Below are 72,089 nucleotides of genomic sequence, written 5' to 3'. Positions count from 1 at the left end.
TAGAGGTTCACTTTTCTCCTCCTCTTGAGCTGAAGCTAGAAGCAAAGCTCCCACTTCTGGTCTTGAGGCATAAGCTTTTAGAAGGTCGGCGTGAAAGACTCTGGGAGCCTCCTTAGGAATGCCTAAATCCACCAGATAGTTGACCTCTCCAAGTCTTCCCACAACCTTAAAGGGTCTTATCCGTTTGTCATGTAAGGCCCACAACCTTCCCACAACCTTGAAGGGTCTTATCCGTTTGTCATGTAAGGCCCTCATAACTAGGTACCATAAATAGAACTAGCTGGTCTTGAGTAAACTCAACCATGTTGGCATTCTGGTAATGCCAATACTTCACCAGAGCCTGACCTGCTTTCAAGTTATCTGATGCTTCTGCCATCATGTGTGGCATTCTCCTCTGGAGGCCTATCACATAGTCAGTGACTCTCACTGGCTTGGGGGAAGGAACACTCTCCAACCCCTCCTTAATCAGGGCCAAAGGGACTCTAACTGGATAGCCATAGAGAAGTTCAAAGGGACTAAATCCAACTCCCTCCTGAGGGGCTTCTCTAAAAAGAAATAGAAGGCATGGCAGTAGAAGGTCCCACTTTCTTCTAAGGGATTCCTCTAAAGCACCTATCATGCTCTTCATTGTATGATTAAACCTCTCTACCAATCCATTTGTCTGAGGATGGTAGACAGTTGAGAACCTGTAAGTTACTCCACAGTTTTTCCACATGGCCTGCATGTAGCGGGACATAAAATTGGATCCCCTGTCAGAGATAACTTCCTTAGGAAAACTGACCCTGGTAAAATACCAAGTAGGGCCTTAGTCACAGCCTGAGCTGTAACAGTTCTCATAGGTATGGCTTCAGGATACCTATTAGCATGGTCTACTACAACCAGGATAAACCTGTTTCCTGAAGATGTTGGAGGGTCTAAGAGATCAACAGTGTTGATTCCTACCCTCTCAAAAGGAACTCCCACCACTGGGAGAGGCACCAAGGGTGCCACATTCTTGGCTCCACTCTTGCCAGAGATTTGACTAGTGTGACAGCTCCTACAGAACGTATCTACATCAGAACCCAACTTAGGCGAGTAGAAATATTAAGGGAGCCTTTCCTTGGTCTTCTTGAAACTCAAGTGACCAACCAAAGGTATCTCATGGGCTAATTGTAGGAACTGGAGTCTGCTTTCAATAGGCACTACAAGTCTTCTGTAGTCCCCTGGGACAGACTCAGTCGGTTCACTGTAGAAGAGGCCATCTTCCCAGTACAACCTTTGCTTCCCTGGCTCTTGCCCATCCAGCCGGCAATCTGCTTGTTGGTGAAGACCTTCAAGAGTAGGACACTCTCTATGACCTCTTCTGAAGTCTGCCCTACAGGGTCCACCTTCTGCCAGTAAAGACTGCAGCTCGAGATGGTCTGCAGGATCCAGATCTCCAACAGGAGCAAGGTCCTCTTCCAGCTCTGATTCCGCAGCAGCTGATTCAACCACACAAGGTTGTTCCATACACTCAGCCTCAGCTGGTGGAGGTGACTTTGGACAATCCTCTCGGGGATGTCCTTGTTGGTAGCACAGGAGTGCCTGCTGTTTTCTTCCTGGGGGCTTTAGGTTTCCCCCTTTCCTCCTTCTTCCTTGAAATTGCAGTCAGTAAGTCCTGTGGACTGGAAGTTATATTTTCTTCTATAGTCTCCTCTTGAGAGCCTTTTAAGGTACTCTCTCTGGCCTTCCTAGTCTGCTTCCGTTTCCCTTTGCTGGGAGGCCTGGGGGTGATTGATACAACTCCAAGAGTTTGTAAGTCATTCCCCAACAGGACTCTCCCAGGTGCTTAACTCTGCACACTAACAGGTATCTTAACAGTCATGTCATTGCACTGGATGAGAGCTGGTTACTGTGGAAGCATTTGGACAGGGCCTCCAGTAAGCCTAGTTAGGTATTTAGGTGCCTTAGCAACATCCTCTACCTTGAAAAACAATTAATCAACTACAGTAATGCTGGCCCCAGTGTCTCTGATGGCAGAGGGCTACTGACCATTCACAAGAACACTGCCTTTGTAATACTGTTTAGTATTGTCTGGAATGGAATTATAAATATCTAAGTTCTGCTGTTCCCACAGACCCAGTGATACTAAAGAAACACTGGCTGAGACTTTCATGGGTTCCTCAGCCATTAAGTGAAAGTTTCCACTTGTCATTGGTACTTCATCCTCTGGGGAGAAGGCTAAGGAGAAAGTGTGGATCCCTGCAGGTTTACCCTTACATCTGGGATCCCCTTTCACATGGTCAGTTGACCCACAAGCATAACATTTACCAAATGTCTTTATGAATGGGGGTTTGTTCTGACTTCCCTCTGGTTTGGCACCAGGAGGTACACTAGACTGATTCAGTTTCCCTTGTGGCTTACCCTTGTTATGTTTGGGGCCCTCTTTTGGAGTGGGGGTATTGGAATTCTCTTTGTTATCTTTCTTGTGCTGCTTTCCCTCATCTTTCTTCTGAGTTGCCCCAGAATCCTTGTGAGTAGCCTTGTTGCCAACCCACAAGTCAGCAGCCCTTGCTAACTTCTTTGGATCAATTTCCTTACAGTCAACCAAGTGCTGTCTCAGCTCAGGAGAGAAGGCATCATAAATAGATTCCAACATAAACAGATTTCACAAACCTTCATAAGTGTTAACTCTGTAACCCTTAGCCCACCCATCTAAGTTGCCCAAGGGGTACCATCATGCTTTTTGAGGGTTCTAAAGCTTGCAAGATACTCGGAAGGGGTCTTCCCAAATCTAGCTATCAAAGCTAGTTTCACACTTTCATACTCCTTTCTGTCTATATCCCCCAACTCCATTACCACATCAGTTGCAACAGTGGGTAGCCTAGAAAAAAGACAAGGAATCAGCTGATCCCCTGTAATGTCTTGAATCCCATGGTTATATTCAAAAGCAGCCAGCCAATCCAAAATATCGAGCTTAACCTCATACATACTTACTGCATCTTTGGGCATGTGAGGCCTCTTAGGACTGGAAGACCTAGAAGACTCTGGGAGTGAACCAGTTTCAAGAGACAACATTTTCATTTCAAGTGCATGATTCAACTCCACTTCTCTGAGTTAAAGTTCTTGATGTTTGCTTTCAGTTTGGGCTTGGATTCTTTTAAATTCTAACTGATATAAATACCCAAAATCAAATCAAATTAAATCAAAATCTTACGGTGGAGTGCCGGAAGTAGAGAGTATTTTCTGAGGAGTGCATGAGGTTGTCATCTTTGGACTGGCTACTTACTCCTGAGCAGTTTGGGTTCTTGTCCTGCATGGAATGGGCTTCAGGATGCGACTGGGAGGTATGTGTGGGGGAGGGGCAGGGAACAGGCCAGTTCCTTGTTGTTTGTGGCTTATTGAGCCCTTGGAAAGGACATATATAAGGAGGAATCTATGCCTATTGGGTGTTGCCAGGGCATGACTTGTCCTCCATCTTGATTTGGGGGTAATCCCCTTAAGTTAGTTAACAAACAGAACTTTATTTTAAAAACTAAAAATGTTTTGTGCTAATGTTTGTTTCTGTTTTCTTTGCTGATGTGATGTCAAGTAGCAAGAAATGATTGCATACTACTCGCCCCCTTACATTTAATAGAACCTAAACCCTCTCCCACGTTTGCCAGGGGGATTATTCATTGTAACACAGATTGAGGATGGAGGGGCCTCGTTCAAAGTGGAAAGGTGATTTTACAGGAAACCTTTGGAGGGTGCATGCTGGGAGTTGTAGTTTCGATTCCTGGCGATTTGATTTGACAAGCACTGGGAACATGTTTGGTAAAGATGCACAAGAATGGTTTTCGATATCATTCATACACAACTTGGTTTCAATATGGTGTGAGTTAGAGGTTGCAATATAATAGCGCAGAACAATGGATGTTCAGTGAAGGTGGTATTTCATAGCGCGTGGGCGGTGGATATTAGGTGGAAATTAGGCCCTGAAGAAAAGGGTAGGTATAGGGAGGTTTGGAAATCCTTCCAACCCCAACATTGCGGGAGGGAAGGTAAAGGAGGCGAACAAAGGGCATGTTGATGAAATACTACAAGAACAAGTAATTGCGATATGAGAGCAAGAAAGAACAGGGGGAGATAAACTGATGGAAAGGGCAAAGGGGAATACACAATGGGTGATTGGTAGGCTGGCTAGACAGTGAGGTAGTGGGGCACATTCAAGGGTGTGCTGAGGAGGGGAGGAGGAGAGGAGGGGAGAAGGAGAAAGGAGAGAACGGGGGAGGTGGAGTAGAGCGATTAGAAAGAGAGAGGGCTCGTATTGGGGTATGTCCGAATAGATGGCTGGGGTGCACAGTATCGACTTCCATTTGTCACGTTCTTCACCTGCTTTGCGGGAGCCGCTGCGCGCGACACACATGCCGGGGTGTTGGGCAGCTGCAAGCGATGAAAAGCGAGCCTGGTGGTCCCCACAGGCCCAGAATCGCTTCCCACATAGACTCTGCTCTAACGCCCCCGTTGCCAGCTCAGCTGTGTGTGATGGAGCTCGCCAGCCGGGAATAACACGCCGCATAAAGTGATGCTTTAATGCGCACAACACGCTGAAAACCTGACTCCCTCTATTCAAGCCCACCCTCTTTATACCGCTCAGCTTTGTGCGTTCGGCTAAAGGCATTTCCTGTGCAGCAATGATCGCCACAAAACGCCCCTTTAACTTTAAAATTAGCAGCTACAAAACAGTAACCGCCAGCATCCATTTTATTGATGTTTTAATTCAATTTGAAATACGTTTCATTGGCCTTGACACCAAATGTGTCTGGAAAAATGAATGTTCGGATGGTTCTGGCATAGCCTACGCTCTCGCTCAGGACAGCCTGCGATTGGCTAGCATGCAGATTGAGAAGACTTGCGCGGGAAGTGGCTGCGGCCCCACATGGTTCCTTTTAGCGAGGGAGCCATATTGTATTTGCAGGTCTACCAATAACTGCATTAGTCAATCTCGCATGCACACTACCAAGCTACGGCTGCAGCTGCTCTCCTCAGGTCTATCAAGGGTCCTCTCATTAATGAGCAACAGCGGCCCAAGCACTCCTTACCCTTTTCAGCCCTTGGGCTCCCCACTTGGGATAACATTCTTCCAAACGACTCTGCCACACCAGTTGAAGCGCACTGCCAAACATGAACGTTGTACTTTCGACCCCGCACACACTAACACCACAGATTTCACGTCTGCCTCTCTCGCTACCCCATTAACAACTGCCCTACCCCGTATTCTCTTATAGAGCCCCGTGCAGCAGAGCCGACAGACATGGCTGAAGGGCACTATACAAGACCACTATTGCCAACCTTACGACCCTTTCCACACTAAAGGGGATGGTGAGGGCGAGTCAGCTTCAGCCCTTCTCAGATGCCAACTGCTGCTGGCTTTCTGGTATGCAGTCAGGGTTTCATCCTAAGATGTCGAGGAAACTGCCCTTGTTCCCATTCTGGGAGAATGCCCAAGCGATTATGGCTAGGGTCTTACTTTTCATGTTAGGCCTTTCTGCACCCCTCGATCTGGTGGACCATTGTTCATATTGAACACCAAGCATCAGTTAGATGAGACCAACACTACTCTGAAGAAATGTATCTCTTTCTGGGAGGTAAGAAAACAGCATGTACAACTGTGGCACTTTCACTCCTCTGTATCTCATGTCACATGTGGTGGAGCCCAGGGGTCTACCCTCTCTCTCTCCTCTAGTATTAATATATGCCTCTTTCCACTGTGGTTAGATGTCATTGACTTTGCTTTGGTTAGAATTAATTGACTTGCTTTCATGTTTATTTGATTGTGTGTTGCTTGCATCTATAGTTGTAACTTCTTTAATACATATTTGGGAAAGCACTCCATTGACTTCTGGCTTGGTTCCCACTATAGTAAATGTTTTATAATACACTAACAGAAAGAAAGGTGTGTGGGGTTCTTTACTATCAAAAGCTGGGCAAAGTATGTCATCGAGGAAGGGTATGCAATTGCAGGGAACTCAAACTATCAGGTCCAGGGAGCCTTCTGAGTGTATTGGCAGTGGGATGATCAACATCATTGAACATGCTTCATCATTGAACATGCTCCTTTCAAATGTTATGCCTGTAGCCTCCATCAATGTTAAAAACTGAGGCTATAGGAGATTTCAGAGAGTCAAAGCTCTGGGAAGTTTTTAAAATTGTGTATAATTGCTACTACAGGATGACTGAAGTTTACTCTGGAATTGTTCTGATTTGATGATCAGGAAAAGGAAGTCATGTTGATGTCTTCATTCGTTAGGACCAACATAGAAACTATTCTAGCAAGGTTTTTTTTGTGTCTCTCCTCTCTCTCTCTTTCTTGTTCTCCACTAGCCAGACATGTCAAGTGGAAGGCAGAGCAAGGCACTTGTCTTGGGTATTCTTCCAATGTTACTGACTGTGTTGCTCTGTGGGAAAATGCTGAGTGGGAGTCAATCTGATCTTGTGGTCGTGGAGCTAGTGGCAAAACTGAAAGATATGGGTTCCAGTCCTGGCTTCTAAACTTGACCACAATGTGTGAGATTGCCTGGTCCTCTGGCTATCTCTCGCTGCCTTAGCTCCCCCACCATGGGAGTGTTCAGAAACAGAAACAAGAAAGAATTGGACCGATATTGCACACCCTAGTAGTGAGTAAATATGTAGAAATGTATCCCAATTATTATGAATTTAGGAGCTATGAAAAGTATTGCCCGGGATCCCCAATTCAGATCGACCCATTCCTTTGAAGAATAGTTTTTATGATAAAAAAGCACAAGGTTAGAGCAGTTTATGGTTATTTTACTGTTATCTTTCTATTCTGATGTTTTAAAATTCACTTTAGTCGTATGTGTACACAACCAACACTAAACTGAGCCCCATGTAGAAGGGAAACTTAGCTTTTCTTCTACCTTAAGATAATTATACTTCAAAGATTAACATGTTGGTATTGACTTTTTGTTTGCGGACTTTGTACCTTGAACCTTGGAAATTGAGCCCAATTAATGCTCATACACGTATACTTTATACTAACTGAAGAATGTTGAAATAAGTACTCTATAATATTGTGGATTGTAGTAAAATTCTAATGTAAATATTGTACATATATTTTTCTCTAGAAATATTGATTTGCCCCTGATGAAGAGTGTTGTACCACTCGAAACGCGTTGGGCCACCCACAGCTTCAACACCAAGAATAAAAATGAAGATTGGTTCTTGTGACCTGATTTGATTGAATATTTATTTCCATAAATGTTTGCTTTCTTTGAAATAGATAGAATACTAAGGTCTCCTTCAACCTGAATAGAAACATTATTTAACTAACAAATTAATTGTTGGTCTGGTATTTCAGACACTAGATAGTGTGCAGGGGACGCGAGTTGCCTAATTGGGAACTTATTTTCTGTTTTTCTGTTTTTCAGTGTTCAGAAATAGACCCGCCATACTCTAAAGCATATCATCATAGCTCGGACATCATCAGAACATACCCTCTCATGAGGAAGTATCTTCTTAAGGAATTTCTGAAATTAGCATGGCTGGTCAATATCCGCATAAAATGTGGGATCAGGTTCAAACACGTGGTGACCGCACCGGGAGTATAACCACAACATCTTGTTCAAAGCCTTGGTAGAACCTTCCCGACCAAACCAAGCTCATTTCCATGTGGACCTTACCAAGTGATTTAATTACTCAATTATTGGTCAGAGGTAGGGACTGATTTTCCTTGTCGGTCTTGCCCCTCCCACTCACTTTATTCCCTACAGCGCATCCGCTGTGTAGGCCAGACAACATGCATGCGTGAACGAGTGAATGAAGAGAGCAAGCGGGAGAGAAGGATGCTTTCTGTGTGCACTACATAGATTGCTCCTAATTCTGTGCCGTGCCGCTGTGCACTCACTTAAATAAACTGCCTCTACAGAAGCCCACCACATATGGACATCATTATTGAGGTATTAACAACAGATCATGGGGCCATACCTTGAAATACCAGAGGGTCCACAACCTTAGTCATGATAAGTGACTAAGAGAATGGGAGTGTCTCAGAAGCTGCACTGCCTATTCTTTAAGGCTTTGAAAGGACAACATGATCCGTTTGCGTGATTAGAACAATACCACAAAAACTGCTGTGGTGAACCAGAAGAAGGACTCTGACTACAATGGCTATGAGGGAAGTTACCTACCTTCTAAAACAAAAACGTAGGGTGCTTGTTGAAGTCCAAAAAAGGAGAGTCCGGAGTCCAAATCCCAAGTAACTAACTGGCCCAACTACTTTTGAAAATCTTACTAAAAGGATAAAAGGGAGGCTTGTACAATAGCCCGGAGTGGACGTCTGCCTGCCCCAACTTGTAGACGACTTGTTAGTTTCAAAGTTCCTTTGAATACATTGACACTGTTCACAGTTTTCATATAGCGTTGGTTAAAAATACAAATATCCTCGCTATCGGTTTCTCTTCCCTGCTTTGGAAATGAAAGGAGAATTCTTTTCTCCAGCTTTTGTCAGTGCTCAAATCCCTGCGTGATCACTTTAAACACACTTCGTAGAATTGGGACTCCCTGAGGTCCTGTGGTTCTTTGGCAGGGTTATTGATTCTCAGAACACTCAATAAACATGCGGCTTCTGCCTGCTTTGGGTGCTACAGGTTCCCATTACTAAGCTTGCTCGGCTAACCTTGTTGTAGAGTATTCAAACTCCTTTCCCTTTGTTCTACATGGGGCATGTGTTCATCTGACTTTATCAGTTCCTCATACGTCTGTCGGCTCTCCCAGACCTGACATAAAATAACTGTACCTCTTTCACTTCTTTTAACATTGGGCTTTTGCCCATTCGGTTCTCGTAGACACTCGTATTGTTGGCATCTTCACCAGCTTTGGTACCGTTGTCGGTTTGGGCAATCTTGAAACCCAAAGTTCATAGCCCTCACTGGCGTCCTTGCGTTGGGAGTATTGGCTTCCCTGTTGGAATACATCTTGTCAGCAACGGCACTTGCCATTTGGAGTTTGGGAACCTGGGCTCCTCTGGTCTCTTTGGTCTCAGCGTTGGTTGCCAGTGCCAGGCCCACCACTTGTCTCCAGGGGTCACGCTACCAGGGAAGATGGTTTTCTCTCTGTCTCTGTTCCTTTCCTGGCAGGAGCCTCTTGCTCTGTCAGAACGCCCGCCTGTCAGCCTCTTGCTAGCAGGTCTTACGTCTCCCACATCACCGCTAGCACCGTGCCTTGGTGTAGGTCTGCCCCTCCAGGACATCATCTCAGAGGCTCGCTTCTAAGCAGCGATGACTCTCCTTGCTCTGTAGGAGTCCCTCCTCGATTCACAGTCCACACTGCTTTTATGCACATCGTCAAAATAAAACAAAAAGTGTCTGTCTTCTTTGGTTATGGCATTCAGACGATCTTCAGCATTACCTAAAGAAAATAGAGTTTAAGAAGGGTCTTTACTAATTATAGTTGTTACCAAAGTCTTTCCCACACCCATGTAGACAGAAAGTGTATTTTGGCTCAGACTTACCTATTGGTTTGGGAGTCATTGTCCCCAAGAGGAACAACCATCAGGGAAGGCTGCTTTCTCTCAGTCTCCATTCCTCTCCTAACTGGAACCTCTTACTCGGTCAGAGCGCCTGCCTCTCAGCCTCCAGGTATTGGGTCTTGCGTCTCCCACACCATCGCTGGCACTGCAGTTTAGCAAAGCATGCCCTTCCAGGATTTTGTCTCAGAGGCTCACCTCTGCGCTGCGATGACTCTCCTCCCTCCTCCACAGTCCATGCTTCTCATATGCACATTGTAGAGGAGCAGCCAACTGCCTCTTTAGAAAGTCCCACCTCCCAACTTCCTGAATGCTGGAAGCCTGAAATAGTTCCATGTTTGACACCAGCAGTTGTGACGCTCACGTCAAGTCTTCGAGAAAAGGTATTCACTGAGAAACCCCTATCAAGAGTATCCCAGAAGAGAGGACAATCTGAGGGAGGAACTCCCTGAAGGAATATGAAAAGGAGCTGAAAGAGGAGTTGGTGACGTCACAAGAAACAAGAGTGATGCACCGAGAAGACTGGCTGAAGAAGAGAATGTATGGACCTTATAGAAACTGATGACGAAGTAAAGAATCGAGGAAACTTTCATGTGCGAAACGAAGATTGCATCTGTGAAGAGCACTATAGAAAATGCAAGATGTTTAATAATTGTACAGATGAAGCAATGCAAGAAGACTAAGTGATCATGTAAGCTGGTTATATGTAGTGAATAGACTGCAGGCGAAGCCGCCATTATATAGAAGTTGGACATCAGTGTCATAATTTTAGTAAGTTTAGACCATGAAGAAAAGGGCTGAAGACTGTGTTGCAGCAAAGAATAGAGTTGGGCATGCAGTGCCAGAACTTTGATAAGCATGTGCCCATACTCCTTTATATACCCAGAGACGTAAATACATTGCAAGGACAAGCTCAAAGACAATCTTCGTGGCAGACAGCATGGATGATGAGAGGTGATGGGCTAATTGGGTGGGAAGGTAAAGCCAAGTCCACCTCCTGGCACCTGGGTCTGAGCTGACATGCTGCTATATGAACTGAATGTTCCAGACATGGCGCACGTGTGCCAACCAATTGTAGAGGGCCATATAACTAAGGGCCTTATAGTTTGAGAGCCAATAGCACAACATGTTTCTAATAAGTGATGAAGATAACTTGCTCTAGGGGTGGGCATAGGACTTAATGTGGAAAAATTGAAAATCTATGGAATAGACAAAATTGCAGATCTGCCTCGAGGTGGAAACAAGGAACAAATCCTGAGACAAAGAGAATCAAGATGGATTTGTTCTATGGACACATGTGAGACTGGATTGAATTCAGAGAATGAATTCTGTAATTGGCTTTAAGAGGGAGTAATAATATTGCTCTAGAGAGAAATAATACTGCTTAATTTTGATCAAACAAAAGTATTGCTTTGAAATTGTTGCTTGTTTCAGACCCAAATAGGCAAACCTTTGTCCCAAAAAGAAAATACACGATGAAGTAAATTGTGTTATTCTTGTCCTTTTGCAATTGCAGCATCCAAAATGGAAATGTAAAATCCTGTGACCAAAATTCAATGTGTTTAAAAAATGCTCCAACAACATTCAAAAGAAACATTTTTTCCTTACATCACCAAAAACATGCCACAAACAAAATATACGATGAAGTAAAACGTGTTATTTCTGTCCCTTTGCTATTTGCGGCATTTAATAATAGCCGCCGTGACGCATGTAACCGCGTGATAACGTCACCGCGCATGCAAAAATGCGAGCGTGATGACGTCACACGCTAAAATCAGTATAAAACGCACAAATTGCTAGTAAATAAAGCGCGCTAATAAAGGAGCTAGGTGACAAGCGGATCACCACAGAGTAACAGGTAAGCCAAGGAAACCCTGATTCCCCCTCATACTTAAAATCTTGATAGCATACTGGACTGTAACTTAATAATAATTTAACTTAACTTAATCAAATCATTTAAAAAATATACCTATGTGTGCTTTCTTGTTTAAATAGGGTATAAAACACCCAAAGGAAAATTAAAAGCTAACCAACAGGAAGTACATAAAGCAAAAGTTGAATGGTAATATTGAGGCAAAACAAACCGAAAGTTCGTAAAATTGGTGAGTGTCATATACATGGAATTATTTTGTCAACAACTTGTTTTTTGAAAAATGTTTTTGTCATTTGTTTTTCAAGTTAAATAATTAACCCTTTTGTGAATTAAGAATATAAAATGTATGTTTTCCCTTCTTTTTAAGAAAAGACAGCAATGATATCTCTCCTGAAGATCCTTTGTGAAACTAACAAAGGTGAAACACGTGTAGAGAGAGAAAATTGAAAAAAGTGCTGTATATGAAAAAAATGAGAGAAGAAATTGAAAAAAGTGCTGAATATGAAATAAATACACCAAGGATTTTGAAAAAGTAACCAAGTGTGAAGAAAATTATTTGACACTCATAAGAATTTTAATATTTTAAGGGGAGTCGCAAGTGGAAATGTATAAAAATTTGAAAATGACTTTACCCTACCTATGGCAATCTAGGTATTGACACAATACCACAGCTGACAAACCCTACAATCATAAAAAAGCTAAAAAGAAAGAATTCGCCGGGAACCAAGTCCAGTAAAGGTTGCCAAAAGAGTGTTTAAAATTAAAGTATATATTGGAATGGGAGTTCCTTATTGGATTTGGAGTTCCTGTCACCAAGAGGGGAGTCACTCCCAGTGAGGTCTCACTTGCACAGACCCCTAAGGAGGGCCAGGCTTAGCAGGCTCAACTCTGTAGCCTCAAGCGAGCGGCGGGGGCATTACCGACTCAGGTAATGCCCATGCCGCGAGGGGCATATCGCTATTAGTACCCCGGCCCGCAAAAACTGCGTGACCGGGGCACTAAAAGCTTTTCTTTTTGTCAGCGTTTTGGGAAATTAAAAATAAAAGACGTCAAAGAAAATGGCCACCATGGAAAGGGAAAAGGGAGTACGTTTTCCCTTTCCATGGCGGCCATCGAGAGCGGACACGCTGGAAACAGAAGCGTTTCCAGCGCGTCCGCTCCTGAAAAAAAAAGAAGGTAAGTGCGGTTGGGATGAAGGGGAAAAAAGAAAAAAAAAAACGTACCTGGGTCCCCGGCGGGGGATGATAGAAGCCTCCAGCCATGTGGAGGCTCTGAGAGGGGATGGCCCCGCTCCGAATCTCCACCCGGCAGGAGGCTGCCATCGACCCCCACCGGGGACAAAGGATAGAAGGTAAGTGGGGTGGGGGGGAGATGACAGGAGGGAGGGTAAAAAATAAAAAGCCAAAGCTTTACCTGAGTCCCCGGCGGGGGGCGAAGGTAGCCTCTCAGCCATGGGGAGGCTCGGAGTGGGGATGACCCCGCTTCGAGCATCCTCATTGGCTGAGGGTCTGCCACACCCCCCCGCCGGGGACAAAGGCCGTGGAATCCCGACAGAGGGATTCCCGGCCTGGTAATGACTCGGCGAGGGCCAATCAGAATGGGTCTTTCATTCTGCTTGCACCCTCGCTGGGTACTAATTATAGATAAATCATGCAGTTAAAGAACTTGAAAAAATATTTTAATATTGAACCTATCTATCAGTTCATAAAAGATATAGCATTCTTGTTCAAATAGATATTTACATCTACCATATGTTTATTTATTTGTGTACAGGAAGGAACGCTGCTGTTTTGATCACAAAAGAACGTACAATACACAGCAAATTAGATTTGATGGGAAGCAGTGAGCTTCTTACTATGGTGCGAATTTGAGTGACGTTCAGACTAGGTTGAGGAGGCAAGCAAATGGAACAGTCACTGGGGACAATTCATGGGTGGAATTACAAAGGACAATCAACATCAGACATTTTTAAGTGCAGGTAGGTGGTACATCCAGGTGTGTTAGGGATGTGACCATGAGGGATGAAGTGCTAGCGTGGAGGCAGGGAAAGTGAGGATCAGAGGCCTGGCTATAGGAGAGGGAAAATGCTAGCTAGAAGACAGATGAACGGTAGGCTAAGATACTGACTCAGCAGTGCGGAGTGTGAACTGTTTCTCAGATGTCCAGCAGAAGATAATTCTATACAAGTGGTGCAAGAAGAGGGAAATAATGGACGCGTGAGGAAGCACAGGGAGGGGGAAGTGCTAGAAGGGTAGTCGAGGAGGCAGAGCAGGCATTACGAGAATGCTTGCCGAGCTGGATAGAGGAGGATAGATACACTGGTGCCTTGCAGTGGATAGATTTGTGAACCAGTTGAAGACATTTAAATCTGGCCCTATTTTGCATCATCAGCCATCCAGCTTGGTGATGATACGAGGAAGTAGGTGTGAAGTGAGGGAGTTCAAAGAGAGTCCTGGTAGCAAAGATAATGATCTTGTCGAGATGTTGGGGAGACCAAGAGGATGCCAACACATCAGTTCAGTTTAGGGAAGACAAGACTGGTTAAGAAATGATTAGTGGTGTTGAAAGGAAGGAGGTGCCTGATTTTCCTAATAGTTAGGAGATTGAGGTGAGCTGCTGCTCCAGTTTTGGAGATGAAGTAGTGAAGGTATGAGAAGGGTCATAAATGATGCAGAGGTTTCTAGCTGAAGAAGAGTAGGGGAGAGTTCAGGTGGGAACTGGATAGCCAGAGGAAGAGGTGAGAGAGAGCTTTTGGCAGGGAAGAAGAGCACCTCTGTTTTGGTAGAGTTTAACATTAGATAGTGCAAAGCCATCAATATTTATTGGCAGAGAGGAAGTTGGACATTTTGATAGAGAGATCAGAGTATAGTTCAGGAAAAAAGAAGATTTGTGTGTTGTCTGTGAAGCGTTGGTATGAGAACCCAAAGTAGGACATTAGTGATCCAAGAGCAGAGGTGTAGAGTGTAAAGAGGAGAGGACACACGACAGAGCCTTGTGGAACAGCAACAGTCATAGGAGTGAGTTGAGAGGTGTCGTTGTTCGAGGAGACAGAGAAATGGTGAGGTGCCAGGTAGGATTAAAACCTGACAAGTACTCAATCGCAATTCCCAAGAAAAGAGAGACAGTATTAAGGTCATCATGAGCACCAGGGGATCAGAGTGATCGACAGTGTCAAAGGCAGTGTAAAGGTCAAAGAGAATTAGGATAAAGGAAAGGTTGGAGTGCTTAGGCGAGGTGATGAAGATGGAGTAATTCATGAGAGTAGTTTCTATAGAGTGGCAGGAGTGGAAACATGCTTATCTGGGTGATCTTGAAGGTTGTGGATGTCTAAGATATTTCTAAAACGGTTGAACGCAACCATTTCGACTACTTTAGGGTAGTGGAGAAGGAGAGACACAGGGCAAAAGTTAATCGGTCGGTTCGTAACAGCCCCTTGCTTTTTTTTAGGAGAGGGATTACAGTGGTCATTTTGAAAATAGACGGAAAGCAAGCGGAGTCGAAGAACAGGTAGAAGAGTTCAGCGAGTTGAGAGACCACTAAAGGGGTAATAGCCTTGACTAGCTGAGGAGCAAGGGGGTCTGATCGGGCATGAGAGGGGTTAGCCTTAATTACTAGAGCTATATAATAGTGCTCAGTTGTGTACTTAGCAATATTAACTTTTCACGTCCATTTTATGCAGACAGTAAAATTAACACTGGAATTTGAAAGTCCAACCGCTCCCTCCAGAATCAATTTCCACTGTGGTCGAAAAATCTATTGGCACGGCACAGTACATATATGTGGTGATTTGGTGCGATATAAAAAGAGCTATTAACATAAAATATGCAATAGCTCTATTTTCAGAGGGTGCTGGACTACACACATTATAACTTTGCATTGGAAAGGAATCCTGCTTGTTCTCCTTCACAAACAAGAACCCTTGGGTGCACCATGTACCTGTCTAATGCCTTCCCTCTTAGATGTAGAACGCAAGGGTGCACAACACCTGTTGTTAATCTTACAACGGGGGCCTTACACGAGAACGTTTAACGCTGCTTAACCAAATTGTATTTCGGAATTGAGGTACTACAACTCACCATCTCATAATTAATGCACATTGTAGTTATTTAAAGGTGTAATCACAATTGAGATATTGTTGATTTACTGATTTTTTCAACAGGGTTTGACTGTGTTGACAGTAATACTCAGGTCCTCTTGCCCTTATCATCACGCTGCATAAGGAGTCCTGTCCACAAGTGCGGTTCGGCATGCCTGGCCTGCATCTATGATGAGGAGTCATACTCAAGATGGTTAAAGCAAGGTTATGCTCTTACACATTGCTTTTTTCACTTGTGCTTAACCAATGTCCCTGAAGTTCTAGCTCCGCTGAACGGCTTTACACTGAGCGTTGGCCGTAGAGCCGTAGAGCTGGAGAGCCGTTGAGGAACTGGCCCATGTTGACAATACTGTGCTGTGCTTTATGGTCTGACTTTAAATTGGATCGCAGAGCTCGACCGCCATACAACATTGAATAATGATACATGCATAATGTTGGTATTTACTGGTGTACAATTAATCCCGTGTTATTTGGAGGATATGGTTGACCCGGATGGCGGACCCTTAGCCTAGGAGGACCCTTTGCAAAAGCTTGTCCTGTGACTAAGGCTCGTGTTTGTCATGGACCATTTTTTTGCTTGGTGTCTGAAAGCTAAAGCTACCCAAATCTGGGCATCTATTGTCCCTGTCTAGTATGCACCACCATGGGGTATAAAATATGCATAATATCGCTCTCAAGGTCTGTATAAAGTATGCATTCCTATTTAGTTTTCGATATGGACTAGTTCCTTTGTTTATTGGAGTGCTCTGTATGTTTGTATTGAGCACGCCATAGGCTTGGGAACATCTCTGCGTAATCTAGAAAAGAAAGCACGCCATCCTGTTGTTCTGTCATTGCCTGAATGTTTGCTTTTAAAGCTTGTCAAAATGGTTGTCCATGAAATAACCGAACATCAAAAAATGAAAGGAGAAACGACCAAATGTCCCAGCCCCCTTACCTGAACTAATACACTTACCTCTCACCTATTATTTACTTAACAAATACAAAAATCCCTACCAAATTTGATTTTAAAAACTCTGACATTTCCACCTTGTTTTTTTTGCATTCGGTCATTTCTACGGATGGATGCATGTCAAGATGTAGGGCTGGAGAATGCTTAGGTCTATGGACTTCATTTTAGATACCACCTGTAGACTGCCTGTGTGAATTGGGGCCAGGCCTTCAGGAGACATTTTGGAATATAATTGCTCTACCTTTACAGAAACAACATTTTTTAGTGAAAAATGGCAATTTGGATGAATCCTAATGACGTTGTTTATTTACTAATCATTGTAAAACATTAATGTTCTGTAAACATCGATTTTTAAGAAATCGTTTTTATAAAGTAGTGAACTGTTGGAAAAATGTTTGTATCCAGTTTTACAGGAATATAAAGATGCGTCCTTTTTAATATGTTCCTAAACATCTGTATGTTGTTTTATAAAGGCTGATAATGAAAAAATAAAATGAAAATCTTTTGTTTTCTTTTATTTATTTGTATTTATGGTTCACACAAACCTTTACACAGTAGTTAAAGTACAAATCGATTCATGATATCATAATTATTATATGCAAAATGTTAAAAATAGAGTTCAAGTACAGATAAAAGACAAGAACGTGTTTTGCACGAAGAGGATAGAAACAATTAAAATCATCAAATAAAAATAAATATATATATTCAACCCATCAGTTGAATATATCCAATCAATACCCTCTTCAAAACAGAAGAGAGAAAAAAGGGTGGAAAGTAAGTGGAGTGATACCCACCAGTGTAGCTCGGCTACTGGGGAAAAATGCAAGAAGTACTCTTCTTCCATACATAGTAGGCGGCGCTTCCGATGACAATGGATTCCGCCGACATAATGGCTGCCCAGAATTGATTATCATCAGTGGGTGAGATGTTGGAAACAAAGTTGCCATTATTTATTTATTTATTCACATTCTTAAAGCGCTCACACAGCCCGCGAGCATCAAGGCGCTGTTACAGGAATTTTTGTTTTTTAGTGGCGTAATAGTTTTTTTTGTCTTCGTTGCGTATTTATAACACGCTTAAATACCAAGAGGTTTTTAATCGCGGACCAGGGGATCTAACCTGTGTTGCTTCGTGCCATCATGCTTCCAAGGCGAACACTTTGCCGCTGAGCTATCCTCCCAGGACAAAGCTACTGATATACTCCCTATCTAATTCTCTGCACTGGGTAAGAATATGCTGAGAGGTTTCTATTTTGATATCTTGAAAGGAAAAATGAACAATGTCTAAAGTCAAGGATGCGGGACAGGTGTACCCTGGAGCGTGCAGAAGTGAGAGGCATGGTCGTCTGTATATTATGGATTGTACTGTGCAAAATCGAGATGCTCTGATTTTAAACGATATGCTCCAATGTAAAGGCCTAACGGTCCCTTGATCGCATTCCGGCGGATATGAAGCCATTGCACAAGCTTTTAATAACCATTGAACATCGACACATAGAATTCGACAGTATTCAAGGTGTGCAGAGCACATCCAGTCTGCTGATGTCTTTACTACTCTTGACATACTCTAATTGGACTCTGCCTGTATGCTTCATGGAGCATTAACACCCCGGGTTACCAAAGTAGTAATCTGCGGTGCTTAAAAAAAAGGATTTTCCCTCGTTCAACGCCACGCGCGTCCTGCTGAACGAGGGAAAATACTTTACAAAGATGGCCGCAATGGAAAGCAAAGGCGGGGCTCCGCACGAAACCCCTCTTCTCTTTCCATGGCAGCCTGCGGGATGCTAGGTAAAGGAGCAGATGCAGCAGCAAACCTTGCCGCCGCCGCTGAAAATTGGTAAGTGGCAGGGTGGTGGGGAGGATTTAAAAAAAAAAGGGAACAGGGGGTGGGGAAAGATGGCAGTAGGGGGAGCCATTCGGCAGGTGGCTTGGAACGCAGGCTTGTACCCACGGTTCAAGCCCGCGTTCCTAGCCATCTAATTGGCTGGTTCCCCCCGCCTGGGCAATAATGTTTTATACAGTATCTAGTTCCCTATTTTCTGATTGCTATGGCTCTGTGGAGTCTCCTAACTAAACCACCTTTAATGAATTGACTCCTGTTTTGTCTTGCACCTGTCTCCTGCTCCTTTTACAGAATATTCCTCTCAGCTCATATCGAGCTAGCAATTGGGGGGCTCTTTGTGAAACTCTGTTGTGGCTTCATTCTTGCTCTTATATTTCATATGTCTTCTTTTACTCAGAGACAGGAGCCCACGCAGGTAAAGGATAGCGTCATCCCACATATACCTTATTTTAACAACTTCTTAGGCAGTAACAGCTGGTACTAAAGGTTTTTCACCAGCAGGGGCAGAGGTGTGCCTCAAAGTTGACTCTCTTTAATGGAAACTCCTTCTCACCAGAAGTGATGGCGACCAGCTTACATATAGGCAGGTCTTTAAATGGGCCAGGCTAGCCGGGGCAGAGCCCCAACATGCTCCCTAGTGTCCACTAAAGGACAAGTCTTTCTTTCTAAAGCCTGAAACTCTCACTCATGTGTGAGAGCTTCAGGATTCAATTAAAAATCCCTTTTCTCTATAATGGTGGTGCTGGCACCTGCGAGACATCCCTTTAATCAAGGGATGCCCATGGGCCGGTGCCACCCTTAAAGAAGAAAAGTTGAGGCCACTGGACCGCAAAGAGGCAGCATGCCAGGCCCCCCACCCTGGTCTGGATATGGAGGACTGTGTCTCCTGGGCAGTGTCTGCTGTCTGTAGAAATTCATGGATGAGGACGTCAGGCTTTGCTTCCGATGTACAGGCCAAACTATTAGATACGCCATTCAACAGTGTGCTGCTTTTCGGAGTGAGTGCTGAGAAATCTGTCGCAAAATTCAAAGCTTCCAAGTGTCTTTGGTCTCAACCGCCTCATCTTTTGGGAGGGGTCGCAAGTTTAGCTAGGTCTCCTCCTTCGTCCATAGGGGTAAGACCCATGTTGCAGCTAAGAAATGTACACAGACGCATTTCACTCAGTGAGGGAGAAGTCAGGATGCACAGAGAAGTAAGCCCCAGGGATAGTCTCTGCCCGTCATGACAACGACTCACAAACCACACATTTGGTGCCAGTCGTGAAAACGGCATATCACTACGTTCGATGTGTTTACCTTGCAATGTGTCCCCCAAGTGTCCTGCATACCACTCCTCATAAAGCCTCCAGACCATCCCTATGCCCCGGAGAATCGCCCCACCCAGATCTGTCTTTGCCGGAGGAGATTCTGGTGTTTCTTCTGAAGGCAGCCATAGAATCGGTTTCCTTAGAGAAGTGGGGAAAGGGGAGGCATTCTGCCTACTTTTTGGCCCTCAAAAAAGGATGAGGTGTTCTTCCCATCTCGGACCGTAGAGTCTTGTATATGTTCCTGAGAAAAGACAAGGTCAAGATGATGACGCTGGCACAGATTCTTCTGCCCTACACTTCTAGGAGTGGATGGGGTTCCCAGATGTTCAGGACGCCCATTTTCATGTGGCTACCAATCCAAAGCACAGGATGTGCCTGAGGTTTGTTATTAGTGATTTGCATTAACAATTCCACCTACTGCCTCTGGGTCTAACCTCCACCTCGAGGGTCTCCCCAATGTTGATGACAGCTTTGGCAGCCCTTCGCATGAGGGAAACCTTTCAGGTCTTTCTTTACCTGGACGATTGGCTCATCAGAGTGAGCTCTCTAGAGCAGGGGGTATCCCATCTTCACCTCACCTGCCATCTTCTTCACACTTTGGGCTTCTCCCCGAACTTCAAGTACTCTCTGTTAATACCATTGCGAAAGCTCCAATTCATTGAGTAGTCCTGGATACTCGCTTGGGAAGGTTTTCCTCCAGAGGACCTGGATCCTTTATCTTTTGATGGTCCTGAGAATCTAGAACACAGTTGTTCTGCGAGCTTCAGCTCCCCTTCTGGTTATTATGGCATCCTGCATTTTACCTGGTGCTGGATGTGCAGCTGAGGAGGAGTACCTTTAAGTGGTCGCTTCACTTCTACAAGTCTCAGTTTTCAGGCAACATGTTGTACCTGCTCCGAGTCTTGGCTCGTGTCACTTGGGACCTTTCGTAATGGGCCCAAAGAGAAAACCTGTAGGCAGGGGAACGCTTTCGACAACCTTTGCCAAAGGTGAACATCGTCACTGATGCTTGCATGAAAGGCTGGGGTTCTCACATGGGGAAAGCTTTGGTGCTTGGAGGAGACAAGGTTACACGTTAACCTGATAGAGCTGAGGACAATCAGGGTAGCCCTGAGAGCTTTCCATCTGTTGATCCTTGGGAAATGTGTTCTGATCCTGACAGACATGACAGTGGCCATGTATAACCTCAACAAAAGAGGGGGCGTAAGGATTCTGCCTCTGTGCAGGAAACTAATGCAGCTTTAGAGAAAAAAAATTTCCTTTTTTTTATTATTTATTCAAAAACAAACAGCAATCACATCAAATTAATGAACCCCCAACAAAGAAATTAGTATTAACATACAATTAAAACAATACGAATATTTACATAATTCAAACTCCCATTCAGCCCCCCTTTTTAATTGATAAACATCAAATAGCAATGCTAGTAAACATCCAAAAACCTTCTCCATACTTTTTCAAAAATGTTCAACTTTCTTAGTCTTCTGAATATTTCAGCTTCCATATCTGCAAGAGAGTGCATCTCAGACATCCAATCAGATGATAAAGGTACAGTTCGTGACTTCCAATTACGAAGTATCCTCTTTTTACCAATTAAGGCACCTCTGAACAAGAATTTTTTTTTGTGAAATTGAAAGATCATTTAATAAATCATTACTGCCCAAAATCATTGTCTCAAAATCTAGATCAATTACAGTATCCAGAACTTGTAGGCACATATTACAAACATCTGGCCAAAACCGACGAACCCGTGAGCAATGCCAAAACATACGTTCCATTGTGCCAACATCGCTCAAACATTTCCAACAATCATTCATGTCTGTCATTTTGTTTCATCAATCTTTCTGAGCTACAATAAACCCTATTTAGAATTTTTATTTGCCTAGATCTTTCGCACAAATTTACATTCCCACACATATCCATCCACTGCTTCACCGAGACATCCAATCCAATCCTTTGACTCCATTCATCTCGTATCTTTACATTCTCTTTGTATTTAGACACTATTTGTTTGTACACTCTGCTTGTAATCCCACCTTCTCCTGGTCCTTTTTTAGCAGTTGATATGTCCAAATTTACATCAGCTTCCCACATCACCTCTCCAATACACTTTTTCAGTGATCTGTAATCATGCTCATTGAAATTAGCAATGTTCAACCTCTGGTGAATTTCCACCACAGAAATCCATTTCCCACTCTGCCATATGTCACCAATCCAACATACTCACCAATAAACCCTTATAGAAAAACATTTTCCTGTCAGGCGCCCATATAGCTGGGAAGCTCAATGGGATGGCAGACACCCTACGCAGGCAGGGCTTGTTCTCCCATGAGTGGGAATTGTGCTAAGAGGTTCTTGTGTAAATCTTCAAACTTTGGGGAACACCTGAAGTAGACCAGTTTGTTGCCAGTGTCAACAGAAAGTGGGAGAGTCTTTGCTGCAGGGAATTCCCCTTGGAAGGTGCACTAGGGGATGTATTTATGGTGGAATGGGACTACAATCTCTGCTACACTTCCCCACCAATTCTGGTCAGCCGGCAGGTTGTCAGGAGGTTACAGAGATTGGGGATCACAATGATCATCATTGTCCTAGATCCCAGATTTAGCTTGGAGAACGTGGTACTGTCCTCCCTGGCACCTCTCAAAGAGAGCAGATCTTCTCTTCCAATCGGGATGACCTACACCTGAATCCTAGGACTCTCAACTTGACACCTATTTGTTGAGAGGCTAAGGTATAGGGACTGGAAGTTGTATAGAAGATGTTCTGGAGGTTCTCCACTTTGTACGAAGACCATCCATGAAGCGAACTACAACTGTTGGTAGAGGAAATTCTGTGCTTGGTGCGGGGAGAGGATCCCCTTTCTTGTTTGACTTCTTGTTTGACCTCTTTGCTCTTAAAGGTTCTACCAACCCTGGCCAGGATGAGACTTTAGGTGGGCACAGTTAAGCATGAGCAATTTGTAATCAGCTCTTCGATCCTGAATATGTTCCTCATATTTCTACTCAGCTCTCCCTTTGAGACGCTGCACTCTCACACTTTGTGCCTTTTGACATTCAAGACTGTCTTTCTGGTGGTCATTACATCAGTCAGAAGGGTAAGTGAACTGCAAGCACTTTCGGTGTATTCTCCTTACTTGTCTTTCTCTAGAGAGTTACATTAAGAGTACTGCCCTCTTTTCAAGCTATGGGGGTCCCTGAGTTTGATCTGAGTCAAAAAATAAACCTCCTGTTTTTCTACCCATCTCCTCATCATCTAAGGAAGTGAAATGGTTCCATCATCTCAACCCAAAGAGGATCTTGAGTTTTTATGTCAGTTAATACGACTATTTCATGAAAGATGGTCAACTTTTCTAAGCTTTTGCAGGACTTTTGCCACCTCCAAGCAAAACCTACCAAGGTGGCTACTACTCTGCATTCTAGGGTGTTACAGGTTAGCAGGCAAGGAAGTGCCCCGGGTTCTAGGGACCATCTCACCAGTGGCCTTGCAGCCACCTTGACATTGGCAAGCGGCTATGTGGACTTCCTTTCACACTTTCATGAAGCATTACTGCCCAGACGCTGTGTCCTCTCAAAATAATTGTCTTGGATGCAGAGTTCCACAGAATGTTTTATCTGAGTTTTTCTCTTGCTCGCTCCCCTCCTCCAAGTCCTCTTACTACTACTGGAGTTCTCTTACTACTACTGGAGTTCTCTTACTACTACGCAAGTGCATATGAGATGACGAATCCGACGGAGGAGGATATCCATTAAAAAGCAAATTACGTCTGGTAGTGGTCTTTCTGATGGATGCTCCTCCGACAGATTCATTGCTCCTCATCACCCCATCGCAGCGTATCCCACATAGGGAAAGAGTATGTTGACGCTGGAGGAGGAGGAGCTTGTTACCAATATCTTCATTCCCTTAGCTGCAATGCATCGTGGGGGGAGGGCGGAACTGAGGTCACGGCACATGGTGTGCCCTATATGTAAGCTGAACACATCACTTCCCGGAGCCCAGGAGTGATCCAATTGAAAAGGGTCGCCATTGAGGCTCACGTCGCCCCTGCTGGTGAAAAATGTTACCGTACCAGCTGTCACTGCCTGCCAAGTGTCTACGTTGAGGCATCTGTGGGACAAGCATTCATCCGAAAGAACATTACCGGAGTTAAGTAATTTGTTCTTCGTAAAACAATTATCACTTTGCTAAAGCTCATATTTGAAGACATCACATGTTAACTTTAGTATGAATCTTTTACATTGCTCTTACTTCCGTTAACAAATTAGTAATCTTGTAAGCTCTAGGGGGAAAAACTAGCCACCTAAAAAATAACAAGGCATGTGTTTAGATGCTGGCAGTGTGCTCCTGCGAGAAGATCCAGCACCCATTCATATTTATATGTACAGTAGAAGCAAATCATGGATGGACGGTGTGCCACTATTTCCAAACTCCATACAAAATGAACACTTTGGGAAGCCTTAAATTGTTTACATCTTCAATTTTGAGGCCACGTTCTTAAGCCCCCTTCCCTCACTTCCACCCCCTAAAAACCTTACAAAGAAAATATATGTCTGCATCAGGCAGTGCAAGGAGACCATGTTCCCTGGGTTGGCTAGATCTGAACCCCAGGAATATTCTTTCATTAGCTTTGTGGTCTCACATCTTTCTGACTGGATAACGTGCAGTTTGTTCCTTAAAGAAACCATTTCCCCTTAACACATGAGAAAGTGACAGAAATGCAATATAGTACATTTGGCCTAACTACCTTGTGACTGAGTATTGTGTCTGTTTGCAGTCCACCGACTGTGATGTCATAGACCGGAATGTTGCTGAATCCCACTCTTGATTTGTGATGTCAGAGTCCGGGAATGTTTGCACATTCCTTGTCTGTGACATCACACAGAGCGGGAAGGAAACGGAAGAACCGACCTATGCAATGAAGGACAGACACAGGCCTTCTGAACGCATTGGAGCTCAGGCTAAAAAAGCTTGTAACTCGGCAGCGGGGAGATGTTACGTTAGCACTGCAACGTAAACAGGTCCTCGCCGCCAAGTGCAGAGCAAAAGGTTGCTTACAAGCCTGTACGTTGCCGTTGCCCTCCACTTTTGCACTCCGCCATGAAAATAAAGTAAAAGCTGACTGCCATGTGCTCATGGCAGGCAGCGTTTACAATGGATCGCTATGGGGTCCTGCCTGCTCTTTGCTGGCGTATCAAGCAGGCACACCGCATAGGGATCCCCAGCATTTGCGCCGGCATGAAAAGGAAGAGAGAGGGCGGAAGCACGAGGTGTGTGTTGCGCCCCTCCTCTGTGGAACAAAGCGAGCTGTGATGGGAACGCCTTACGCAAGGCGCTGCTGTTTCCCGTTAAGTGAAGCTGGAAGTGAACTAGAGAGTACAGGTGCGCCAGTCCATATCTTGATTGCTTGTAGGAAGAAGTACTCACCTCAGAGAGTCTTCGCACCTCCGGGTGTGTGCATTGACTTGGGCATGATGATGTGACAGTGCAGGCTAACGTTCCCTGTGGTATCGCGAGATCGCTAGAGGAATAAAGGTGTCTGCATCTGATATTCCTGACGTTGACAAATCTACAGTGCCTGTAATGTGCTAAATCATAACTCGGATCACCTGTCTTCTCAGCTCTGTCATTAGACGCTCGACAGAGCATTTAAACAGCTGCTGCAACACCTTGGTGTGAAGCACTGTGTACAGCGTGATCTCTTTTTTACACCTCGTGCAGAGAGAGGCACGCTCTCTCTTTTCAGTTTCCATTAAGGACAGACACAGTGCCATCTGATCCTAGCTTGGAGAAGATTGTTCCTTATACAATTCCATGTCCATGAAGGCACGGATTCCAGAGTGCAGCAGAAGAAAGGACGTCTTGGTTATTGCTATTATCAGGCCTGGGCAAGCCACCAGTCCATTATAAATACCATTAAGCCTGGTAATTGTAATTGCTTATTTATAACGCGCTTAATACCCAGAGGTTTCTAAGCACGGACCTGGGGATCGAACCTTTGTTGCTCTGGGTCATGTTGCTTAAAAGGCTAGCGTGTTGCCCCTGAGCTAGCTGTGAAGTGTGCACCACGGAGGCCCTGTGCTGAGACAGGCCCGGCGGGTGGGACGGCCACAATCGATGCCCTGAGGGGCCCCAACAAGGGCAGACAGTTAACAAGAAACAAAATTGCCTGTGGTGCGGCGGACACCTCCACAGGGGAGAACCCTGCACTGCATACGGCACTACGTGCTACAAATGTGGAAAGGTCAACCGCTACGCGTCAGTGTGCCCAATCTCCCAGAGGGCTAAAGACCACTCACCTCAGAGGAGAAACCCAGCCTGGAGGAGCCACATAAGGCCCCGAAATACACAAACATCACCCCCACATCGCCAGTGTGAAGTGTGCACCACGAAGGGCCTCTGCTGGACGCACGGCGGGCGGCGGGCGGACACACAAAGACCACACTGACACAGGTGCTCTGGTGTCAGATCGGAGACTGCCTTTCGCTGGCTTTGTCGCTCCTGTTTATTACCGTGCCCACGTGGTGTGTACCACGTGGACATCACACTATCCTCCCGGCCGGCCTGGATTAGCCTCCCACCACCTGCCTTTGGTTGTTATCATATTTGCACCTGGCTGCCAGGATCTGGTCTTTCTGGTCTCGACGAAGAGGACAGGAAATGGTCCGCTTTGGAGGGGAAAGACTAAAAGCAAATGAAAACTTTAGGACCATGCAGGGGGCCTGAAAGAATAGGAGGCGGTGGGATTAGGACTCCTCTTGTGGAGAAGCAGGCTTGCACATGAGGGAGCGGAAGAGTTGCAACACAACTCATCACAGGCCTCTTACATACAGGCTGCCGCCATTGAGAGGAATATGGCATTTGTGATAACCCCTATAGTGCTAGATCGCGGAGGCACCCAAAACGTATACCCCTTTCGGCCATCATGAAATGATAAGCATGCTAGTTGGCCGTCATCTTGACGTCATGCAGTATAGCATAACAGGGCAGAGATTAATGAAAGGTCACAATAGCCATCTACATCATGAAAATACAGTGCTATGTTCTATATTTTATTTATTCACCCCAAGATTTCCAGTGGACCACCCCTATGGAAAATGTCTCGGGCGCCACTTTCCGGGACCCAAGCTGATCCCAACACCACGTCTGTCCCTATGCCCCGGACGTAACTGAGGTCCCAATGCCTCCAAGAGCATCTCTACTGCAGATGCCCCAGAGGCCATTCGAATCCCAAATGCCTTGGCATGCAGCACATTACCTTGAGCAGCCTGCATTCCCTTGGACAGCAGTATCCTGCTTGCACTGGAGATTGCGTGCCCAGCTCATATCTCACTTTAGTTTCCTGCCTGCAGCCAATCTGTGCTATTCTACTTTCACCCAGTGTCCTATCAGATCCAGCTGTGATGATCCTGACAACATCTGGCCTTGAGCATCCTACAAGCAATTCTCATTCAGCATCCTGCGTACACCAGACCTTCATGACCTGCTTCCACTTCTCAATACTGTCAAGCCTACCCTTGAGTAGCCTGTTGCATAGTATCCGGCTTGCTTGCACCCGGCCTTGCGTATTCTGCTAGCACGTGCCCTCAAGGATTCTCTTTAAACGGGCCCTGAGTGTTAACTTTACATGTGGTCTTGAACATTCTGTTTACACCTGCCTGCCTCACCTGGATTCATTTGTGTGGGTCAAGGAAGCACAATTAACAAATGTGACTTTTATGAAACTGACACCTGTTCATGTCACTCCCCGCCTCCCCGAGCCGCGCCCCGGGTGCAGATGCGGGGTCTTTTGGGGAACTGTAAATAATCATAACCCTGACAAACCATCCTTACCTGGAGCAGTACATTCCACTAGACCTCAGTGGGCCTTTATCTGAAGGGCCACAAGGACACATTGCCGCTAGGGGTCTTTATTCTGGCAGACGCAGTGAAAGTGTTTTACGCTCTATTTTTGAAAGTTGGCGGTAAAATGATTTTTTAGGGAGTCAAAATGTGAATTCAATTCCCAATGGGAGTATTTTTTATTTTTTATTTTTATTAGTTGAATTGAATCAACCTTTCAAATATAAACAACAACAAAACTATATACACAACAATACAAACTCATATACATATTATTTACATTTACATAAGATAACATTTCATTCTATGAAAGTTACAAAGGAATTTTGCAATAAGCTTGGTATGTTCTCATATGTATAACAGGATCAACAAGGATTTATGTGCATTACTTTTAATAAAAAAAAACAATTTTACTATTTAATAGTCATTGTGGGTTTTTAAAATAAAAGAACATTCTATCAGATACCTGAATGGGCATATTTAATCAACATCAACATCAATGGGTTTCATTTACAGTAGCCTCCAGTTCCAAAGATATAAAAAAAATTGACAGTTGCATTTTGTAATGGTAAATAACAGGCACCCAAAATTAAAGACTAACATAAACCCTGATTGGTAAGGCATAGATATTTGCAATGCCTTGTATAATGTATTTCGCACAATGGCCATAAGGCACAGCATTCCGTGATAATATGTACCAGTGTCTCACGAGTGTCCTTCAACAAACAAAAACGCCAGAAATGGTCATTTATAGCTAATTGTTTCCGCTTGGCTTGCAAATCCCTGGTGTTCCACAAGTTAAAGCGTAGTCTTAGGATACCAATACGCAGTTTAAGTGAGGGACACCGGACCAAATAAGAGGGTAAGGTTCGTAATTTTTTATGTGGAAACCGGGCCTCTTCCATATTGTGGTACGAAAGACACAGGGTTCTGGTTGTTATCCAGTTAAGTTCAAACAGTTTTAATTTTGCTTTGTCAGGGTTCTGTATTAATAGATCTAAAGACACATCTGCCGAATTTAGTATGAGATAGACCTTTGTGAGCCATTGTCTAATGAATGCGTGGTTAGTAGCAAATATATAGTTTGTCAAGGTTTTCAGCAAGACATTTAAGGGAGTCGAAATTAAGCATTTCCTAAAAAGCACACACAAACGCCACTGGTATATGGCATGTATTGAAAGCAAACCCAATTCATACCTTATCCAGGCGGCAGGTATGCAATTCGGAAGATGTAAGATGCGCCGCCAATATTTTACTTCCCATTTAGCAAACGGCAAAGGTGAATTTGTATTTAGTGTTTCAAGACCATATAATAGTGATGGAATTGTTTTCATGTTCGAAAAAAAAAGTGCAGGCTTGATTGAAAATTTCCCATATTTGAACATTATTATTCTGGCTTCTGAAATAGATGATTTAAGTTTTGCCTCTAATCGTGCTGTATGGCCTTTTACGTGATACTGGCCCTCAAACAATATACCAAGATAGGTATACTGAGGAACCATTTCTATGGGTGATTGATCAAAGGTCCAGACAAATGATAAAGGGCCTTGACGCTTGGGCGAGTAAGCAACAATTTGTGTTTTACTTAAATTTATTTTCAACTCGTTTCTTTGAATATAAATATAGAAAGCGTTGAGCAAGCGCTGCAGACCTAGTTGTGTTTTTGAAATAAGAACTATATCATCTGCATACATAAGGGTTTGGATGGGTTGATCATCGAGTTTTGGAGAGTCTGATATCACATCTGTCAAAGCCAATCTAACATTGTGGATAAAGAAATTAAAAATTGATGAGGCTAAGAGACAACCTTGCTTGAGACCCCAGAATGTATTAATTTGGTTGGATAATAATCCGTCTAATGTTAGCCTAACTCTGATGGAAGTTTGAGAGTGCAGTGAATGAATGACATCATACAGTGTGGCCGGACAGTTATCTTTGCGGAGTTTAGAAAGCAGAAGTACACGACTCACTGAGTCGAAAGTGGCATTGAGATCAACAAAAGCAAATAAAAACCTGTCGTTTGGACATGTGACATTGCAATTTGACTGAATTTAGGGCAAATAGATTAATATTGCTGCCCATGCCAGAAACAAATCCTGTTTGATTCGGATCTCGGAGCTTGGCTTGTAGAGTCCAGGTATTAAATTCGCATAGGATTAGTTTGGCGAACATTTTTCCTGCCGCATCCAGTAAGGCGATTGGCCGATAATTGGCAGGCACACTACGATCAACCTTCTTGAAAATGGGAACAATTATAGAGGTTTTCCAGGATAGGGGGATGGTGTGTGAAATTAATATTGCCTCAAAGATGGAGTAGAGGATATTAGCCCATTCATCTGGATGGGTTTTAAACATAAAGTTTGAAAGTCCATCTGGACCCATCAGCCTAGAGGAGCTAGCCTGCATGATGATAGTACGAATGCTTTCTACCGAGAGTTGTAATTGCCATGAGGAGGCAGATATAGGTGTATATATCATTTTAGAGAAAACTGGGTCAGCATACAAGGAGGAAAAATGGGAGGTCCAAGTTGTTTCTTGGACGCTATTGATTTGTGCATCTACCTGGAACTGACATCTACAATCATTCAGTAACTGCCACATGGTGGCAGAGTTTTTATTGGCCATCGCATGTTGCATTACTTCACTATCCCGTTGGAATTGGGCCGCCTTAATACTCTTTAGCCAGTTTTTATATCGGCATTTGGCTGTTTTTAGATGTTGCCAACGAAGTGGACCTTCTGATACTGCAAACTTTTTCCTAAGGGTTTTGAATTCTGCTGTAATACGATGAATTTCTGCATAAAAAATGTGTGGATGTTTTATTTGGTTGTGCCGCAAAATAGTAATGGTCTTCCTGAATGGTTTTAAAAGATCTGAGTATTGTCTAGTGTGCTGTTGCATTATATTATAATCTACACTATTTTGCAAATTGGTTAATGTTTCCGAATTCCACCGGAGATGATTTCTTGAGGAGTTAACTATCGCCTTTGTGTGGAAATTTTATTTATCTTTCGTTATCGCAGAATTCCAAGAGGATTGTACAAGTAACAATCTATGGTCACTGTGAGGTTGATCACTGATATGCAATTTGTTTACATTTTTAAACAACCCAGTACTCATGTAGATATAATCAATTGTACTAGTGCTAGACCCACACTGCCACATATGTTGAGGAGGTATATCACCTTCGATGGAGCCATTGAGCATATGAAAATTATGGTCCTGCATAAGGTTGTTCCATCTCCAAGCGTCCTGCGTGCATCCAGATGGCCTGCGGCAGTCCATATTGAGATCACCCACAATGATCGTGCCTGAGATTGTATGGTTCATCAGAATCATATCTAAGATCTCAATTAGACCATCGTAAAACATGTCATCTGACATAACTGCAGTATTCCTGTAGATATTGATGAATGCTATTACCTGCGTGTGACTAACCACCTGGACTGATTGGATCTAAGCCCCCACAGAGGACCACGGCTTAACACGGAGACCACTAGAGATTTGGACTGCTACCAGGAGCCCTGAGGATGGTCTACCTCCACTGGGAAGCGCAGGAAGCAAAGTGATCTCATAGCCATCCCATAATGGGCAGGAAGTCAGCCAGGTCTCCTGCAAAGCTATGATTTGACAAAAGTTAGACAACTTGGCAGTAGAGGATTGTAAGTGAGAATTGCCCCTCGTGTTCCAACTTGCTATTTCAAAAGTGGCCGAGGTAGAGCAAGTTGGTGGTTAATATTGTTGAGTGGAAACACTTTGGGCATCAACATTGTCACTCGTTGATAGATGTTTGCTTTTACATGGGTGTTTTGATTTTTAGGATGGACACATGCTGGATCCTCTGCTAAAAGGAAACCCATATCAAACAATTGCATCCTGCATCTCCAAATGGAATCCTGCACTAGTCCCGAAGGGAGCCATAGTCTCACAATTGTGAGTGTTAAGTCTGAGATGAATTCTATTTGGTCAATGTCCCGTGTTGATACATTACATAGCTCAGGCACATCTCCAAATATATTCAGAACACACTGGCGATTCAAGTCATAGGATGGAAAATTCCCATCTCAGCATTTTAAAATGAAAGTATGAAACTGAGCTCTGCGTGGATGTAAATGACGTGAAACTGAGTGCAAATTAGGTTTCTGTGGCATCCATTTTAATTTTGAAATGTCGGTGCTTGTGTTACGATGAACATCAGCTATTTCTTCCTGTGAATGCTGTTCTTCATATAAGGAGATTTGCGGTTTTTGGCCGCTCACAGAGGCTACCCCTGGCGGCACCAAATTTTGTATCTTGGCCATATTGGTGGCCAGATATTCGTCTACCTTCTGTTTAAAATTCTCAAATACATGTTGTGTCAATAAAGCATCTGGTACAGGTACAGGCACTTTAGGCAAAGGAACACTAAAATGTGTTATATTAGGCATTACAGAAGGTTCACAACCTTGATCATTTGAAGATTTAGTTGGTAAGGATGTCAAACCGTATGCAGAGGGAACTGATAGCACTTCATTAGATTTAATATGAGCTGAGCCAAACAAAACAGCATTTTGTTGCTTTAACGCCGAGAGTTTGTTCTTTGTTACTTAGTCCGCTAGTGACTGGAAGCACCAAGGGGCGGACCTGCCGGTGCCATTCAAACTGGTGTTGGAATGGGTGCTGTTCCCAGGACATTATTTTGAGAAGTGGTTGTTTTACTCAAGGCCTTGAAAAAGGAGTTGAGTGTTTTTTTGGTGTGTTTGATGGTTACCATGTATACTTTTTTTTTTAACAACGCAAGAGGTTTCTTTTGGACGATTTTAGGATTCCTAACTTTAAGGGCCTCTAAATGGCTTAGACCTTGGCCTACTGGACGTTCAGGTGCCAGCACCACATTCACCAGAGGCGCTTTCTTGAGAGAGATGTGCCATAGAAGCACTCTTTCCCTCATTATTCAGAGCAGAGCATGGACTTGTTGTGGGACGTATTATGCCAGAGATCAGGGGTAAAGCACACGACACTGAAGTCATCTCTGGATGTACAATATGTGTATGTTGACTAGTCGATGTTGGATTAAGAACAACATCATCAACAACCAGATTTATACATGCTGCTGAATTACTCACTCTATACATATCAGTTGGCGAAAGCAAACTCTTAGACTGTGAGGAAGAAAAATAAGCCGATAACCACTTTGTTAAATCATCAAATTGTTTTGATTGTTGTGAAACCTTTATACCGAGTAACTCAAAGAGTTTGCACAGAATCATGATGGAGGTGTTTATGGCAGTGAGAGCTGGTTGGATCGTTGTTGAGTGCTGTAGAAATACATCAGCAATAAGTGTTTTGATTGCTCTCGGCGTGGGTAGAGCAAAGGACTGTAGCATGGAGTTACGAAAATCTGCTCGAGAGTGTATTTGAATTAATTCCTCCTCCCCAACATGGAGATCAGCACCGGGACAGTTACTATCCCTCCATAATAGGGGGGATTCACATTGACTTGCATGGATAGACAGGCACGTGTGATCAAAACACAACACAAAACACAAGGATTAAACTTTATAGGTGAGGTAACAATACGGGAGGATGAAAGCTTCAGGATGTGTTTGGTCGAGGCTAACATCCTATAATCAGATAAAGGTTGTGGATTGACTGTAATGACGGGTGTATTCACAGGTAATGGCAAACTATTGACCTGTGCTCCACCAAATTTGTTGTAATCAACCAGGTGGGACATGGACATAGATGAGATGGAGACAATGGAATCATTCATATGGTTATCAAAAGTGAATATATGTTTCAGAGATGACCCTCTCGTTGGTGTAATTGAAGTTGCAGAATAGAATTTCGGCTGGAGAGGTTCTGAGTCACCCTGATAAGATGGTTTCCTTACTGATGTTAAGGGAGGAATATGCGGTGGCATACACGTTGTTAATTTATATGCCATTATGAATTCACTTGACTGATGCCAGACTAGAGCAAGCTCCAGAGGCAACCCACAGATGCCCTATAGACCTTAAGCACTCTCAACAAAAACCTGCTCCTAGAAGCAAACAACAAACAAACAAACTTCTACAAAACCTGCTCCTCGAAGCAAACAACAGGGAGAAGGCAGCAGAAAGAAAAACGTCAACTCCTGTAACGTCTCACGTCCAGGCGGAAATGTTTCCGTTGTTCTCACCAATGCATCAATTGAATCGCTATGACACTTGGGTACGCTCGACTGCTCAAAGGGTCTAGCCCCGCAGTCACTATCGAGCAAATCGGAGTTAAAATAGGTCAAAAGTTAGTCTCACCCGTACATAGACCACTAATTCTGAGTCACTGTGTAGATGGGCTCGACTGCTCCAAGGGCCTGGCCCCGCAGTCACAGTCGAGCTGGTCGAAGTTGAAATCAATCAAAAGTAAGTCTCACACGGACGTAGACCACTAATTTTGAGTCAATGTGTAGATGGGCTCGACTGCTCCAAGGGCCTGGCCCTGCAGTCACAGTCGAGCTGGTCGAAGTTGAAATCAATCAAAAGTAAGTCCCACACAGACGTAGACCACTAATTTTGAGTCAATGTGTAGATGGGCTCGACTGCTCCAAGGGCCTGGCCCCGCAGTCACAGTCGAGCTGGTCGAAATCAATCAAAACTAAGTGCCACACGGACGTAGACCACTAATTTTGAGTCAATGTGTAGATGGGCTCGACTGCTCCAAGGTCTCGCCCCGCAGTCACAGTCGAGCAAAGTAGATTAAGCAAGGATCACAATTTAGTCTCTCTCGCATATATTCAATGTGGTTTAAGGCAATGCGTGGATAAAGAAAAATGAGCTTGCCTGCTCAAAAGGCCATGCCGCACAGGTACAGACACAGGAATCACTAACTGTTTAAGATGGAAAGCCATTGATGGTGCACCACGGAAATGCGTGTGATTTTGCTAACGTGGCGCACAGTCAGTAGTATGCGAGCATCAAAGGTTTTGCATATATAACTCGCTCACCTTTTATCTTCATGCGGTCTATGACAAACTCGCGTGCAGCCTCCTCAGAACTCACGGGTAGAATCCCTGGCGGGGAACTCCTACGGCTTCGCACATCGCATTGCGTTGCAGGGGGGCTGATGCAACCTTCCAAGGCAACCTTGTAACACGACACAAAATCAAAACTAGTTTTGCATACCGCACCACCAGAGCCAAACAGCAGCCTATCAGCTTCACCCCACGAAAACGCCGCCCTTGACACCTCAGCCGGGCTTCACGCCGCTAGGGCTGGGTGTAGTGAATTTAACTTCCTGGTTGCTTGGGGGGCGGGCCTTCGCTCTCGCAGGAGGTTTAAAGGTGTAGGCAGCTCCTGGTATGCTTCTGAAAGGCACACAGGATTTGTAAGCGTTCCGGGTGCAATACGCTGCATTCAATAGGTGTCCAAAAGCAGGGTCCACTCCCCGCACAGTGCACAGTGAAAATACAGCTCAATCAGCAGAGCCACAGCCTCCTAAAAGCTTCACCCCACGAGAACGCCGCCCTTGACACCTCAGCCGGGCTTCATGGGAGTATTTTATAAGCAAGTAGTTTTAAATATATTTTAACTGGAAAACTGAAATGTTTTTGTAATAATAATTCCTTTTCACCTAGTTATTCATACACATTAAAAGATACATGTTTACTTCTTCCAATTAGGCAGTAATAACAGTAATTTCCTCCTGTGGTACTATGTGCACTACTGGTCCAGACATATCCATGGAGCTGTGTGGGTGAAAGCAGAGGCGCAAGGTCCTACGTGTCTGTTTCCTATTTTATGTTGGGAGTATTTTTACTCCCTATTTAGATTTTTTGGGCATATTTCCCTATTTTTAGGGAGTAAAAGCGGTCGATACACCCCCTTATCTGTAGGGCTGTGCAGACATTTCCCTAAGGAACAGTTCTACTTATTAAAAAGAGGACATATTTTGAGATATTTGCATATGTTCCCACTTCTGAGTGTGATTATTTTCTTATGACCCTGACCTGGTAACATTATATAAAAGATCCTCTGATGAAGAAAAAGAAAGGGACAATGGAATCCACCAAAAGTATCTACCGGGTGCTAAACCGGAGAGACTGCCCGGGAGTGGAAAACTCTACAAATGTCCATCTCCTTTGACAACATTACTTGGTACCCAGCACAGCTACAGCATTACAACCCCATCAGTCTCATTCATACAAAGCAATCTACACATTCAGAATAATGTTATATTGCGTAAGTATTCATATTTGTGCAAATATTATTTAACACAGTCATGAAACTCTATATCCAATATAGGGCCAACCAAGATATTCATTTTTTCATATACAATGAAAGCCACCCTAACAGTCCTCCACTGGAGACCTCCTCTGGATCTATGGCACCTCCAGCATTTGTCCTTGATCATTGATTACCTGAAGGTCAGAAACCGCCAACACTCCACCAGAAGAAGACAAAACTCGAATTGCGAGTACACATGAAAACATCCACAGCCAATAGTTGCACTAGGCCATTGAATTGCATTAACGTTGGAGAATGATTGCCTGCGGACAGAAACCGTCCAATCTCTGATGGAAGTTGGCAGATCGGTTAATGAGCATTGCCCGTAGAACAACATCGGCTCATAGGAATTCCTTGGCCCTATTGTTAACATTGGACTACAAATAACCCAAGCTGGTGCTTCTAGTGGTAGACATGGTTGGACAGATGCATTGGGCCAGCGGGAAGACATTGAAAAACTTTTGTTTTGCTCACTGGAGAATTGTTCAAGAGAGTTATGTACCTAGGACATGTCAGCGAAGGTATATTTTACCCATCTGATAGACACATAATACAGTTCTTCAAACTCATAAACTAGTGTATACAGCCTTTGATTCACTCCAAAATATTGTTTTATTGCATTCTCTATTCCATCTCCACTTCTGAGAATTTTTACTTGGCTTCTCGACCACTGCTACTTGTGAGGGGTCAGAAATGCAGAGCGGACACAAAGGTAAAGATTTGTCAAAGTTTGCCATTTTATTAAATAAAATGGGGTGAGATAAACACCTATCCCTACCCTAACGAGGATGTCCATACCTAACAAACGAAAACTAAAGAAATATGACCTAGTGTCCAAAAAGTCTCTGACCATCACACAAATGCATGCAACAAAATAGCACAAGGAATATGTGTCCATTTTCAGTTCAACACCACAGTGCAAAAATGTATGAGCTTTAAAGAGTACTCCTTGTTGCCAGGGTTGTGTTCCATTCCCCTGGCTCAATGCAGGAACACTTGTGGAAAGGTTCTGATTCAACAAAGTTCTATTCATTTCAACACAAAAGTTATTTTCTTCCCAATAGGATCTTCTCTTGTATAAAGTAAATTCATAAACATTTATTCCAAAAAGCAAAACACTTGTTGTCTCCCATAATATCCTTCCTGGTAAGGCAAATGTTGTTAACCATTTGTTAAAAAACAAAAACAAAGCACTTGCTGTCTTACACAATATCCTTCTAGGTTCATTAACAGTTATTACAACAAATAAACACTTGTTGTTGTCTTCCACAATATCCTTCATGGTAAAGCCAATGTCTTTCTCAACAAACAAAAGTTCATAAACCAAGGAAAGTTTTCTCTTTGGGATATAAATCAATTATCATCACATCACACTTTTTCTTCCAACAGAATACTTTTGTCAGGTATGCAAACAATTTCTTCTTGCAAAGCAGCCATTTGTCAAAATGATAATAGTGGTAACACTGTCTTTCTACCACACCTTTTGCCATCAACACATTGTTTCAAAACATCTTCTTTTTTCCTGGTCTACTCACCTGCCAGGACTAACTACTATTGATGCCTTTCCTGGTTTACTCGCCTGCCAAGATAAAACTCCAACAACTACAATTGTTCCTAGTGGCAATGTTTGTTCCAAGATTCTCTGCACCAGTATGCCATGTGAGGAGGCTTGAACAATGGATGCCTATTTCTATAGTCTCTTGACTCTTGGCAATATGACTTATATGTTTCCCGTAATTTGTGCCCCATAAAAGAGGAATTACTGCCTTGTTTCTTCTGGGCTCTTTCTGTACAGCCTCTTGGCTGTTGGCAATGCGGGTTATAGGTTTCCCCCAATTGGTATCCCATGAAAGGGAAATTACAGCCAGGTCGCCGTTGTGTTACTTTCTTTGTTCGATACTCAAAATTGTCTTTCGTTAGCAAATGGCCTTCTCGGAGCACCCCAGGCTCAGCTTTGGGGTTAGGCCAACTCACTGGTCTGGTTTGGCATCTCCGCTTCTTAGTTAGCTGAGGCAGAGGACCTCCCATGTCCTGCCCACTCTGCTGACTACGTCTGCTAACTACAGCGAACTGCTTCTTCCTTCCTCGAAGCTCCTACTGCTCCGGTGGCTCTCTGCTTCTCCTCGCAAAACACAGCGTTGCTCGCCTGAATGGGAGCACGGCTCCCCTTCAACTGGCTTTTGCTCCCCGATACTCCTTCCCGCTGCATACACTCTGCACAGCCATATGGCTAACTGTCTGGCATTATAAAAAAGATATATCGGGGTCGTCCCTTAAAGCAGAAAGTGGATTGGGACTAATATGAGAAATATCTATATGCCAAAAAGTATCCACTCTGCTAGAATGTAACAAAGTTATTTCACAAAAATGTGGTTAACCAACTTTAATAGTGTGACCTAGATCAAGGAAATCACAAATATTATTTAACCACAGTATTTATACTCAGAAAACATTCCTTATTTTCACAAAGTAATTTATTATTGTGTTCTCAAATGAATAAGGTTAATGAATACAAAGAGTAGGAGATGCAGTTTTGAATGAAAGTAAAACAAAAAAAAATAAAAAATAGAACTGCAAATTTGAAAAAGATCTAACAGAGAGACAAATCAGTGCACTTTTATGACAAGAAGATAAATGCAAACAATAATTAAACCATCGCTTGTGGAAAATACAAAAACATGTATAATACCTAAGAAAACAAGTCAGCAGTCCAAATTTCAATATACAGGTACTACTGCTTTGCTAAATGAGTGGATGCGGGTCTGCCTTGGAAAGACAGAGCAAACACATAGAGGCCGAAATAGCCTCAGGCCAAATACCCTCAGTTGGAGGGAAACTCTAAGCGGCCCACATTTCAATATACAGGTGCCACTGTTTTAGGAAATAAAAGAATGCAGGTCTGCCGACGTGTTGGTGTTTGATGGGGGAGAGAAACTCTTAAGAGAAAGCACAAAGAAATATATGCGTGCAAGAACAATGTTTCAATGCTGGTTTAAATTCGGACTTCAGGTTAAATTCCGGAATAGAGTTTCCAGTCAATGTGAAAAGTTCAAACATCCATGTCACGTTTCGGATCTGCCCCCTGCTGGGCATGTACAGTTGTAGTAGAGCCTCCCTCAGGGCGGAGAAATGAAGAAAAAAGGGGGAAATACAAACTTGACCCCTGATTCTGGGATTGGACTAGATCAAGAAAAAACCACTTGGGCTGGGATTGTGGTCTTGCACAAACAGCGGGGACACAGCTTGGAGCACGAGGAACCCCAGGGCGCAGCCACCCGTAGTAATATTGGCAATAGTTCACTTGTGGGTAAAATTCGTGTCTGAGTTACTTTTGCTCCCGTTCAGGGCGTAGGGTTCAGTGGTGGTTGTGAAAATGCACAGCCTTGATGAGAGTTCCTTTTTTCGTGGAGCTGCCTTTTCTGTGGCTGCAAGTGCACGCTGTGCAGGCCGTCTGAGCTGGCTTGATGCTGAGTCATGGCTGACGAGCAGACATCACTGCCGTGACTATAGCAGGTGTGGCTCGTAACGCAGTAGCTTGATTGGTCAGATCTTAGGACTTAACTGTCTGGCATCAGCATCAGCTGGGCATCCTGCTGCATACACGGCGACCTCAGCACTCCGGTCTGCCTCAGCTATGCCATTCACACCTCTCTTCAGCTGCACCTCATTTCTCAATTTTCTAGACCACTCATTCTGATCAATGGCACTTTGGAGCCTTACAAACTCTGAGCCCCTCTTCCTCGTCCCAGTACCATAGGCATTATGGATCTTGAAGTCCATAGTGGTTTCAGTCCTTTTATATTTAGCTAGTTTGGATTTTTTTATGATGGAGAGTTTTCAGAGTTATGAAAGGTTGAAAGGAAGGTTTGTGCTCTAACTTTGTTGCTTAGACCTCTACTTAACACTGTATCATGTCAATCAGAGGATGTTATAGTTATGTCCTGTACTCTCAAGGTGCACACCTTATTCTGGTTAAATGACTTTTCATTACATTTTCTTTGGGTGGTTTCATGGAAGGGATTTGAACAATAACAGTATGCCATTAGATATTTGGGAATTATAGGTTTCTCATCCTCAGTAAAGGATGAATAACTCATCCCTCCTAAAGGAGTCACCACTTCCCCTCCGACAGCCATCTCCTCCCATGTGATCCTCCCTCCTGATGCCACCACCAGGGTTAGGATCAGGAAGCGGCTGCCTTCCCCTGGCCACCTGGGAGGAGATATTAGGCTGGGGTTCAGTGACGACTCTGTAGGATTCATCACATACCCAAGGTGAGATACAGGGCTTCTAAGGTAGTAGTAGCAGGAGTAGTGTGTCATTTGGATAGCACCTTTCACCACTAGTATGCTCCCAACGTGCTGCAGGTTGAATGCCCTCGGGGGACCGGAGTCCGGGTATGGTGCTAGTATGCGTGTGTGCATCAAGGGGCTCCGTGCTTAGCTAAATCAGAATAGTGCTCTCAGGACTAGAACACAACCCTCAGGAGATCCATCCCGACATCCGCGACGGGTCTAGCATGCAATTCGCTGAACGCACATCTGTAAGTTTTAGCAGCCCATCACCAGAGCACCTGGTTGAAGGTCCCAGTAGTCAAGGCTTTCAATTAATAGAATACAACAGTTAAATCCTTATAACTGCAGGTTTTAAACAAAGTGCTTATACAACAGAGAGAGACTCTAGGGAAAAATACAAGGAAGGTCACCCGTAGAACATAAAAATGTAATACCAACATAGAACAGCTCATGCAGTTGTATAAGAGAACATATAAAAAAGATAAACATCACTAAATAGTGACAAATATTTGCATCACCACCATCTGATATAATTCATCTATAGAGAGAAGTGTTACACTCAGACAATTAAGCTGAGTGAGAAGAGGCATATTGAAATGCTTTGTATTATATGCCGTGATTGGCGATGGTGGTGATGTAATTTTTTGTCACTATTTGGTGATGTTTCTATTTTTATATATTTTTGTACTTAATAGAATAGTGCGCTCAAAAATGTTACGGTCTTAAAAGATGGGCACTAATACAAAATATATAATAAACATCTTTTTTAATGAAAGTTCCTATGTAAAATGTTATACAAATAATATTTAAACCCCTATAAAATCAAGCACTGGGAGGCGTCCATTTTGTGAAATGGACGAGCCTCCTGCGCTCCAGTTATTCTGCCCTCGCGGCACTAATGAAGCAAAAGCCACCTGCTGGTAACAGCAATTACAGCATTTATTTTAACATTTTTTAGACAGTTGTTATTTAATTAAAAATGTATACTGTTTTACAATTATTGAGTATTTTTTACAGTGACACACTCCTACAAAACTACACAAGCAGGTCTATAATTGTATTATGTTTTAACATAGTGCTACATGGGCCGATGCTCCTCACCTTTGAGCCAATTCACAGAGGTGCACTCAAGCAACCGTAAATTAACTAGCATTTTTGGTGGCAATCCTGTTCATCAACAAAACACTAATTCCAGAGCAGAGCCTGTATTTAGACATAGACAGATAGAAAGCAGTGTTTAGAACACATCAACGATTGTCTCCTAAATTCATATTAAGGTTTCATGTCAGCCATGCAACTGCCTAAGTTCATATTAAGATTCCATGTCAACCAATCAATTGAACAACCAGTGTTCGACCAGGGTGCACCATCAAATGCAGAGAGAAGCCTGCACACACTAGATGTGAGGAGGGACGTTATGCTCAACATGGACAGAGCTAAACCACTAAAACAATGTTCGGCACAAGGTATTGTTCAAAAAGAATAATCGATTAGTGTGGTGGCTATTGCAATGTGGAGGATTCAGCATATCCAAGAATGCTACCCGCGAGCTAGAAAGCAGCTACTTTCTAAGACCACAGCACACTTTGCGAGGTCAATAGGAGTTACACAACATTCCCTGCTAATTGTTGGAGCCTGGATCACCAGGCAGACATCTGATCTGCAATCCTGCAGATGGGCGGACCGTAGGGGGCACTGTGCGGCATCCGGAACACCAGATCGGACATTCTGTTAGTGGCGGACGACAGGAACACCCTGCGGCCTCCGGAGCACCGGAGCCACGTTACCTTGCTGGGGGCACCCTGCATACCACAGCCCCGGCTCTGGGGGCATCCAGACCGGGGTTGCACCTGTCTCCGTGGTCTCACGGCAGATACCATCAGGGGGGACGGTGTTGCCCAGCAGGGGCACTATCCACATGCAGGGGCACGCCATTGGGCCTGCTGCACTCGGTGTAGCACCAGCATGGTGCTTCAAATAGCAACGCCAGAGTCAGTTCTCGGTTCGACTTATTGGACCTCATTCCGAGTATGGCGGTAAGGGATAGCGGCCACCGTTAACGAGACCGGTGGCGGTATTCCCTTACCGCCATACTCCGAGTTCCCTCTGCGCCCTCGCCCTTAATGCCTGCTTTGAGCAGGTGTTAAAGTCAAGGGCGCAAAGGGGCCTCCAAGCCAATAACGGTGACCGTAATGAACGGTCACCGTTATTTGCATCTTCCCCATTCCCATTGAGCCCTATGGGGGCTCATTTGGGAATGGGGAAGAGCCTTGGTGAATGGGGAATTACCGCCCCGCCAACCTTGGAATGGGGCGGTAATTCCGCCATCCACCAAGGCGCTGCCGGTCCGGGTACGGCGTCAACCAAGGCGTTAATAGCGCCATTGGTTAGCGCCGTACTCGGAATGAGGCCCATTGGGTTGGTCACATGGTAACCACCATGTGACCATTACACACATCCTGGGAGCCACCAAGCTCCCATGAGGGGGTGACATGCAACACTAATGTGCCACTAGACATTATATGCAGGTTACCAACATGGGGTTCAGTGCATACTTTCACGACACATAGCAACAGGCAGGTAAGTGCAAGGCTGAAAGTCCATGAAATACAAAAGGACCGAGTAAGCAAAAGGAGCCGTCTTTGCTTTTGAAACTAACTTCAAAACTATGTGGACACAAATTTACATAACCTAGAAATCCTGTAAAGGTGTTCATATTTTGGGGGGGAAATCAGTCATCTCCACTTTAATCCAGAAAGACTACCTCCCTCCTTCACCCCCTATTTTAGATTGCAAATAGCTGTTTATAGGTGAGGCTTTTCATTCCTGGCCCCGGGCAGTTCCACGCTCTCTCTAGCCTTCATCGTTCCTTCTCCTCATATCAGCCACCTCCCTGTGAAGACCCTGCTGCAGGTTTTAGCACCATTCTGAAACCGAAGTTATACAGCTGCCTCAACAGCAGGTTACGGAAGTTGATGCGGGGGGATCAGTTTTGGCCTGTGGCTTTTGAGCCCTGCCATATGCTTCTGGGAGAAATAACCAAGGATTTGACCCTTGCGTCGATCATGCGATGTCCTGATGGGCAAAGTCCCAGCCGTCCCACTGAGGAAGAGCCTGCAATAAGCTATTGGGACTGGCAACCGATAAACTAGTAGATACCAGGCCTGCAGGGAGGAGCCAAGGTTGCTTCGCAGTTAGGCCTTTGTAATGCTTTGCTATGACTTCTAATGACTTTGTATGCCTTTCATGTCTTGGTATCACCTGGTATGACCTCCAAAGTGTAGTTTCAGGTTTTTATGTGTCCCTCAATAGCCTGTCCATCAGTGTCTTCAAAGACCGCTCCCTAAATTAAAACACTCACATTCTATGCTTCAACACACAATATGAATGTAAACTAAACCACACACAAGTGTCAATTGCACTAACTCACACACTCAGGCCCGGCCAGTGTATTCTAGCACCACGAGCCACAATGTTTTCTGTCTGGACACAAATGCCTCTATGATTCGAAACAGAACTCTTCGAAAAAGACATGTGGGCAGAGCACACAGTACTTCTAGTCTACACGAATCAACACAAAAGCAAAGCTATCTTGAATGTTCCCTCTCTGCCCACTAACCTAGCCTACCACCCTCTTTCACATCTGCCAAAGAGCCTGCAGACCATACAAATGGCAGCAGTGCATAGGGTAAATCCCGGATGCATAACATTGTCTGAACAATGGGAACAGTTAGCACCCTTGGCGGAGGAGCCAGCCAATCAGGAGGTTTGACACGCGGGCTGAACCTCCCGATGTTAGCCTGTGTTTCAAGCAACCTGATGGCTGCCTCCCCCGGCAATCTTCCTCCACCCCGGACCCCTTTTTAAATAAACCCCTCCCCACTTACCTCATTGCAGCAGCGACACTTGCAGCCGGTGCTGCTTCCTTCTTCCTTTCCTCATGCATGAGTCCGCCATGGAAAGGGAAGAGGGGCTCCATACGGAGCCCCGCCTTCTCTTTCCATGGTGGCCATATTTGAACAGTCTTTTTTTTCTGTGAATAGGACACCGCGAGGTGACCCGTTGACGGAACGAAAATACTTTCAATTAGCCCCGACCCAGCCCCTGGGACGGGTGCTAATGATGTTAAGCTTTGCTCGGGCCGGGCTGTTACCACAGGTTCCAGCCCTTGGAACGGGTGCTTAGCACCATACTCTAGACCTTTGTCCAGCTGCTTTCATAAGATAATGATATTCCCTTGTTGTATATGAGGGTTTTCCTGCCCAACATGTTTCTTTCCACAACAGCATCAAGGAAATTCACCAAAGGATTCTATACAGAGCAACACCACATTCCTCCCTTTACTTGTATGCCCTGCCTTGCATGAATTAGGGTACCTAAAGCCCTTAACCCACCTGACTTGTAAAGCCCCGTAATTGTAATTGGTTATTTATATTGCACTTACTAACAAGCGGTTTCTAAGTGCGGACCCGGGGATCGAACCTGTATTGCTCTGCGTCGCGTTGCCCCCTGAGCTATCGTCCCGCGGAATCGTAACTTTATTACTTCGTGTGCCCACATACATGAACATTACTAGATGGTCTGTTAGCCAAACTGTAGTCTTTTAGTCTAAGATTCTCTCTCTCTCTCGCTCTAATACTTAAATGAAAGCATCATCCCTCTCTGTACCAAAGGGCCAGTATGTGTAGTGTTGGTACTCTTTTAGACAATGTGATGTCCTCTCTGGATGCTGACTATATGCCGCCTCCTTTATCTTGAGACTGAATTTCTCTAATAAACATCAGTTGAAGGCCCTTTAGTCTCTGGTTGCACCTGGTTGCTTCTTGTCTGCTCGATAGCTCAGGAGACGGGACAACCTTGAGCAGCTGGAGCGGGATTGAACTAAACTGAAAAAACCCTTCTCAAGCCCCCTTCTTGACTTAAGCATTGAGCACAGCAAGGCATTCTAAGTCCACCGTCACAATTTCAAACCATTCCTAAATCAAAAAACAGGGAATGTAGCATTTCATTGGATCGGGCATTTGTCCTCCCATTGGGTATATCCAAGCGCCTCAGTGATGTTGATTGAGGAATCAGTACTCAAAAATACCTAGTAGAGACGACCATCTTTCATCCATGGAAGTTGCTTTTCCAGACTTACGGCTCAGTTTCTTGAATCTCCTCTTTAAGAGAGGTGCGGAGCCGTAAGGCGGCCATGCTGTGCCTTTTACTTATTTACTTAATGGTACATTTATAGAGCGCAGCCAAGCCCTGAGGCATCTGTGCGCGTAGATTAAGGATATGGTTACAAGTTAGTTTGCTGTGGTCATAAGGTTACAGTCATACCGCAAGACTTACATATATGTTACGTTAAATACCGATGTATCTCCTGTATCTCCCAAGGGCCCTGGGCATATTCTCTTAACATGTGTTTGCATGAGGATCAAGCAAAGAAACGTAATCAATCTCATCCATCTACTGGATACACCTTTCCATCAAGGCATCTGCCTCGGCTCTTGCGTAACGCTGATTCTACCTGGACATGATGGACTGCTGTTTTACGACTAAGACCAGCATTAAAAACAGAAGCTGTGCAACTAAGGCTGATTTTGTTTATGCTGTTGTAAGCCGGTATTGGGAGAAAAGTGGGTTTGTCTACTAGAGGGCTAACTCGACGACCTCGCACCGTAGCCGACGACCGCTCCGTCGCCTGACAAAGGCACTGCCCGAAGCAACAGCATTGAGTCCGTACGGTTGAAGAGAATGGCGTACACGGAATAAATTACGGGCCGCTAAAAAAACAGCCAGAGCGAACCCTGGTCATGGAGCATGAAGAAAGCGGGGAACAGTTTCGATGAACCAGACATGGAGCATGACTTGGAAATGGCCAATGAGCCCTTTAAAGCCACAGAAGTAACACAGAGCCAACATCTGACAGTCAGCACAACTAGCAAAAAGGTTATAAAAGCCTGGCAGCTCACACTTAGATCACAGCAGCGAGCGCTCAACCCACTGAGCTATCTTACCGGCAGTGGTATGAGAGCAAGACCTGAAGGGAGAAGGTTGGAGTAAGGAGAGAGGTTGAGGCAGAGCAAGCTGAAGTGAAGCAGGTAGCATGCTGTGCACAGTAGCTCAGAGCCTGAGAAGTGAACTAAGAAGGTGTGGACTGCTCATTGCTTTGGGATTGCACGCATTTAGTTTTTTGTTTCATTTAGTCAGCGCGACTTTAAAAGTGAAAGTGTGATTTTGTTTGCTTGACTACTCAGTTACTAACGGCGAGCAAGTTCCTTTCTTGGTGTCGCCGTGTTTTAGCATTTTACCTGTGAATTATTCCTAGCAGAGAGAAAAGCACTCTCATTGTTTTAACCACATCTTTGAATTGTAATCATACTACACAGGTTACTTGGTGAATGTGATAGCGTTTGATAAACGCTCTTAAACTACATTACCCAGGAGGCCCGGGCTCTATTTACTGAGACGTCAGGCGCTTCAGCAACAAGCCGGTCTTCGCCAGTCATCGACAGACTCGCCACGAGGCGGTCCTCTCAAGTGGCAATTTCACCTCGCCTCTGTCCAATCTAGAACCTGAGGTTACCTCAAATATGGGCTTTTCCAGGAATATCTCTAAAGGCGCTCCGCCTCAACCAACTGGCCCTCATACACAGCCTCAAACGCACCATTCTTGACAGTCCTTCTGTAATTTTAGAGGGGTAAGGAATTTCTGGAGGCCCCTCAGCGGCGTCCATTATATGCGAGGAGGCTGCCTCCACCTCCCGTTCGGAGGCTTTGGATAGGCGGTCACGGCTGTAGCACTAGCAGGGTCTCCAGGCCTTTTGGTTTCTCCCGTTCCCTTTAACTCGGTTCCCCCGCTACTCCTTACTATTGCCCACGCCCACCGCATTGAGGGGCGTGTGGGTGGGGTGGTCATTATTACCAAATCTAACCTAGGCTTGTTTCCAGCTGCCATTTCTTGTATTGGTTGTGAAAACGTACACCCCAAAATGAATCCCTCACCCAGACTTGGGTTAATATAATTCTTTTCTATCGCCCCCCGTACAATGCCTGACTTCAATGAAGAAATCCTTGCATTGCTTAACAGTCTTATTAGCCCATACTCTGCAACTTTATTTTTGGGGGGTTTTAATCGCTGAAGAGGCGACCACTGCCACAAAGAGGTGGTTGACCTAGAAGCAGCTCTATCTGATAGCGACCACAAAGTCATTAACTCACATCCATCTATGGCCAACCATCATATTCTGGATTGAATCATGACATGGAACTTAATTCTTTTTTTTTTAAACTTCTTTTTATTATTCAGCGTGCCAGCAACAAACAAGCGAACAACATGAGGCGTTACAGCATGAATACCATATAAACATTGTAGGTGCACAAGGGTCATTACACATAGCATCCCAATCAGTGGGTACAATCACAGAATGAATTGGGAACCAGAAGTCCGTTACAGGGAAGAGGACCTGGGTCGGTGGGGGGAAGTGGGCGGGGGGGAAGCATCCGGTGTTGCAATCATAACGGACATGTAAGAGCGGAACTTGAGCCATACATTTCTAGGTTTAGAGTGGGCAGGTTGTATATGGGACCAGGCTTCCTCAGAGTCCGAGGCCCAAGTAACTGCCCTCAGCCATTGAGCGTGTGTGGGGGGCAAGGGACGGAGCCAACAGAGTAGGATAGTGCGTACCGCAAGCAGGAGACATAGGCCAGCTAATTTTTTGAAATCACGGGAGAGACCTGGGAGATCGTGAAAGAGACACACCAGTGGAGAAGCGACGATGGGATGGTCGAGAACCGCAGACATTGTCGAGCAAACAGCCTCCCAAAACTGCGAAAGGCGAGGGCAGGACAGAATCATGTGAATATAGTCAGCGTCGTCATGATGGCACCTAGGGCAACTGGAAGGGTGTTCCCTGGACATACGGTGTAATCTGGTCGGGGTGTAGTGAAATCTATGTAGTACTTTAAATTGAATGAGTTTAAAACGGGAGTTAAAGGATACTCTATGTGTGCGCTCACAAAGATGTGCCCAGCGTTCGTCCGAGATCTCAACACCCAAGTCCACCTCCCATAACCCCCTCAGTCTAGCGAAATCGGGGACAGATCTGGACTGCAACATCGTGTACAACCTAGAGATTTTGCCCCTTGTAGGCCCGGGGGAGGTGAGCTCTTCAATAGCTGGGTCATCCGGGGGCGACGCCGGGAATGTTTGGTAATTACGTTTGAGGGTTCTGCGGAGGGATGCGTATTGGAGCCATGCGCCCTGGTCACTCCTCAGGGGCAACGGGAGATCGGGCCATTCAACAAATATACCCTGGTCAAACACGTCACGCAGCAGCTCATAGCCTGCGTCCGCCCAGCGGCGCACCGTGCCCGGTGGGACCTGCGGGACCCCCGGGAGGAAATTCCAGAGGGGGAGGTTGCCATGAAAGGCGTATGTAGTTTTGACTAATTTCCACATCTTCGCCAGAGCAAGGGAAGTGCAAGCGACCGGGCTCTGTGAGTCCAATGCTGAGGAAGCGGGGTGTATCACCAAGGAGCGGATATCACGGTCACAAACCGCAAGCTTCTCAAGTCGAACATGCGGAGGAGGGTCTATTGTATTGAACCAGTGAGATATGTATTGGATCTGGGATACCAGCCAGTATTTGAGAAAATTAGGGGCACCGAAGCCCCCGTTAGAAATGGGGGTAGATAAGGTATCGAGTTTTAGGCGAACCGCACCTGAGTGCCACAGAAAGGAATTCACAGTGCGGGTCAAGTCCCGGAAAAAGTCCTCCCCCGGCCACAGGGGTATGTTAGTGAACCTGTAAAGCAACTGGGGTAACACCACCATCTTCAGCAGCCCTATCCTGCCCGCCAGGGAGATCGGGAGCCTGTCCCATGCCCGGACCTTAGCCGTCAGGTGTGTGAGATATTTCTGATAGTTTTCCTGGAAGGACAACGCCCGTTGGCGAGTCACCGCTATGCCCAGGTAGGTGAATGTAGACTGAGCCCAGGTGAAGCCCAAGGTATCAGGAGGGGGGAGAGTGCAATCTGTAAGTGGGAAGAGAGTGGATTTTGAACAGTTCACTTTGAGGCCAGAGATTCGGCCGAACCGAACAATGTCCTCAAGTATTGGGGGTAAATTGATAGAGGGAGAGCGCACAAACAACAAGGCATCATCCGCATATAGGGACACTATATCCGCCTGGCCCGCCGTGCGGAGGCCTCTGTGAGCGTGAAGTTGGCGGAGCATGTCAGCGAAGGGCTCTATTGCTATGGCGAAAATCAAGGGCGAGAAGGGACACCCCTGTCTCGTCCCCCTGGCGGTCTCAAAGAGGGGAGAACAGTGGTCGTCAGTGCGTACCCTGGCCACCGGGGAAGAGTAAAGCAATCTGACCCAGGAGAGAAAGGAGGGGCCGAACTTGCAGCTGTCGAGAACCCGCCAAAGGTACCTCCATGAGACCGAGTCAAATGCCTTTTGCATGTCAAGGGTGACAGCTACTGCCTGCGTGTCGGGGCTGATTCTGTCAATTATATTGAATAGGCGCCTCAGGTTCAGGGAGGTGGAGCGACCAGGGATGAAACCCGCCTGATCTGGGTGGATAATAGATGGTAGGATGGGAGCCAGCCGGAGCGCCAGGGCCTTGGCATATACCTTGACATCAAAATTTATGAGTGAAAGCGGACGGTATGAGCTTCATTGCAGGGGGGGTTTGCCCGATTTGAGTAGTACTGTGATAGTAGCCTCTCGCAGTGAAGGGGGGAACTCGCCGGACTCCACAGACTCCTCCCAGAGAGCTAGCAAGTGGGGAAGCAGCTGTGCCTTAAACTGCTTATAAAATTCGACCGGTATACCGTCCGAACCGGGAGCACGCCCCGAGGATAGGGAGTCGATAGCGTCCGACAGCTCCTCCAGTGTGAGGGGGGAGTCGAGGGAGGCCGCAGCTTCTGGGGACAGGGCTGAGAGAGGGAGGGCTCTGAGAAAGGAGTCGATCTCCGTCACCGGCACCTCATCTGAGTTGGAGTATAGAGTTTCATAAAATGTAAAGAATTCCCTATTGATATCTTGCGAGGAGACAGCCATGGAGCCGTCAGGTCTCTCGAGCCCGATTATGTGTGGGGACTCCGTCTCATGACGGATCAGACGTGCCAGAAATCGGCCAGGGCGCTCTCCCTCCCCATATCTCCTCGCCATGCTAGGATTATCCAAAAATCTTTGTTCACGATCCGCGAGGGACCGGAACGTGTCTAGTTCCAACCCTATGTCAGCCAGGCCGCTCGAGGTAGGGTGAAGTGAGCATGCGGCCTCCAGGGTAGATAGTCTGGATTCACTAGCAGCGAGATCCCTTCGGATTGACTTCAGGACCCCATTCTCCTTGGACAACGCAATCCCTCTGATATATGCCTTAAATGACTCCCATAGAGTGGCCTGGGTCGGTATCCAGTCATAATGTCGAATACAATAATGTCGAAAGACAAAATGTCGAAAATATTTAATCGAAAATAAAAATGTCGAATTACAAAAATGTCGAATTTTTTTCAAATTAATGTTTAAATAAATAATTAATTAATTATAGTTTATAAAACAATTTTTTTAAATGGTTAAAGGTATATCCATGGTGGGTGGGGGGGATGGGGAGGAGGGGGGGTTGGAGGTAGGGGTTTGGGATGGGTTTCTTAAATAATTAATTAATTATTTAATATTATATTAAAGATTTTTTAAAAATAATTAAAGGTATATCTATGGGGGGTAGGGGGGATGGGGCGGAGGGGGGGGTTGGGGTAGGGGTTTGGGATGGGGGGGTTGGGGGGGGACCCCCCCCCCCATAAAAAATGTTAGTATTTGTGTAAAAAAAAAAAAAAAAAAAAGTGTTTTGGGTTTTCGATTTTTTTTTCGACATTTTTTTTTCGAAATTATGACTTTTCCTATTATATGTATGTGTTTTCGACTTTTTTGCATTCGACATTTTTTTTTCGACATTTTTGCTTTTCGACATTAAGTTTTCGACTTTTTGTCTATGAACCGCCTGGGTCGCTACCGAGCCTGTGTTAGTCTCGAAGAACTCCTCAATCGACCGCTCGAGTTCTGAGCAGAACTCCGGGTCCAATAGGGACAGGGGCTTCAGCCTCCAGCTACGTGGCCGGCCAGGATCGGGACCCCAGCCAATGGTTACAGTAACTGGCGAGTGGTCAGATAGGGTTCTAGGGAGGATCATTAGTTGTGTAACGCTCTTGACCAGTACGTTGGAGATCACCCATCTGTCAATGCGGGAATAGGAGTCGTGAACCGAGGAGTAAAAAGAGAACACACGGGAGTCCGGGTAAAAGAATCTCCATGCGTCCACCATGGAGAGACGGGGCAGAGATGATAGTGCAGCATAGGCTGCCCTAGAGAGTAGACGGGGCCTGGAACCAGATCTGTCCAGGGCCACGTCGAAAATCGTGTTGAAGTCGCCTCCCCAAAGGATGGGAACCAGGGGGAAGCCTTCGAGGAGGGACGTGACGTGTACATAAAAGTCTGGGTCGTCTAGGTTTGGGCCGTAAATGTTCATCAGAACCACCTCCCTGTGTTGAAGCGTAGCATGGAGCAGAACATATCTGCCTTGAGGGTCTATTTGTGAGGAAATAAGAGAGAACTGGAGGCTTTTGTGAATAAGGGTCATGACCCCCTGGCTTTGGGTGGAGAAATCGGTGAAATATCTATGAGGGCCCCAAGTTTTGGCAAACCGCATGCATTGTTCCGCGCGGGCATGTGACTCTTGCAGAAACAAAATCTTGGACCCATGACGCTCGGTCTGCAGTTGGAGCTGTCTCATTTTTTTGTAATTTCCCAACCCCCGCACGTTCCAGCTCATAAAGGTCAAGTCACTCTTGGTCACAGATATGGTGGTGATCGAAGGAGACCGAATGACAGTACCCAATGGGTCAAATTCACAGTCTTGCCGCACCAAGCCCTGAGCACCCCCCCACGGCTCGCCGTCGCTGCCAGTGCCAACTTTTTAACAACAAAAACCCTAACATGTCCCACCCCCGCCCACATCCCCCCCAAACGGAGGGATGACAATCTCAACCCCCCTCAACCAAAACCAAACCAAAGGCATCAACGCCTGGGGGCCTGAGGGCCGGACTAGCCGCCGTAGTCGGGGCATTGGCAGATCAGATAAGATAAGGTGTGCCCACAGTGGATCTTATCACATGATTTGGACAGGGTTCTGGCACGTGATGATAAGGCACACATTTGTAAGAATGAACACAACAAGTAAATTACGAAGTAAAGGATCAAGTGACCCCGATGCAGGAAGGCGACCTTGCTCGGTCTCTCCCCGTCGGGACAGGAGGATAAATGCAGACTCGTGAGGAAAGGGGAGAGTTCAGCCAGGGAAATGTTCGTCAATGAACCTGGAGGCCTCCTCCGGGATCGTGAAAAAGAACACCTGGTTGGCATGCTCTATGCGGAGCTTGGCAGGGTAGAGCATGGCGTATTTGACTGAGTGGATCCGCAGCCTGCGCTTCACAGCTTGAAAAGTCTTGCGTTCGCGTTGGACATCTGTGGAGAAGTCCGGATAGAGATGAATTCTGGCACCATCCAGTAGTAGCTCCCCTTTGAGTCTAGCCGCCCTGAGGAGGGCATCCCGGTCACGGAAATTCAGTACTCGGGCTATGATGGGCCGGGGTGGAGCCCCAGGTCTGGGTTTAGCCGTCAGGGCTCTGTGTGCCCGCTCAATAGCGAAGTGTGGGGAGAGCTTGGGAGAATCCAAGAGTGAGACCAGTGTGCGCTCGACAAAGTCCTCCATCGGTTCGTGCACTTAGTTCTCGGGAACCCCGATGATGCGGAGGTTGTTACGCCTTGAGCGAGATTCCAAGTCCTCGTTCTTCTTCTCTACCTCAAGGACTCGATTGGAGAGAGCGGTGACCTCGGAGCGCAGGGCTCCCAATGCATCCTCGGCGGAACCGACACGTGTCTCGACTTCTGACACACGGCTGTCAGTCCGCTCGATATGGGCCTTAATAGAAGATATAGTACCATTCATGTCATCCAGTTTTGAGTGCCGTGCGGTGAAGCCCTCGCGAATGAAGTCAATCATATTTTGGGATTCCGGTACTGCATCCGGTGAAGGTGTGGCTGGGGTCTGTTCGCTGGTCTCCCCTGACGATCTCGACGCAGCCTTAGCAAACATGTTGATAGAGCTCTGTTTCCTCGCCCCTCCCTTGGTCATCCTGGCGATGTTGTAAGTCAAGTGGGGAGAGGGGGAGGCCCAGGCTCTATGTCGCCCGGGGTAGGGCGCAGAGTATGGCGCTAGACAGGGAGTGATGCAGGTGAAGCCGTGGCCGAGAATCCGTATAGATGCGGAGTTTGTGGGGCAGCCAACACACAGGGATTTTCCTCAACACCGCATTACCGCAGGAGGCGGGTATGTGTCCCTTCTGTTATCAGAGAGGTACTGTAGCACACAAAGCAGACTGAGGAACCCACAAGCCCCCCCAGAGCCGATCAACATGCCACGCAGTTAGTGCGACGACACGACCACCAGCCCCGGCGAAGCCCACCGTCTCCCCAGATACGAAGCCGTGGTCACCAGCGCAGGCTAGAAGGGCCCAGTCAGTCCAAAGAGGCGCGGGGAGAAATGTGAGGAGATCTCGGGGGCAGTAGATCCCAAGGTTGAAGGCAGAGGCGCCCAGCGAGCAAAATGTGAGCCTGGACCCAGGTACGGGTAGTTGAGAGCGAAGAGAGATGGGGGGGTGCCTCCCGGCACAACACCCAGGCGGCAGAGAAGCCGCAGCCCCGAGCAGAAGACAGGTCAGGCAGCCGGTAGGTCGAAGTGCCCGGGCGGTGCAGCGTCAGCGAGATCGCAGCGGCCCTCCCTGAAGGCCACCCCGGAGGGAGACACCGCAGCCCGCGGTGGTCAGTGGAGCGGGGGGAATGAGATAGACTCCGGGGGGGGCACCAGGCCCGGGGCAGGACTGGCGGCAGATGTGTGAGGGAGGTAAGGTGATGCCGCAGCCCAGGGCAAGTCCGCAGGGGCCTCCCCGGCACACGTACCTGGCGGCGCAGGGATCCACCGCACCGCGTGTCACGCTGTCGGCAGCAGCTCCGCCGGGGTCCAGCAGGTGTGGAGAGGGTCCCGAACAGCTTCCGGTGCGCACCAGGCCGCGGGCGCCTGAGCAGGCCCGCGGCGCGCGGGCTGAAGAAGTGTCCCAGCCGCCCCCAGCTGCACTTCGAGTTTGGGGGGAGGCGGACCGCCACCCGGCAGCGTGCACCCGCCAAGGCGGGGGGGGGTAATGCCGGCCCTGGGCGAGCCCGTCCGCTCCACCAGAGGGCGAGTTTCTGCGCGGGAGCGCCACAGCCAAGTGGGGGGATGGTGCAGCGGCGTTCAGAAGTCACGTCCCGGGGGTCCGATTTTTTACGGGATTCGGTCCGCTGGGTCCTCGGGGTGGCCCCTTCAAAAGCGCACGAGCCGGGAACGGCTATCCAGTGTCCAAATGTGCCGTTTCAGGATTCCGAGATCTGCCAGCTCCGGAGTTCGAGACTCAGGCGGCCATCTTGCTCGGCGCTCAACAGCGCCCCCTCATGGAACTTAATTCTGACAATTTTGTTACCACTCCTTGCATTTGGTCAGATTATTCCACCATCAGTTTCACTGTGGAACTCCCGGTACCCTTGCGCAGCCCTACCACCACTTTAAAATATGTCACCGGGCAGAATTTGAAAAAGGTGCGCTCCTTAAATCTCCAGCTTTGTTTACAGTCTATTATGAACAACTCATCCCCGGAGGATCAAGTGGATCTTCTGGTGTCCGATTTCACTAACACGTTCACCAAAATGCTTGATATTATCGCTCCGGTGAAAACAAAATCAGTCAGAGACAATCCTAAGCACCAAAATTGGTTCACTCCAGAGTTAGATGCTTTGAAAAAGAAAAAACGGGCGCTGGAACTTCTCTGGATAGAACATCCTTCTGACACCCGTATGGATGGGAAACAAGGGGACAGAGCGTATAAGTCCTTTATCGTAGACACAAAGAAACATTTCTTCAACTCTCAGATACAACATGTCTTCAAACTCGATTGGAAAACTCTTTGATATTTTTAAATCCCTCGAAAAGTCTAAAGCCTCTGAATCTACTTTTATAGCTACTGACTTAGATTTTGCTCCAACGGCAGCAGCCTTTAAGGAGAAAATCTCCACTACTAGGGACAGAATTTTACTAGCCCAGGGCCTAGCCACAGCTACAGGCGCACCAACCCACATGGCAGACAGAGGCGTTTCTTCTCTTAGTTTCTCCTTTTCTCCGATTTCACTTGCAGATATGACTATCATGCTCTCGTCCACGCATTCGACTTCCTGTCACTTCAGTCTTCTGCCCCTAAACTCATCTTGGAGCATATAGACCTGTTTGCACCTTTCCTTACTCTTTTTGTCGATGCTTCATTTAGAGACTGCCAAGTGCCCATGGAACTTAAGAAAGTACCCACCACTCCGATTCCCAAAATGACGAGCCTGGATCTCACTGATTCTAGTAATTTAGGGCCGTTACCAACTGCCAATTCCTTTTGAAAATCCTGGATAAGCTTGCAACTGTCCAATTGCAAGCATTTACGTATCGTAACAACACCCTTCTCAGCTGACAATCCGGGTTTCGCCCCTCTTTTAGCACAGAAACCACCCTCGTTGATCTCCAATCCCATCTCTTGAAAATCATGGCGAAAGGGAAAGCCGGGATGTTGATTCTATCAGACCTGTCTGTGGCTTTTGACTTCGTCGACCTCGAGCGTCTACTTCTGTGTCTACGGCATCAGGGTTCCTGTTCTATAGGCGCAATGAATTGGGTTCAGACCTTCCTGATCAATCGCAAGTACAATATTCAATGGGATTCAGCTTCTTCCCCTGCTTTCCCTATTGAGTACGGTGTCCCACCGGGAGCCTCCATTTCACCACTGCTTTTCAATCTTTATGTGCCCTCTTTCTGTTCACTATTGGAGGACCTGGGAATATTTTTTCCAACTATGCCGATGATACACAGCTGGTCATCGAGCTGTGTGGGGACCACTCCCAGGACTCCTTGATACTGAACAAAATCTATAACTCTATAGAGAGATGTATGTCCCAGAACTGGGTATGTCTTAATGGCAACAAAACTGAGCTCCTTATATTCGGATCCCCTCAGGCATGCTCCAAACGCACCTCCTCTTATGAGAACTTCCTGTTACAAGGTAACAATATCGTGACCCACACAAAAATCAAAACTTTAGGTGCAACATCTTCGCAGGACCTGTAATTATCATCATAGGCTTCTCCAGACTATGCGCCTCTATTTCAACGAAAATAATTCAGTGATCATAGCTCGAGACACTATTTTATCAAGACAGGATTACTGTAACACCTTGTTATGTGGAGCCTCGAAATCTAACATCCAGGCCTGCCAAGTCATTCAGCATGACGCGGTCTCCGTGGCTCTGAACATCCCTATAAGATTGCATATTTCCAATGTTAGGAAAGATCTTCACTGGCTCCCAGTGCTGGAGCAAATTCAGTTCAAAAGTGGCACATTAGTACATCACTCCCTATACAGCAAGGCTCCAGAATATCTTAAAGCTTTGGTTCTACCATATCAACTCACCAGAAATGTGCCATCTTCCTCTCTTGCTCAGCTGCAGGGAATTACGTTCACAGGATCTAGGGGTCTAGGAAGATCCTTCCCGGCCATTGTGTCCGCTTTTTGGAACGCTCTACCCCTGACCATTAGAACCATGCCCAACCTGATGCTGTTCAGAAAAACCCTGAAAACTCACCTTTTCATGTAACTTTAACGGCTTTATTATTTATGCCCCTCCCCCCCTATGAACCTGGATAATTTCCCACTGATAATGTTCACTGCTGTTCACTGTCCCGTCGTTCTGTTGTCCTTCGTGTTTTTGTTGCTCCCCGATGCCTGCAGGCTGTCTGCGCATTATTAATCTATATAAATAAATAAATAAATAAATAAATAAATAAATAAATAAACAAATAAAGAAGCATGCTGGCCACTATAGCCCTGAGGCTGATAGGAAGCTCGCAGTCTGATGGTTCACTAGTAACCTACACCATATGGTAATAGCACTGGCAAAAGGAAAACTTCTATTGAACAGCAGATCAGTCGTAGGTCCAGTTGAAATTTATACCCAAGGCATTCTGGCTATAGTTTATTCCAAGCATACCAATAACACGGTTGTCGTGCATTTCTGTTCATCGCTAACAAATGCATACCCTTGGCAAAGGGGGCAGCTCCCCCAGGGTTGTCCAACACCGGGCCTTGAGGGCTGGAATCCTGACATGTTTACAGGATATTTATAATATAAAGGGGGTGTATGGCCCTCTTTTTTGATACGGGGGGCCTATGTCATGAGGGTATATAACAATGCTTTAAACACAGGGACATAGGCTACCCCACCTGTCTGGTACTTGCCGGTGGTGTAATGCCGCACAAAAAGATCAATCATAACATTTGGGTTAGGATATCCCTCATTAATATTCACAAATTTGCATACATTAAGAATCATTGGGTGCAAATTTATTTCAGGAATATTAATGAGGGGTATCCTAAAAAGCCAGCATGGATCGGCCCTCGAGTTGGACAACCGACTCTGAGCTTATCCCTCTGTTATAGTCAAAATGGAATCTCTCCCTGTGGTCATTCCTCTTCTATGGCTATTGACAGCTGGCGCAATTTAGGGGGGGGGGGCATCACATCCCCAATAAACCACTAAACAACCTTCAACAATGACTTGCACTTTGGGGAACCCTTCCAAGTCTCTTCCCCTCTACGCGGGATGGCCAGCAGGGCCTGGAGACAGAAAACCGTGCCCCACAGCTGAAACCCCCCCCCCAGCGATGATCGGTCCTGCCAGCTGCACCAGCTTGATTCAAAAAGCCCACGCAAAGCAGAAATCACAAGGCGCCTACCCATGTGAAGTTGTGCAGAGGGGCTAAATGACAAACGCATAGCTCTCAACTCACACGCTTTTGGCGGGTGTCACCCGCCTTGCAAACAGCTGACTCACCCGCCAAGCCTCCTGCACGCCCGTTCATTTCAATGGGCTCTCACCCGCCAAAAACAAAATCGGGTGTTTTCACTCGCCTTTGCGACACAAATGGTTGTGGGCTATGTCAAACGAGGTCAAGGCGCCGAACATTTCTCCTGGTGTATGTCTTTTTGTACACTTTGCGCTTGGAAGCAGGCGGCTTTCAAGGCCAAGGGCGAGCCCCATTAAACCACTCTTGGCCCTTTAGATCGCTGGCCAGGGCCCAACATTTTGGTGTGTCATTAATGAGAGGGTGTCTGTTCTCCTTGTAATGACTAACAGATGGGCGCCACCCTCCACTTCTTCAATGCTGCCCGCCTTTTTCTCCATCCATGAGGAGACTCCCACGTGGCCGTCACTCCCAGTGCCCCATCCCAGTTCCATAATAACGCTGTGCTACTGCAGCCCACCCTGAGTGCCCGCCGGCTCAATAGTGAACCTCTTTGGTTGAATCTACCAGCTCAGCTTCACCCCAAAGTCTTCGCGTAAGAAACTCGACTCTACAACTCCACAGGTGGAAAAATATAGCCCTGTTGTAACCAGGGCAGTAGTCCTAAACATTTTTGTTTAAAAAAAGAGGTGTGTGGGGAGGTAGTCATTAACATACCATTTGCATATGGCATCACAAGAAATTAGCATATCAAGTTGCTCTCTGAAAAAAGTGGGGGGGACTCCTGAAAAAAGTAAGGGGACTCCGTCCACCCGCGTGTGCCCTCAACTTGAGCCTTGTAGAGGGTGGACTCAGTCCTCCCCAGCTAAAAGAGAAACATTGGATGTCCTCTTTGAATTTAGGCAGACCTTGGGGATCAAACCACAGTCATCAGGTTTGTAGGATGGACACCTCACCACTGCACTATATAAACTGATAAAAATAACAAATCACTAAAGGTGAAATATCCGATTGCGGTACTGCAAGTCCCAGGGAAAACATCTGTATTGGTTCTTGGAGTTTAAACCATGCACACATTTTAACGTTTTCAAAAACACTATTAAAAGAAAATGCTCTGCCTTGATTTTGTGTGTGTGTTTTTTGGGTGGTTATGCAAAGATAATTTAGTGAAATGTACATATTTCCCCTTGATATGCTAATTTCTGGTGATGTCACATCCCATTGCGTTTGTTGATGAGTCACACCACTTTAATTTTTAGGGCTTGACCCCTGTGTAAAACCCTATGATTGCTCAGAAGATACACTTTAACGGGAATTGCAGAGGTTTAGAGGGCGGCCTTTCGATGCTCAGGTGGCGAGAAATGCGTCTTGGGAACACAGGATTGCAGTTTTTTTTAAATGTGCCTTTTTCCTTTTTTTATTGTTATAATCTGCCCTTAATATAAAAAGCATTTCCTTGGAACTACGTTGTTGACCGTCGTGCTGAGGTGTTATTAATTTTCAGACCAATGTGATTTATGAAATTCAAAATTGGTTACAATAAAAAAAAATGTGAATTGGCACTGGTACAAAACACACCTCGCGCGCCACCCCGCCGCTGAGCCCGGCCTGCGGTTTCATTAATCATCGCAGACCTAGCAGGTTTCATCAGAGAGGCGTCGGTGTGAGGCGCAGATTCAGCACGAGGAACAGGTGCCACCGCCACCGATATCCCTTGCCCTTAATTAGACACCTGCTTCTTTAGAAAGTAAAGGAGGGGAGGGACCGGAAGCGTCTTCCAGCCGGCCCACTTCCGCCGGCGCGTGGATAGAAATGCGACGCAAGCACCAGAAGAGTGTTCAGCCCGTCTCTTCACCGAATTATTTGTTTAGATGTTCTGTTAAATGTGTGCATGGCAATTTTTGCATAGGGAGGAGCCCAGCAGCTGGTAGCCATTAAAAACAGACAGTGCAGCACGGTTGCTCACCCCTTTCCCACACTTCTGGGAACATGGATCAGTGGGTTGAGTATACAGCTATCTGTGAGTAACCTGCAGGTCACATAGTTATGGTGGGGCTGGCCGCGTGACTGCACCAGGGAGTTGATCACTGGTGCCGTCCGAATCACTGCCTGCGGGCCCGGGTTCTATTGTGCATCCTTTGCCATCTGACATGGAACACTGCATTTTTTGCCCTGACTTGGGGTGCTCTGTAGTTCACTGTTGGACCCAGGATCTTTAGAGGGCACTGTACACAGTCTTCTACGCTCCAACATGGAGCACATCAAAAGAATTCACTGCCTCCTGGCCCGGGTAGACACACACACAGAGTACCGGTATGGAGCGTTAGGACTTCTCTGCTCCGACATGAAGACCTCACTGTTCACCACCCGACAGCCCGGGATCTTTTCAAGTCCTTGGCAGTGTCCCGCGGCTTATGCTGCCCTTCCTGGGGACATGCAGAAAGCGCCAGCATGGAGCGCTTTTTTATTTTTAATTTATCTCCTACCGCAGCACATTAGCACTCACCGCCAGTGACCCGGGATCTTGCATGGGCGCTTTCCTTTTCACTGCTCCCGACCGGAGCACTTCATCATATCCACCGCCGGGCCCTGGATCATATAGGGGCCCCGGCATGGATGATCTGTATTCTTCCTTTGACAGCTCTGATCCCGGAGCTTCATTTCACTGCCGCAGGTCCCATGATTTGCTGTTGGGGGGACCTCTTGATTTTCATTGCTCCGACACAGAGCTGCATATTTTACCACTGCCACTGGGTCCGGGATCATTGCCGGAGGGGCGCGAGCAACCCTATGTCTTCTTTCACTTCGCTCCAGATTGCAGCAACGATCTGTTACCGCCCGGCAGCAGAGGATCTTGATAGGGGCTGACGGCACAGATAATACACTGCTGTCGGTGCTGTGATGACGAGGACTCACTTTCTTACCTGCTTGGCGGCGATGCCGCAGGGCAGTCACCCTGTTCCTTCTTCTGGCGGTGTACACCGCAGGGGGTTGCAGGCTGGCTTCCTCCCTGGCCGCACGAGCACCCTCCTTGCAGACGGCCGCAGTCAGGGAAGATCCTCCATAATGCAGCATAGGCTGCCCCCTCTCTTTCCCCAGACAGGTGTCTCTTATCTGATGGCTGCAGCTGCTGCACTTCTCCTCCCCTCACGGCAGCGGATGCCGCAGGGGGGCTGCGGATGTAGCAGGGGGTGCGGGAAGACTCCAATCCTGGCCACACAAGCACCCTCATGAATGAGGGCAGCGGCCGGGGCGCAGCATGCAAGGGTATCCCCGCATTTCTCCACAGCGATGGACTGCCGCCCCTCCTCCTTTCTCCAAAAAGAATGAGGGACAAGAAATGGAGCGGGGGACATCGCAGGGGTTCCACTCCATCGTCGCCATTATTGTGGGGCCAGCGTCGGTAATGTGGCCGGCCTCACTGGTACGGGGGGCCCAGGACCATGCTGGTGTGCCGGGGTCACCTGGTCTTACCGGTAGTTGCAGAGAACCTTGGATGCCGGTAACATCATGGTTGGTGGGTGTCTGGGCTGGACCCACGGCACCAGGCTGGTCTTTGGGGCTCAGGCCGGCAGGAATCTGCAGGGCCGTGGTCACACGGCATGGGCTTCCAGGCTAAGGCCGCAGGACGGTGATCACATGGTGTAGGCCTGCAGGCCCACAATGAGAGACGGAGACAACAGGAGTTCCATAGTTGGAGTCTGCAGCCATTCTGCTGCACGTACCTACAGGGGCTCCTTTTATTAGCTTGGGCCATCTTAAAAGGGTAATATACATGGGAGGGTCACACATCACAATAGTGGACTATTTTTTGCAATTCATACAGAAAGGAGGGAGGGAGTCCCGGGCAGGAAGAGCAGACCTCAGTATAATGAAGACTACCAGTACATAGTAAGACCATTACCAGTCTGCCCTGCTCCCTCTCCACGGTCCAAATAATAATATGGCAATGATGATGCACCAAACAGTGACCATTCTCGAACCAGCACCCCTTTGCAGCTGAGCCTGGGCCACGTAAATTGGCTCATTCGGGACAGTAGTTCCCGCTCACAACAGGCACGTAAGGGACTAAAGCAACACATTAAAACAAACAGTAATCAGAGAACGGCTTCTGTAAACCAACGCAAACCATAACCCTTCCCCCCACATTTCAGCTCCTATCACCAAATGTGGAACACAATTCTATGTCGAGACCAGAGGCTTCCTATTATGCATTTAAATCTTCTTTACTTCAACTAGCAGCAAAGATTCAAGGTTTGAACATTCTTAAATAAGAGACATTTTAAAGAAAAAACATTGTAAATACAAGCAAAGCACCTAATCCAAAATGGAGACCTAGGAAGGACCCCTTAGCCAATCGGCTTCCTTGCCATAGTATAAACTCCTCTCCAGCTAGTCCCTCATCCTCTTCTTTTCTGTTTGACCAGCCAGATCAATAATCACCAGTTAGTTCGAACCGATATGTGCATGCTGTAATCTTTATAACTAATAAGCTTGTTATAATGTTTAGGCATTCTGTTTTTGTTATTTATTGCTGGTGCAAGAGAAGCCGTTTCTCTTTATTGGGTGAGGCGTGGCTATTGCTTTGTGCGTGTGCCAGTTTCTGTGGTTGCACCTTGACAGAACTCAGCGCTCGCGCCCATGAATGTTGTGAGCGGCTCGCGCCGTGCTGTTGGTTTCGGCACCATTCAGTGCCATTTTGCTTAGTACTGATACATAGCATAGTACTGTTGTATACCGCCACCACTTCCCTTAAGGGTTAGTGAAGGGGTTATACTAGTTCCTGCAGATTTGTTAACTGCGCTGGTTACCTGGCCACCCTCTAATCTCGGGCCCAGGTCCCCTCCCCCGCCATTCACACACCTGCACTGCCTTCCTGGCAACTCCTGCACTTGGGGACTGTTTTCTGTATCCCTACAGCCCCATTACCAGCACTTGACACCTGATGTCTGCACTTGCCACCTGCTGGCCTTACTTTTATTTATTGGTTTTTATTCTATTATCCCATGTACTGCACTGTCCCCTACACCTCCCCCGCACACTTTCCCCCTTCCCCCTTCCAATGCACTTGTGCGATCTGAATGACACCTGGCCTAGTAGGTTCGCTGTCTGTCTTCCCTCTGTTTCCCCCTCCCTTGCCTCGTCGCGCCTTGAAACACTTGTGTATAGGCGCGTTATAAATGCCATATCATATTATATCAAAGAATTGTCTTCCTTCGTGCATACTTTTACAGCACTCGATAAGACTCCAGCAAATATAAGGAAGTGACCCTAGTGTATTTCCAGGGTTGGAAGAAGAAAGGCCCATTCCTCTGGACGTCCGTTTCAGGGCTCCTCATGCCAGTTTGCACCCAGAGTGGTGAACGCAGGGTCTTTCTCTTCCAGAGGGACACACAACACCTTCTTCCCTCAACGGGGAAAACAGTAGAGAGGTCGCCCCAACAGGAGAGCAGGACATTATTGTGAGTATTTTATGTTTAAGTGTATCTTCCCGCGGAGAGCTGGGTGAAAGATTAGCTCATTTTGTTCACAGCTGAACTACCCTGACTATAGACGTGGGGGCTCTCCAAATGGTAGGTGGATACTGCATCACATTTTATTCTCCTGCTTGTCAGGTGATTCTCCCTTTTCTATTGTTGCTCAGTCAGGAGAAACACGATCTGGTGGACTCTGAGATTCAGGACTTTTTTTGGAAGGGGGCTGTGGTGTTGTCCTCCCTTGTGACATGTCCCTTCCTCGGTTCCATTTTTCTGGTTCCAAAGCCAGATGGAGGGTTCCATCCAGTTATCATCCTCAAGGATCTCAATGCATTTGTAGCCTATTGCCACTTTAAGATGGAGGGCATTCCTATGTGAAGACACTCCCTTCTTCAGGTGGATTGGATGTACAAAGTAGATTTAAAGGACCCTTAGCGTCCCTTTTCATCCTCTTCATAAGGAGTACCTTCAGTCTCAGTAGAAGGGCCTCCATTTGCAGTTAGTCTCTCTCTCTCTCTCTCTCTCTCTCTCTCTCTCTCTCTCTCTCTCTCTCTCTCTCTCGGCCCATGCTCAACCCAATGGTGCTTCCCAAAGCTTCTTCACCCGGTAATGGCATTACTCAGGGAACGGGACGTTCAGATAATAGTGTACTTGGATAATATGCTTCTATTAGCTCAGGAGAAAGGGTGCTGTCGTTCCATCTCCAAATGACAGTATCCCATCTTCAGGATATGGGATTTGTAATCAAGCATGACAGATCTTTTCTCGAGCCTACATAATGCATCCATTTTGTGGGCTTGCTTACAAATACTCAGCAGTGCCAGCTCCTGCTGCCAAAGAAATGAACGAATGAAAGGGATTCAGCTTTAAATGAAATCGATTCTAAAGAAGGGTATCCTCTCTCTCCCTGGGTCCTGGCGCAGGCTATAGGGATGTTGCCGGCCTCTAATCAGGCAATTTCCCCAGCCCGATTACATTCAAGGGCCCTTCAGAGATGGAAGGCCCATCTTATCCAGACAGAATTGCCATATTCACAAGTAGTGCGGTTGTCTCCAGATGCGACAGAGGTGTTAGGATGGTGGCTTTGACATAGGGAGGCCTGGAACAGTAGAGCCATCTTCGGATTCGTTCCCGATATGGTATTGAAATTCGATGGAATTGGGCGCAAAGATGGGAGGTTTCAATTGGAGGGAAATGGTCTGTTCGAGAGAAGTGTCTTCTCATAAACTGTCTTGAACTTTTGGTGGGTTCCTTTCCAGCAAAGAGTTTTGCAAAGGACAAGACGAATTGTTGCATACTGCCAAAGATGGACACTCTTATGTTATGTTGTGTTATGTTATGTCAGTGTAACTCCTCCAGCACAACATTCACCCAGAGGCATCTTGGTGCTACTCATAAAGGAAGAAAAGAAGCCTAAAACTGTGAGTTTTTAATGCTGGACGAAAGAGGGAATGGGTGGAGATAGTCCGCATTGACCGAGGAAGAGAGTTCCATAAGATGGCTGCAGCGGCAGAGAAGGAGCGTCCCGCCACCGGGCTAAGTTTAATAGAAACAATAAGATCATTAGTCAAGTGTAGAGCTTGCCCAGGGGCATATGGGAGAAATTTCATCTGGAGATATTATGCCCCTCGACCATAAAAGGCACAATGCACAAGCATAAATCTTTACATTGAATGCACTGAGGTACAGGCAGCCAATTAAGCTTCCGTAGCACAGTTCAGATATGGGCCCAGCGAAGTGTGGACATAGCTACATGAGCAGTCGAGCTTTGCAGAAGATAAGCAGACTGTGACAGAAACAGGCAGTTACAGTAGTCGATTGAAGAGATAACCAATGCCAAGAGCACAGTGTTCGGAAACTGTACAGCAATAAGTGGGAGAACCTTGTGAAGCATCTTAAGATGGAAATAGCCACACTGGCAAACTGCACCAACCTGTGCCTCCATGGTCAAGGAAGCAGCTATTTCTGCCCGCAGATCCTTAACTACAGAAACAGGAGACTGGGTATGGGCCAAGGGTAGAGGGCCAGAAGGCAGGAGAACAACAAGAGAACGCAGGCAGAGGGCCTACCACCATCGCTTCGGTCTTATCACTGCTTTGTATTATGTTTCAATATTTAAGGAGCTGGAGCATTTCCTGAGATGTAAGTTGTTTTCTGTGTCAGTGACTATCTCCTTTGGACTTTTTTCGCTTCTGTAAATGGTTTCAAGAACGTTGATGGCGACTTTGTAGGTATGTGTCCCATTAAACCCAGTAAACAATTGGCTGTTTTGCTCTATATGGTGCTGCACCCTAAAATTCAATACTCGTGTCTAGTGCTGCTCTTTGCTTTCCAGGATTATTATGAAGGCAGTCAATACTCTCTTGAATCAGAATCAGAAAAACAGTAATCAATAATAATTCCCCTGGATTGCTTGAGCGCTCTTCCAAAAATTGATTATTCTTCTCTCAATTAATGAAAAACGAAACTTACGGCACATTTTGTTTTGTGGCATGCTTTGTGAGATTCTGAAAATGTTGCAAGCCACATTTTAAGCTCTTGGTACATAAGTGGCTCTTTAAATTCATTTACAGCCTATGCCTTCAAAAAGAGTCCTGGTAGCCTCGAAACATGTTTTGACGCTTTTCATCGGTTCTTTACCCGTGAAAGAACAAAGGAAACAGATATATTTGATTCAATTAAGGAAAAACATTACATCGCAATCATTATTTTCTATGGCTAGATGCCAAGAAATTAAGATGTGGCTTGTATAATTTTGAGCATCTCACAAGGTAGAAAGTTTATGTTCATGTGGTAAATAACTTTGTTTTCAGAAATTGGTAGAATGATCATCAAGATTCAGATGAAATTGAACTCAATCCATTTTGAGAAATCGCCCACTCGCGGCATTCCATATGCCTGCCATCGGGATCCTGTTACGTGCAAGCTAAGATTTTCCCAAACTACTTCGGGGTATCCTATGCTTTTGAAAGAGCCATATTATCATCTATTGTCTCTATCAATGCATGCCCTACAATTTCTGATAGCGCTGTCTCTTTCACCATCCCTGCAATTGCAGCCATACACTTCTGTGAATGATTAGGATTTCCATGATCCATCCCAATTGGGGAATTATTTTGCTCTGTCTTTTGACTGTGTGTTTTTTGCTGGGATTTCCACTGCTATCTTCCACGATGACACCATTCGCTGGGTAATGCTTGCTCTTCTAGCCATCCTTTTCATGGTACATTTTCGCACTTGTTTCAAGATCCGGTCAGTGTGAGTACATCTCTTCCATTTGACTTCACTCGGACAGCTGCCTGTGCAACTGATAACATCCTCGACGGCTGCTCATCGGCAACCAGTAGAGACAGTCAACTTGGCTGCTCTTCCACACTGATTCCCGGTAGATTAGTTGTAGTTTGGCTGCAATCCTAGCGACCCTGTAGACCAGATAATTGGTTCATCCCGGGTTGAGGGTATGAACTAAAGCCTTGTGGTCAGTGAACAAACAAAACCTGTAGTCCCTTATGGTTGTTCAGAAAAGGATGCGGACCCATGGACTTGATAACATTTCTCGTTTGATCACCATGGACCTGCACTTCGGGCATCGCCCTGTGGCCCTATAGACTGGTTCCAGTCTGTTCCTTAGTTGGGACATTGGGCATCATTACGAGTTTGGAGGTAGTCAATGCCGTTCTTAGCTGCATGGCTGCCTCCAAACTCGTGTCCGGTTCCCTGAAAAAAGGGAATTACCGGCCATTCCGACTTTTGCGGGCCCGGTAATTCCCTTTCCTCGGGACCCGGACCCGGTACATCCCCATTCCCATTGGAGCCCCCATAGGGCTCAATGGGAATGGGAAGGATGCTAACAATGGACCCGTTAATGACGGGTCCGTTGTTCGCATCCTGGTCTGCTCGCGGGTGGCGGTATGCACGTCTGGTCTGGCCCAGGCATGCATACCGCCACCCGCGAGCCAACTCGTAATGTGGCGACCTGGAATGAACGGTGCCGGTACCTTACCGGCACCGTTCATTCCGCGGCCGCAAGCCTCGTAATGAGGCCCAATGTCTTCTTTAATGCTCAAGAATACAAACTCAGTCTGGATCTCCAACACAACTGTGTACTTCTCTTTGAGCAGGTCCCCCTCACTGTTTCAGTTTTTGTAGAAAGTTGCTGACGATTTTGAAGCAGTACCCCGCAAGCCCCATGGAGGATTGGGTTTGCCTTTGTTTTGAGGGTCTGGTAACTCTGTAATAGCTCCTGGTAGGTTCTGGTTCGGCTTGACCCCCCTGCCCCTCTGCTTTAAATAGTGTAGCCAAGGTATTCACCCTCTTTTTCCAGCAGCCTTCAGTTTCCCGAGAGCGATTCCCAGCGCGCTGTTGTAGCTTTCGGACACACTTTTGTAAATCAGTTTGTCATTCTGGCAATAAGCGACATCCGCGTCCTTGCTTGGGAGATGCTCCAGCATCCATTTAAAGACAGAGAGGGCCTCATCATGAGTTGGGCGGTAGCCCTTAAATGCTGTGGTAATGCTATTACTGCCCCATTTAAGGGTCCACCCAATCCTGAGTCTGGCAGCATTTACCCCCAGCTGTAAGCTGTAGGTAAATGTGCCGGAAAAATGCTGATTTTTGCTGATTTGCGCTGAACATTCCCCATTGGGTGCAATGGACCCAATGGGTAATTACGTTTACTGCTCAACCCATCATCCGGTGGTAATACCGCCGGACAGGTGGGCGGAAACGCAAATACAGTTGGTTGGTAACGCAATCGGGATACCGCCCAACTCGTGATGCGGCCCAGAGTCTGCAGATGAAAGACCAAACACCATACTGTAAAGCACCATATGAATCATTAACGATGGTAAGCTCTGGCCCTGAATCTTCTTAATTAACAGTCTTCTTAATTTTAATTTTAAATTAAAGATTTAATTACTTAGATCAACAAGAAAACATGAAAGTAACACCTATGTATGTGCATGTTTTACATATCGACGCATCATTAAACCATATAAAGGAGTTAAGCTTAAGTCAGAACATAAGGTAGTTAAACAGAGGGAAATATGAGACATCAGGTGTTAATGTCTCTGACTGTCCCCTGCTTCGTGACAGTCAAACTCATCATCTGCAATTGGCTGATTTAACTTATCAGTCCAAATCCCCTGTCATAAAGCAATTGGCTAGAAAAACCCCAAGCAATGATTCACAACAGCCCAAAGAAGCCCCTCAATAGCTGAGCACAGGAACTGTTGAGCAACTTGCACACAATTCTTGCCCACCTTAGTGTGTAGCCAAATGTGTGTCTTTCTCAAAATCTAATTCTGTAGAGGTGGCAAGGCAAAGCAAAAGAGGTGATGGCTGGAAGGTTTAGAATTCATCTTAACCTCTGGCCTTGCTTTGGGCAACCCTCCAGACCATTGTTCTTTGCCTGGCAAGCCATTATAGAAGGGGAAAGACCATATGCAGATCAGGCTTGAGCCCACCCAGAGAGGGGCAGTCCAGCCCGAACTGCTTGGTCAGATCCCTTCTGCACAAGCCATAGGCATCAACATGTTTGGGCCTCATTGGGCCTAATCAGTGAGGAGTAGCTTGGGTCTCCAGGACCAGCAGGCACCGGACCCACGTCTGGACATACCCGTTCCACTCGGTGTGGCTATAGGAAAACCAAAGAGGTGATGGCTGGAAGGTTTAGAATTCATCTTAACCTCTGGCTTTGCTGTAGGCACCCTCCAGACCATTGTTCTTCGCCTGGCAAGCCATTCTAGAAGGGGAAAGACCATATGAAAATCAGGCTTGGTCATACCCCAGAAGGGGCACTCCAGCCCGAACTGCTAGGTCACATCCCTTCTAAATGAGACCACAAGCATCCCCAGACATGTTTCGGCCTCATCTCTGTAAGGGTGGAGCAGGCACATGTATACATAGTGCTGAACATGCCATCAATGAAACTTCTTTTGCAGTGATTATATTGACCACATTTAGTTACTTCAACGCGTGTGTGTGTGTGTGTGTCTGTGTGTTTCTGTAGTATGGGTGAGAGGGTGGGGTAGAGGCAACTTACAGGAGTCGAACTAGACCACAAACTGTGGCCAATATAACAACACAGAACCATTAAACACCATGTCAATCATAGCGGCATTGCACAAACATGGTCCACTGTTTTAGTTTAAGGTTCTGTCCCACAGAACGAGAGAACGAATGGGAAAGATTTGGCGATTTGCAGTCTTTTGGGTAGTCATTATGAACATTGATCTATTAGTATGCCTCTTGTTTTGCATACTCATGCCTTGTTAGACATCGCCAGCAATCTAGTGTCATTATCATATCTTGGTGCAAGATCCATGATCTCTCTCCACAGTTCAAGGAAAGTAATCCCTGCATCTTGACATCTATAGATCCTTCTTTCTCCTGAGACCAGTCTTGACATGACTCTTAGCTAGTCTTGTATCATTTGCACATCTGGTTTGTCCTACAGTCTGGGGATGCTACTGACAACCTGTATCAGCGATTGGACTAGCCTTCCACATCATTCACATCATGTAGCAGAGTTATTTGTGGTGCATCTGGCAGTAATCCCCCTAATATCTTCCTGATATTTGTACGCATATCTTTCCAATGTGTACCGAAGCATTGACACTGCCATGATGTATGTGTAATATTGACACTTCTTCCACCGCATCCCCAGCTTTCATTCTTTCCAAGATTTACCGCTCCTAAATGTCTATGGGGTGTCCAGTGCCAGTGTTGCAAAGTCTTACATTGGGTGAACTTCTCTGTGGGCTTCCAAATTACTCATGAATACCTGATCCATTTGTTCCTCGACGCAGGTGCCCTCTAGTTCCTTGTATCCCACCTTTTGTAAGGTGTTTGGAACATGAGAGTTCCGTAGCAGGCAGCTATGTTGCCCCTTTTATAAGTCCATTGTGAAAATAGATATTCAATCAGTGAACTACTGAGTCTGTTACATCATTAGGGCTCTCTCTCACGACAACATTTGAGTTGTAGATAGCACCAGCTATGGATCCCCTTGGGAGAAAGGCGGGCTGGAAGGTCATTGAAGGACAGCATTATGTTTGTTCTGTAATCTGGTGAGGAAAGATTGCCATTTTGCAAGGCCAATCTGGTTCCTCCAAGGCTCTACTCTCCTTCCATGGTGCCAAAATAACAGCCTAGCATTGCTTTATTGACAACCACATGGCCATACATCGCTCCACTCCTTGCTTCGTTATCTGTCTTCAGGTTGCTAAATTAAACTTCTTCCATCCCTTTTACCAGAAAGCTGCTACAATCACACATTATTTGCCAGTTGTTTGACAATCTAAGCAGAGAGGCTCCCTGTTGCCTCCCCACATAAAATAAAATGGCGCCACCTGGTGTAGTGCCTCAGGTGGCTGTAACAGCGGGCAGAGAACGTATATTATCGCCCGCTGTTCCAGCCACCTGATTGGTCAATGTCACTTCCCTGGGCACGAATTTAACCTTCCATTCACTACAGTGTTCAGTTTCCATCAGTCCCCCATCCTTATCACCATCTTCCACCCACTTCCCCATTCTGCGTAAGGAAAACTATTGCCACAGCATGAAAACAAAAACTATCTACTGCAGACCCTTGAGCAAGAGGCTGAGAGATGAATCCTAATTATTCATGTGCCCAAAACAAACATAATGGGCCTCATTATGAGTTTGGTGGTAATTCAGTGGTAAACCTGCCGAATTATTGCCACACTCAATTACTATAACTGCCACGTGGCCTTGCGGATTTACTGCAAGACTGCAATTGGTGGTAGGGCGGTGTTAATGCCCATTTTCAGAGTCCATAAGACTCCATGAGGATTTAAGCAGGCAAATGTATTAACCCCGCTCTGCTCTCTCTAACTTAACATGCCAAATCATGCACTATCCTTTGGTGCGTAGAATGTGGTGGAACCGGCTGTTACTGCCACTTTTTCCACCTTGCAGGGCTTGGAACATGTCTCACTCTGATTGCAGCTTTATTTCCCCCTTCCTGTAAGCAAACCTAAAAGTCCCAGCATGCAAAGTAAGGAGAACCTACAAAAACAATCTCCTACAGAAGCAAAGTGAAATGGAATGCCTGACAAGGCCATTGGGTCACGCAGAGTTCAGCTAGTTGTGTAACCCCATCATTTCGAATCACTTAACAATAACAATTAAACATACTATTAAAAGCGTATATTATTTTAAGAAAAAAGTGCAACAGCAATGGTCACTGCCAGTAACATGTTCCCATCTGCAATCACTTCCTGTTGTAAATAGGCTGCTGCTGAGACACGTTAACACTCTACGATCTCGATGGAATGCCCTGTGCAGCTCTTGTTGTCTTTGAAGAGAGATGGGGGCAGAGCAGGGGGCCCAGTGGGCATTTGCCCCTTTTCCGACTGTTAAGTCTGCCTCTAGATAGCGCTGAAACGTACTAATCATACAGGAGCTTAGATTACCAGTTATATATTTTTTTAATACACAGGACTTCTAAGGAGCTCATTTTATTAAAATGAGTAATTTGGTGGCAGAGAGCCGTTTCTTGTTGACAGACACATAGGCTACTCCCCGCCACCAGATTTTCATCATTTGCATGGCAGAGTGCAAATGTGCAGGTCAAAAGGCAGTGCACACGAGTGTATCCCAGCGTTTGCCCTTCACTTTGCACTTCACTGCTCAGAGTGGCTAAACGTAGAGCTGGTGGAGCCAGGGAATTTATAGGTAGGGCCGAGCCAGGGCTGAGCCTGGTGGACCTGGCATGACTCTTATGGCCAATCGCAAG

Source organism: Ambystoma mexicanum, chromosome 11 (genome assembly GCF_040938575.1).
Source record: "Ambystoma mexicanum isolate Mex_15411 chromosome 11, UKY_AmexF1_1, whole genome shotgun sequence".
NCBI classification, from domain to species: domain Eukaryota; kingdom Metazoa; phylum Chordata; class Amphibia; order Caudata; family Ambystomatidae; genus Ambystoma; species Ambystoma mexicanum.
This window is presented reverse-complemented; position numbering follows the sequence as displayed.